This window comes from Protopterus annectens, chromosome 5.part0 (assembly GCF_019279795.1).
Source record: "Protopterus annectens isolate FY-2018-M chromosome 5.part0, PAN1.0, whole genome shotgun sequence".
Lineage (NCBI taxonomy): Eukaryota > Metazoa > Chordata > Ceratodontiformes > Protopteridae > Protopterus > Protopterus annectens.
Window position 1 is genome coordinate 1905393934 of NC_056735.1, and position 72089 is coordinate 1905466022.

The window sequence follows — 72089 nt, forward strand, 5'->3', positions numbered from 1 at the left end:
TTCACAGGGTCTACAGCACTATAACACACACCCCATAGTTGAGGTGTGGACCCTTGCCTATGTGGTCATCACCCTCACAGTACGTTACACCCACACGACGTGGCACAGAGAAGGAACATGCACAGGTAGCCAGTACAGCTGGGACCGATGGCATCAACAGGGTATTAGACTGCATCACCATGAGGGGTTAGTCACCATGAGGGGTTAGTGATCCTGTTTCCACTGTATGGTAGCATACACCCTCAAACCAAGCACCAGACAGCCATACATACATACAAACATACACACACACACTGTGGTGACCAGATATGTGTGTACGGATAGCCGATGTGTGTGATGCACCACACCTGCCAACATCATGCTTTCCACACTGCAGTATGTACAGATCTCTACAACGATGTACAGGGATGTGTAACAACTGGGACATAGTCCCCACCATATGTGGCATGTGTGGTCACACAAGCGGACACACACGGCAGTGCTGGGATGATACACCTGCCATATGATGAGCCGTTTGATAGACATGCAGCGGTAATGTCCGCAGTATGTGTACCAATGCTATGTCTGGCAATTGTGTGGCTATATGCACATGGGAGGATGCCAGTGTTACAGGTGTCATGTGACATACAGTTGGTAACACCTGACCGCTGTGTATGCGTTATGTCATCACCGTCAAGTAACAGTGACATAGCGTACTGTTTGCACATGGCATGGTAGGATGGCGTGTGACACACCTGTGAGCCATCCCCGGCACACATACATCTACACAGGTGGATCACCACTTTATGTACACACATCCCTCCATATGTGATGTACAACCAACCATACTGTCTGTATGTCAGCATATACAGGTGTCAATGATGGGGCTGCATTGTGACTTCATGTTGTAGTTAGGCAGAGCTGTGTTACGGACATTGGCCACTGCACATGCATGGTTGCTGCATGCACAGTACAGATTGTAACATGTGCATTGGTCCTACATGTATCTCCTGTAGCCATGTTTGTATGCATTGCTATTGGTGGACATGTGTGTTGCCATACATAACACATGGACTGTGGTATGATATCATGGGTGTCATGGGCAACTACTACAGGGGAATGTGTCCTCGGTCAACATTCCTACCTCCTGTACTGTGAGCATTCAACAGACATGGACCCACCTTCCGTTTGCATGTGTATGATTGCTTAGGCCACTGTTCTGCACGGGGGACAGCAAAGGCTAAGCTATGCACATATGTGTTGTGTGTGTGGTCCATGCACACATCCACTACAATCACATGTATGACATATCCAAACATGGGTGTTCGTTGGTAGACAGCAACACTCATCTGTCACAGCTGTGTAAGATCCGGGGCCCCTGGTATGTCTTGAGCTGACCTGATCATGTATAGTGTTATAATTGCAATGCATAACACCTGTTGGAACCCTGTCAGTACATGTGTACTCTGCACAGTTGCTATAGACCTCTGTACAGTCCACTGGTCATGTGTCACACTGTGTTGTGGTAATGTATGGTTGTGTATCGCTGCAGCAACAACATGGTGATGTCTCGAGGGTTACAGTGTAGACTGCGGTGTGTACGTCTGTGATCTGCACCTGTGACAGCTGTGATGGCAGCTGAGTGTGTACTGGTCACTGCATGTGTGTGACCACCCTGTGCATGGGGACAGTTATACCTTACTGTGCCCTTCCATGTTTAGACTCCGTCTGCATGCAGGATGGCCCACCCTGTGCATGGGGACAGTTATACCTTACTGTGCCCTTCCGTGTTTGGCCTCCATCTGCATGCAAGACTGCCCTTTGCAACTGCTAAGTGTGTGAGCATGCCCAGTTTGCTGTTGTGTAGATGGACACACATGACAGTCCAAACTGAGCCCTTGCGTGTTGAGACTCCGTCTGCATGCAAGACGGCCCTTTGCAACTGCTGTGTGAGCATGCCCAGTACGCCATTGTGTAGATCGACACACAGTACAGTCCAAATGGACGTGTATTACTAAGCGTGTGGCCATGGCCAGTGACACCTTGTGTCGGTGATGTCCCTCTGTTCATGGGCATGGCCGTTGACATCCTGCATAGCCATGGTGGTCATCCAGGCAACAGATATCCATTTTCTACGTCACGATGGATGCCTACCGAGAACACACTGGTCGACTATCTTGGAGGGTGTACTGTCTGTGGCGCATCCTGTGTCTATGTCTTGTTGTTGTGGTGCTCAGTAAATCTTACGTTGCCCCGATCACACCACTGCCGTGTGTTTGTCTATGTCTACCGTGGGACAGTAATATGTCTGTATGCTTTCAGACTGATCACTCTCTATACAATCCCTGTCGGCGTCCTTGTCAGTGCGGATGATGACACGCACCTAGAAATATGCCTCTGGGACTGCTGTGTTTAGTAATCTCGGTAGCGTGTTCTGTAAATGCGTCATGCTGTAGTGTGATAGGGTAATTAGGTGTATGTTCAACTCCCAGCCCTGCCAAGTGTGTGTGTGTGTGTGTGTGTGTGTGTGTGTGTGTGTGTGTGTGTATGTGTGTATGTGTGTGTGTGTTTGCGCGCATGCGGCTGTCCACCTGGGGACTCAGTCTTGCTTTTAGACACCTCACACCACAGATATTTCCTACCGACGTCTTTGCCTTTGCGGATGATGACATGCGCCTAGATGTATGCCTCTGGGACTGCTGTGTTTAGTAATCTCGGTAGCACGTTCTGTAAATGTGTCATGCTGTAGTGTGATAGGGTAGTTAGGTGTATGTTCGACTCCCAGCCCTGCCAAGTGTGTGTGTGTGTGTGTGTGTGTGTGTGTGTGTGTGTGTGTGTGTGTTTGCGTGCATGCTCCCATCCGCGTGGGGACTCAGTCTTGCTTTTAGACACCTCACACCACAGATATTTCCTACAGACGTTTTTGCCTTAGCGGATGATGACACGCGCCTAGATGTATGCCTCTGGGACTGCTGTGTTTAGTAATCTCGGTAGCGCATTCTGTAAATGGGTCATGCTGTAGTGTGATAGGGTAGTTAGGTGTATGTTCGACTCCCAGCCCTGCCAAGTGTGTGTGTGTGTGTGTGTGTGTGTGTGTGTGTGTGTGTGTGTGTGTGTGTGTGTGTGTGTGTGTGTTTGCGCGCATGCTCCCATCTGCCTGGGGACTCAGTCTTGCTTTTAGATGCCTCACACCACAGATATTTCAAACCGACGTCTTTGCCTTTGCGGATGATGACATGCGCCTAGATGTATGCCTCTTAGACTGCTGTGTTTAGTAATCTTGGTAGCGCGTTCTGTAAGTGCGTCATGCTGTAGTGTGATAGGGTAGTTAGGTGTATGTTCGCCATGTCAAGTGTGTGTGTGTGTGTGTTTGCGCGCATGCTCCCATCCGCCTGGGGACTCAGTCTTGCTTTTAGATGCCTCACACCACAGATATTTCCTACCGACATCTTTGCCTTTGCGGATGATGACACATGCCTAGATGTATGCCTCTGGGACTGCTGTGTTTAGTAATCTCGATAGCGCGTTCTGTAAATGTGTCATGCTGTCGTGTGGTACAGTGGATATGTTTGTGTTCTGCTCCCAACCCTGCCACGTGTGTTGTGTGTGTGTGTGTGTGTGTGTGTGTGTGTGTGTGTGTGTGTGTGTGTGTGTGTGTGTGTGTGTGTGTGTGTGTATGTATCTATCTACACACACACACACATATATATATATATATATATATATATATATATATATATTGTATATAGATATGTATGTTGGGATTATCACTCTTGAATGTGCTGCATTATCTGTACATGATCACCTTGGATGTATGTACATCTGCTATGGCTCTGTGATAGTGCACATACTGTGTGCTGTAGTGATCGTGGGTTATACTTGTGTAGTGACCGGTTATTGTGTTGCTGGGTATTACACGGGCATTGGAATCAATGTTAGTACAGCACCTTTGAATGGTCGTATGCACATCTCAGCAACAGTCAGTAGTGGTTATTACATTGGAGGGTGAGTATGGCTCATATCCATATGTAGTAATTGACAATTCTATGTAGCTCAGGTTAACATTACAGACTCACGTTTATCCACAGGTTGTGGTACAGATCCCAGGACTGTATGTGTATACACTGACAGGTGCAGGACTGGGTTGTGTTGGATGCATGGAGGGGTGTCCATGGCCAGTAAAGGCAATCTCTACAGCTTGGCAGGTTCGGTCTGTGACTGTCCCACAACCTTCTCTATATGGCTGACACATGCTGTACCTGTGTATATGCAGACACACATGCTTACCACAAACAGCTAGGGCTATCACATACACAAACCCATTGCATCACCATTGGGCCATGCAATAACCATTGTCCCTCACACACACACACACACCTACGTGTACATTGGATGGCTCAATGACAGCTCTGGAAATGTAACACCACACCCTGTGCATATGATGTCACCTGTGCCACCACCTGTGATGTGTAACATTGATGCAGGATCAGACTAACCTGGTGCTGATGCAGACGGTGGCTTTATTCCACTGTATTGATGTTAGCATGCTGTTAACACAAAGTGTGTTACTTCCAGGTGTATATCAGCAGGCGGGATTTATTGCAGCTATGACCATCAATGTAGCATAGTTTACAGCACTGTTAATTCTGATGATGTATTCTCCATCCATGTGCCATTTCACTGATGTGTGTAGTATTGGCAGCATGTGTGTCTGAGTGTGCAGTACATGTGTGATGTGTGTAGTACACATGTATACATGCTTACAAAAGCATACACTGGCTTACACGACATTACACGGGCTTCACCATTCGTACACTAGCTTACTCATTCTGCCACACGTGCACACGGGCTAACACGCGTGCACACATGCTTCCTCGGGCTTACTGGCGCACACGGGCGCAGACACACTGTGGGCAAGTTTGCAGGTCACATCAGTGGTATCCATGGCGTACACCGTCAGTCTCCTGACGTTCCCTAGGATAGCTCATAACACGCCTCTTCCACTGAGTACTGACAGCAAACATGTGACACTGCTCCGGTGAGATTACAGTGTTTTATACATACACACTCATGTTGTCACCTTTCTTCTACTCTAATAGTCCACTTATCCTACACTACACTGTAGAGGCTTGGCCCATATGGCATGACATGTTGTGATTCACTATCCTCAGCCTCACTTGCATCAGATTGCCTACAAATGCTTTGTTACATCTCTGACAGAGCGCTTCCACACATAACAACCAGTATGCAGTAGCCATGTTGTCTCCAGCTTGCCATTCATCTGCATGGTGTACTAACATCTAACTAAACCTACATTTTGTATGTATATTATACATATTTGACTTGTTTTGAAGCGCAGCGCGTTCTCATGGCGCTGCGCTATGCTTCCACACCGGAGATCGGGGGAGGACAACTACTGTTTTATTGATATCCAATGGACAAAGCTGCCACTGGCCTTGGACTTGGACATTGGCATGCTTCTTCGACTGTATTCATACTGTATTTGCAGCTGTTATTGCTCTGTTTAGCAATGTGCAGAACGTTAGTCGCCTAACATCCGGGTACATTTCTGCACATAACTCTGCTCTTGCATGGACAGCTTACTGTTTCATGTATCACGTATTTACATCATTTGCATAGCTTTCACATACAAATGGGGTATGTTGCAAATCCCAAAATTGTCTGTGCAATGTTCGTGTTACGGGTGGTCTTGCATGCCCCTACGGGTGTTTGCTGAATAGCCTGGCAGTCATCTTTCCTTGCTGTACTCTCACTCAACTCATACACGCCGGAGGCTTTGTGTATCATGGCCTAGGCTTTGCTGTGTGCTATGTCTATTTGTGGTGTATGCATGGCTGTGGGTATGTCCCACTGTCATCATTGGTAAAGGTGACAGCCCTATAGGTACTTTATGTAGACTGCTGTGTCATTTGACATGTCAGCACATACCTGCGGCCAATACTGAACTTCCTACTGCAGCGCTTTTCATACTTTCTGAGTTATCTTGCAGTCGATAATGCTGTTTCCTCAGACATGTATCTGTTTCTGATAATACCTCTCAACCTCCTAGAGCAAAACATCTGTACAAAGCCTAACATGATGTGGGGACAAATAGGGGCAGATTTTAAATATTGCTCTTACAAACGTAGATAGTTGACAGTATAATAGGTTTTGCATTAGTATGACTTTTCTGAAGGATTTGGGGTCTTAAACTCAAATGTTTGTCATTATTTAATGACTTCAGTTCTCAGGTATTTGCCAGACAGGTACAGATTGTAAGAGGAACACACCAAACATATGAGGCAAACATCTGCACATTCTGCGAGACTCTGTACAGTTGCGAGGTATGTTTCTGATACAGGATATCAATTTTCTTACACCAATACACACAATATATGGCACTGTCACAGGTCAGATGCCATTACATTCCTATTACAGGACACACCCACCCAGAAGGTTGTATTCCTCATATAGGCCAACAGGTGCTTATCCACACTAATTATTCTATCATGTACCTTATGTGTACGCCGGTATTTGCACTTTCCATCAGTGGCAGAGCTCACTTACGAGTATGGGGGACTGGACAGTGTATCGGTGACACTGCATGACACCCTGAGGGACACATGTCTTTTGAGTCTATTAACCTTCCACATTGACTTTCACAGGGCATACGTTGTCATTCACATTTGTCGAAATACATGCTTTTAACTTGTACATGTTTTGTCATTTGTCCTGATGTCTTTCTTCTCACCTGTCCACCTAGTATCACTAGTTCTGTACATTTATTTAGGACGGGTTACCTTCATACCTCTCACCTGTACACATTATGGGTAAATGCCCCGAGGTTTGACCTATGATTTTGTTACATTTGTCATAATAATGTGCCTTTCTGGTAGATTGCTGGCAAGGCATGACGGACTGTGAGGTTAGGTAATAATGACTGACATTTCTATTTAATGATTACTAACTCTCATAACATTCGTATTCCTGACTACGCAATTATTCTGTCAACGTTCTGACTTTGTCTGGGGTATATTTAATATAGTCCCTATTTGTATTTCATGTACTATGCCTTAGTCCAGCTGTCTTATTCTGAAAGTTTGGCAGGTATGGTTACCATCTTGGTCATACGCATGTCCATCCATGATAATCGCCTACATGACACTGATATAGGTCCCTACGTCTTCCCCCAATGGTTTACACAATATCCAGTAGATAGGTTGCACCTTTTTGGAGAATATAGGCGTATGCTATACCCGCATAGGTATATTGATCACTCCCATGGGGCGTACCTAATAGATCTGTGCCAACCAACACCTAGGCCCATTTCTGCATACCCATGATTCCCATACCTGACACCCCTCCACAGTACCCATTAGACATGTTTAATGTGAGTGATAATAAAGTGTGAAGACACTTCTGAGCACTCCCCACTCTCCGGATATCAGGTCGTACGTCATACATTCTATCGACCCATGTGTTATTAACCTTGCACCTGCTACTGTTGCATGTACAGCTATATCGTAGTTGCAGCTGTGACATCTTTTGCATCAATGATAGTTCGCACTTCATACGGGATCAATTTTTGGGGTCCTGCAAAGGACACCTATATTCATGTTTAACGTGTAGAACTTGCAGGCCCTGTCACACTGGTACTTTCCGGGCAATGGTTTGGAAAGCAGCAGTGTATTCACCTTTCATACATGTCTGTCTGTCTATCCATAATAGCTATACCATGACCTATTTATGTACATGTGTTATATGTACAGGGACATATGTTTGTTGTGTATATATCTATTCATGTATCGTGTGTGGATATATGTGTATATATATATATATATATATATATATATATATATCCATATCATACCTTTCAACTGTACAGATTTTTGCTGCATGTACAGCTGTTTGCCTCTTATCTTTGGTCCATTTTTCATAACCTTGTGTCTATCTGACAATTTAGTGGCATATCATTAAAGACTGACGTTGGTAAACAATGACAAACATTTCAGGTTATGGCTTCATACCCTTCAGAGAATCCATGCTAGTGACACACCTGTTATTCTATCCACTTTCTATGTTTGTTAGGGCAATATCTGGGGATTTTCCCTACTTGTACCAGTTGTTTTCATGGCTTTGTCCGGTTTTGTACTTTACAGGGTTAACAGGTATGAGCCATGTACATATAACGTGGAGAAAACAACACTCATTTGCTATGCTGTGAGCGGATTGCACATGCGCAGGCACACTTGCATATCCTTATTGTGGGTTACATATGTTTCATAGATATTTGTGCTTATGTGGCCTTTCATAATTCTGACTGTAACAGTTACATATCTGTATTCCGGTTTACGGACTGCTGCGAAACACACGTTCACCTTTACATATTTAAATGTGTGTACAGCACGAATGTATTCATTACACTTTAAAGTTATATGTGCAGTGGTCGTAGGTCAACCGGGACTGCATTCACGTTGGCTGGATGCCGGATGCCGGAATCACTATTCTATTGGTGTTCTGCCTCATTGATATGCATACCTATAGTACTTAGCTACATCAACATACGCTTCACCTACAACACAGGCATCCATTCTCCTGCTGGGAAAAACGCAGTACTACATATTACACATTCCCTATTGCCTACTGCTGTGGACCCCAGCTGCATTGTTAATCACTCCAAGGATATGCAGAACACCAAGGCATATAGTCCTGGCACATACAGGTCTTTGATTGTCAGGGTGTTCATGTAGTGATCTGGGTTTAGGTTTGTCCGCCTGGTGAACGGAACTTCCCTGGCTGAGTTCAAATGTCAGATGAAGCATATGGACAGGGAGTTTCTCCCTATTATGAATTTTTACCTGTGTTTATAAACAGAGGTGTTTGGGCACCTGTCACCAGCTTATTCTGTTGGCAATACATATTATGGGTGGGGTTGTTACAGTCCATACTCCACGGTGAGGGGTGTTCCCATTCACATTTGACTATTACCTGTATACAGTCATATGGGGATTATTATTTTGGACATGAAGTGACTACAGGTATGCAGTTGTACATTACACAAATGTGAAGGGTTGTTACTGTAAATATGTACGGACCATATCTCTCCACCTCTTAGAGCACCAAATCTGTGCAAAACCTGAACGATGGTGGGACAAATAGGGACACATTTTAACGATTGCTCTTACAAGCTTAGAACGTTGATAGAATACTAGGTTTTGCATTAGCATGACTTTTCTGAAGGATGTGGAGTCTTAAACTCAAGATATTTCTCATTATTTAGTGATGCCAATCCTCAGCTATTTACCAGACTGGTGCAGATTGTTGGAGGCACACAACAACAATATGAGGCAAACCTCTGGTCATTCTGCGAATATCTGGACAGTTGAGTGGTATGGTACAGACCTCTGTAATACGCTGTTGTGTTCTGGCACAGCAGTAGCTCAGCATTAAAGACTGCAGTCGGAACGTGCTGACAGACAATTGGGTTTCAGACTTCATACTCTGGACATTAATGCCAATGTGCAAACTGTTATTCTATCATATTTCTATGTTTCTAAGAGCTATCTTTACAAATTGTCCCTGTTTTTGGACCTTTGTCTCACTTGTATTCACGGCTGTGTTCAGATATCTTGCTCACACAGGTTGACAGGTATGGTCGGTCACGCCTGCACAGTCAGTGTCCCTCACACTTGATCAGGGTTAACCTGTTTACGTCAGTGTCTTCCTCACCCTCATGCCGTTTGCCACTATGCGAATGTGTGCATTGTATTCTCCCTCCTATTCGTGTCGGGACACGTGCATCACAGGAAGGTGTTTTATCCTAGGTAGTAGGTTATGCATGCCCACTTAGAGCTGGACAGTGTTATGGACCTCCACTGCATGTTCTGACTTGTGTCCAGATATCTACAGGATTGAACATCTTGTCGTCATACCCATTCTACTATTTACACAAGTTGGTTATCCCATGAGGGATATCCCAAAAATTGGACAAGACCAAAACAAGTCAGATACCGAAGATATTTGTGGCTTTACGAAAAAGTGCAGGGGGTTTTACATGCAGGGGATACATGGTTTGCAATCCTGACACTGCCTAGGGTGACAATACCTACTACATATGCATAGGGGTCACTGTGTGTAGCTGTGTCTGCAACGAACCAGTGGACCAAGTATGGCTGGATTTGGTGAACGTTCTGGTATGGAGGCAGGTTGTGTGGTGTGGAGGGTATGCTGGGTAGGCCATTATGCATCCAGGTGTGTTGCGTTTGTTATGGCCAGTTCCATCAGGACCCATCTGTGGGTATGTGACGGTGACATATCTATACATTTGTCTCACACATTTCCATATTCATATGTTTGTGGGATTGTGTTCTACACTATGGCCTGTCTGCTTGTTTTGTAGCTGTTTCTACATGTGGTTGTGTTTCTTTCCTTCTTGTATAACTTCCTACCACCTAAAGTGAGTTTTCCTTTGCTGGTGGTACTCAAACCTGACAAGGTAACATAATTAAAACTGTATTATAATGTTTTGCTTTATCAGTATATCCAAAACCTCTAAGGATAGGATATTTAAGGTTTAGAGGTTATTGATCCATGAGGATCTTTAGAAGTTTAGCTAATTTCCAATTATGTTTTTAGCCCTTATATTTTAAACAAGAATAACTCGGAGATAAATGAAACATTAACATATTGCCTCTATCCATGAGGGACAAATGTGCTAAACCAAGAGATAATTTGCAATTTTCCTCCCATTCATCCAGGTTACATTTGAATAGTGTAAGAGAAGTACTTTGATCTATGCGGAGAGGAAGATAATGCCAAATAAGTGGTACTATTTTCTATCTAATGGGTATCTAATGGATATCTAATGGATATTTATCACTCCAACACATTCTATTTATGTTTCAAAAGTAATTAAGATCTTTTGAGCAGGTGTTTATGCCCCTGTTGGACTTGTAAATGTACAGTATGTTTGACAGGATAGGATATGCTGAGGCTCTATTTGCAAAAGAGAGATTATATCTCAGTAAGAAGCATGATACTGAGAAGAGGGACAAGACTTTGAGATGGTTTGTGCAGTTTTAATGATTTAGGTCCTTGATTTTCTTAGCAACAAAGTACTGTGGGCATTTGACTCATGTTAGATGCTTGGCAGGTACGTACCAAAAGTTGCATTATATTCAGTGATTAGCCTGATGAGTGTGGAATGCAATATAATGATCACATCCCTGGACCTAGACACTCCCCGGGATTCATGAAGCTCAGCGCAAGGCCAGCGGTAGGCTTGTGCCGACCGTGCAGCATGAAGATGGCACAGTAGCGCCAAATGCATATTAATGAAGGTGCACTGCTGGCACAGCCACGTGCATAGGAAAGGAGCGTGAGTGCATAGGACGTGTCGAAGTGCTGCATGGAGGAGTGGAAATGTCAGCTGTCGATGTGCAACCTAAAATGCTTGCATATAACAATTTGCAAGCAATAGTAATCACATCTGTCAGTGTCCGTGGATACTGAAACGTATGAAAAGCATGCAAGACAGTTCCTGCAAACACAAAATGAAGAAGCAAACACAAATACTCGGTAGGGAATAATGGGTCCCTATCCCTCGAACAAATGACATTGAAAACTGTGTGCCCATAGTCCAACACAGTGTAGATAGTTATACCAAGTGGAAGTGAAACGCATCATATGTTAGTGCCTGATTATAGGTACATCCAGCCCAATGGTCAGGGTCACCAGCTGACCCATATTGTGAGGGAGGGTACACAGCTGGGCAGATGTGTCCATAACAAAAAACACGATAAATGTAAATATCTAGCGACCGTATGACCGAATTATATCCCACAACGCATGTAATAGTCACATACAATAGGTATGTCCGTATTTCACATACCAAATGTGACAGGAAATAGAATGAGCATGTAAACGAAACAGAAGGAGCATATAAACTGCTACAATAATAAGGCAAAATGTAGGCTGAAAGGAACAGTATTATCCGTAGCACTGACTGTGAGTACATGTTGTCCAGTACATTTGGATATGTGTCCGGAATATATCCCATCCTGTACATAGAAAAAGGTGGCATCCTACCAATGATTAGAACAGTCGGCCAAAATCCGCACATCAGTGGTCCAAGCCAAACTTGTCAGGATGTGTCACAGTTGAACGGGTATTACCCGGGTATACCAACCATGTCATGAAAGTTAAGTATGGGCGTGTACCTATGTCCGTGAGGTATAGCATGTGGAAAGTCAAACATGGCAAGGTAGTCCACACAACCATATAGGTACCTGACATATGTAGGGTATGCAATGTGTTACCTTGACCGTGTCATGGGCCATCAACCAAAGCAGTGATGGATGGAGTGTCAGGAATTGGTGTGCGTGTGTGTGGGGGGGGTAATGGTATAATCCTCAAAGGCGACACTTTGTCATATGCAGAATAGGTGAACCGGAGGTGTATGAGGGAGCAGCGGGTGAAGCAGAAAGAAACACAAAAACATGTATACATATCTGCAATACAACCAGACAGGCCATACTGTAGAACACAATCCCACAAACATATGAATATTAAAATATGCGATACAAATGTACAGACATGTCACCGGCACATACCCACAGATTGGTCCTGATGGAACTGGCCATATCAAATGCAACACACCTGGATGCATAATGGACTACCCAGCATCCCCTCCACAGCACACAACCCGCCCCCATACCTGAACGTCCACCAAATCCAGCCATACTTGGCCTACTAGTTTGGTGCAGCCACATCTACACATAATGACCACTACTCATATGTAGTAGGTAGTGTCACCCTAGGCAGTTTCAGGATTGCAAACTATGGATCCCTTGCATGTAAAACCCCCAGCACATTTTTGTAACGCCAGAAGAATGTTCGGTATTGGTCTTGTTTTGGTCTTGTTACATTTTTGGGATATCTCTCATGGGATACGTAACCTGTGTAAACATTAGAATGGGTATGAAGACATGATGTCCAGTCTTGTAGATATCTGGACACAAGTTGGAATGTGCAGTAGTAGTGCACGAGACTGTCCAGCCCTAGATGGTCATGCAGAACCTACTACCCAGGATCAAACACCTGCCCGTGATGCACATGTCCCGACACGAATAAGCGAGAGAATATATTGCACACATTTGCATAGTGGCACATGGTATAAGGGTGATGAAGGCACTGACGTAAACAGGATACCCCTTGATCCACTGTGTGAGGGACAATTAATGTATGTGTAGGTGTGACCTGACCAACAATGATACAATGCCAAATGTCCTGTGATTGTAGGAAATAACTACGTACCATACTGCATGTAACAGTTGCCTAAAGCGGTCACATCAGGATAGAATAAACATAATTCGTACAAGAAACAGGCAAACAACAAAAGTGCCAAAGGTATAGGCTCACAGCTAGGAAACAAATGAATGTTCTAAACCTGCACTGACCGTGGCTATGTGTTGGCCCAAATAATCTGGTGTCCCCAGTAGGGTTGCCATCTGTCCCACTTTGCGAGGGACAGTCCCACTTTGGACAGTTGTGTCCTGACAAAATATATTAAAAATGGCAAATGTCCTGAGATTGTAGGACATACTTATGTCCCATATGTTATGTAATAGTTGCATAAAATAATTATTTCTGTATCTAAAATACCTAAATGTTACAAGAAACAGAATAAGCAACTAAACCAGTACAATAATAGGCTTTTATGTAGGCAAATAAGTAAAGTTCTATCCTTTGACCTGACTGTGGATATGTGTTGGCCTGTAAAATCTGATGTGTGTTCTGAAAATGTCCCATCTTGGCCATTTGAAAAGGTGGCAACCCTAGTCCCCAGAATACATCCCAACCTGTACATATGACAATGTCAATGCTACCAATGGTCAGAGCATTCACACAATAACTGGCCAGCCTCTTAACCACTCACAAAGCCAGTTACCTTTGGAGGAAAGGTGTTGAATGAGAATGACTACTTACAACAATGGAGAGTAATAGATGCATTTAACTGCAGAAAATTAGTAGTATTACAAATCTGTCAACACATTCCAAGTTAATAGTACTAACATGGTAGAAGTGTCCATGATTGTCCCTGAGTTGTCATAGTCTTGTCTCTGTCACTGTATAAACGATTCCCCGAGTATCACAGGGGTCTGTACACATAAGTAAACCAACCATCACATCTGTTGACAGGACTATTGCATAGCTGTAGTGAATTTATAACTGATGTCCAGAATAATATTCATTGTATCTATAAATGAATGAAATAGTCAAATGGGAAGGGAAACATGTGGAAACCTCCCCCTACCTGCATTATGTAGTGGAACCACTGCCCGCCCTAAATTATGTAGCACCAACCTAATAATGTGGTCAGAGGTGCACAAACACCTGCGTCTGTAAACACAGGTAGAATGTTAGAATCTGGACTAACTCTGTCCATGTGCTACATCTGATCTTTGAACAGTGCCAGGGCAAGTCTAGTCACCAGTCAGGCGAGCCTAAACCCAGACCAGCACATGAACACCCTGACAATCAAACATGCGTATGTGTGAGGACTATAAGCGTAGGAGTTCTGAATATCCTTGGAGCGAGTAGACAGGCAGCACTGGTCCAGAGCAGTAGGAAACAGGCAATGTCCAAAGTGTAGTACTGCGGTTTTCCCAGCAGGAGAATGGATGCCTGCTGTGTAAGGGAAGCGGTGAGGTGTATGTCAGAGTAGCTATGAACCATGGGTATACATATAAATGAGCCAGAACAACAATAGTGTAGTGGTTACAGCATCCGCACAATGTAAAGGCATTCCCGGTTCAAGTAAGACTATAGCACATATTAATTGTGTAATGAATGCCTCTGTGCTGTAAAGCCAACATTTATACATGTAAAGGTGACCGCGTTTGCATGGGTCCATTAACCGGATTCCATCAAAGTGGTACTTTCATAAGGAATAAGGCACATGTAATCCCAAAGAAGTGCCTGTAAACATATGCAACTCAGAATAAGTAGATGCAAGTGTGCCTGCATGGGTGTACGCAGCTATTAGCATAGCAAATGTACGTTGTCTTGTACAGCTGTAACTTTTATATATATAGATAGATAGATGTGTGTATAGATAAATATCCACAGACATAACAGAAATATGCAATTATATATCTACATATATATCTATATATACACATATATACATATATATACATATACATATACATATATATATATACATATATATATATATATATATATACATATGTGTATGTAGAATGTATGTGTATGTGTGATGTATATGTTTCCCATATAACTACTCGCAGTGAATGTAAAACTGCTTGTGGTGGTTACGTTGACTGTTTTTAGCCCATGGACGGCTTTTGGAGATGCGCCTCCCATGCGGAGCCTTTCTGAGTACGCTTATACTAAACTGCCTGTGCTAAACCAGCAATCGGCTTTTGATAATGCACTAGCTAAGCCGAGACACTCTGAACGTGTCGTTTACCCTGCTCTCCCTATATAAAACAGCTTGACGTTAACTTTTTATTTTAATATACAGCTGGTCTCATAATTACTCTGAATAGCTGGATTGGTTCCTAGAGCTGAACCGCTACCGCTGGCATACTCGCATTATAACTTTAGTGCTTCTTTTAGCTTTTAAGGGACCAGGCAACCTAGCAGAGACTCCTCATGGTGTTGTGCTTACTTTATTGCTGCATCCGATACCTCTATAGTCTGGCACTGTCCTTTCCCGGACTTTATCTACTGTGTTGTATTTTACTGCAGTAACCTTCTTATTATAGATTATATATCAAATATGTGAAATGATTTGCTGAACCTATCAAAAAAGCCTAGCTATATTACTGCTTGTTTTATAACTGCTGATTTTAGATTGCTATTAATAAAAAGGGTATGCTTCATAGCTGATATCCTACATGTAGATGATAGTCCTACTGAGCCTGGAAACAGTGTCCTGTCTTAGTATTAATGTGCTGTACGGCTGGTTTAAATTTAATAACTACTGCTCCTACTTCTAAGGGAATATTTACATGCTTGCTTTATATGTTTTGAGTGTATGCTATCTGCTGTGACATGCTACAGTATTAATTTGCTGAACAGTTGGTTTAAATGTTACACCTATTTGCTGCTACTCCTAGGGAATATGTATTTGCTTGCTATCTATGTCTGTGTTTGTTTTCTACTGTGAAGTAGTACCTGTCCTACCTTGACAATTGCTAACTCTTTTTTTTTTCTCCTCCCCTACACCACTTTGTCTCTTCTCCCTCATCTCAGTTCCATATTCCTCCTGTGCTATTACCTGCACTAGTCTCTTGAAACCAACTTGCCTGTGGAAAGAATCCTACCAGAATCACTTCAGTGGCATCTAACAGCTTAATTTCCCTGCATCCTGTTTTAAGAAGAATAAGAAAGTATGTCACTGGTGTCCATAACCTGCTAAGAACATTGTAAACTATTGTATACCTTTGTACCAAACCCATTAAGGGATATAACTTGGGCATTAGGCCAGGACAGCCAGCAGTCTCTACCCCCCCTCTTGCACTACTATCACCTGCCTCCCAACCTTTACTACAACTCCTATTTCTTGTAGTCACCCCCTCCCAGTTCTATAACTTGCTTACTCCCCCTCTAACTCACCTGCAATAACGGACCCGGCCACTAGGTGGCACCCTTTTCCAGCTTTCACCTCTTGTTTTACCTTCTGCTCTCTTGTTTCCTTATCAAACTTTTTGACCTTCTAGACATTACCTTATACTCTCTCCTTACCCTTACTACTACTGTCTGCAACCACCTTTTCCATCTCAGACTCCTTGCTTATCTCTGCTATTACCTACTCCTCACTACCAATCTTATCCTCAGTATCCAGCTCTGCTGATTGTTTCTTGTCTAGCCATCTGACTACCTGCTTCTACCCGCTCCGTTGCCCTGGCTCACTCCGCTCCTCCCCTACCCCAATTCCCACCCACCCCCAGGGGTCCTAAACTTAAAGCTCCTTGGACACACCCCCTACTCTGATCTTCCAATCCCCCTCCTACTCACTCTAACTTCCTACCACACCCACCCTTACCCTTTCTCAGCCTTACACTTACACTTATTCTATCTATTTCTACCCTTTATTTCCTCCACTTACACCTCCTTACTATACTCCTTTTACACTAAGACTCACCTCCTTTACTGTACTCCTGTCCCTGTTTTACACCTATCCTCTCTTTTCTTTCCTACACTGTTCTATACTTCTACTCTACAATAAAATACACCATTTTACTACATCCTCTCATACTTCTCTAACCTTTCACAAACACTCCTACTTCTATTATGTCTCCATACCTGACAACCCAGATTGCACTCTCTACCCTACTAGTTTCCACCCTATGCTCAATTTACCTCCTATCCCTCTATGAGAAACCATTGTATGCCTAACCTTTCAATCCACATAAACTCACTACTACATTTCTCAATCCTCTAAACTCATATCCTTATACTTCTTCTACCCCTAACTATCAACTACCTAGATTCCACCGACTGACACATCTCAAATATGTCTTGCCTTCTGATAACAAAACTAAATTTCTAACCTTTCTAAAATGTAACCTGACTATGAAACCTATCAATCTTAACCTTCAAGCTGAAGATATCCACCCCAACCCTGGTCCAACTTTCTCCTCTCCCCTAATGTCCATACCCAAACTCAATAATAACTTCCTAATAGGACATCTTAATACCCAAAGCATAAACAACAAAATACCCTGCGTACATTCCCTCCTTCATATATACTCATTTGACATTCTCTGCATCTCTGAGACCTGGCTAAAGCCCTCCACTAAAGACACTGAAATTACTCCCCAAGGCTACAATATGGTAAGACTTGACCGTCCCAACCGTAAAGGTGGTGGAGTTGCAATTCTCTATAAAAATCATCTAAATATTATTACCCTTCCTGCCTCTCCAACTCAAGATAGCAAGGTAGAAGCAATAATTTCAAAACTCCAATTAAATTCCAAAAAATCACTTTATATTATATGTATATACCTACCACCTGGCAATAACATACCTATCCTCGAAAATTACCTTAGCTGGATATCTGCCACATATCCCCAAGAAACTATTATCCTAGGTGACCTGAACATAGACTGGAATAGCATTACTGCTGATAATCCTTCTTCTCATATCAACCTCCATGGTTTTATCCAAACCATTACTTCAACTACTAGGCTCAACAAACATAGTAATAGAGAAAGCATTTTAGACTGGATTCTTATAAATAAAGTCAAAGATAGTTACAAAGTAGGAACTTTGCCAGATGATGTTAGCGATCACTCCTTAACATTCATAACAAGGGAAAAGGCTGATTGCGTAAACCCCTGCATTATAAGAAACATACGCACCATCAAACACTTCAATCCAGAACGGTTTCAGTCTGAACTTAGTGCATGTAATTGGAACCCCTTAAAAACACTCCCTCTTGAAAAGGCAGTAATATACTTTAACTCTACTTTTTTATCCATTCTTGACTTACATGCTCCTGAACGTAGCATTCGAATTAAATCTAATACTGCCCCCTGGCTCTCCCATGATACCAAAAAATGTATTCTCACTAGAAATAAAGTCTGGGCCGCATGGAGATCACACAGAAATAACCCTGATCTTCTACTCTTCCACCAGCTTAGGAATCTAACCAAAAAGGCAATAATAGCTGATAAAAAGAAATTCTACTTTAATCTACAACAAACTCACCTTATTAATTCAAAACTTTTCTGGTCTTCAGTCAATAGACTCCTCTCCCCAGGAAGTTCTAAAACACCTTCCCCACTTAATGCTGATCCTGACACCCCTCAACAAACTGCAGATGCTTTCAACTCTTTTTTCACTGAAACTATACAAGCTCTTGCTAATCAATTGAATGCTAATAACTCACATCCAACATGTAACCTTATAAACTCTGCCTTTAAATTCTCTCTACATCCTATCTCTACATCTTACATATACAGACTCCTTCTCAAACTAAAACCTTGTACCCCTCTGCTGACAAGTTACCTTCACTCTTTCTACAAAAGCTGCCAAGGCTATCGCATATCCTATTTCTATTCTCATAAATAGGACAATCAAAGAAGGTATCATCCCTGATTTATGGAAGGTCTCTCACATTATCCCACTCCATAAAGGTGGTAACTCCATTGACTACTCTAACTACAGACCTATAGCTCTCCTTTCTCCACTGGCCAAAATAATGGAGAAATGTATACACCATCAGCTTGTACAACACCTCTCTCCACAACATCATAGCCAACTGTCAACATGGCTTCAGACCACATCATAGTACTACTACTGCCCTCCTTTCCTTTGTAGACACTATTAACCGGAACTGTAACAACAATCTACTCTCTTCTGCCATCTTCATTGACCTCTCCAAAGCATTCGACATGGTTAACCACTCTTTATTAATCAATACTCTTGAATCCCTATCTTTTGATATCCCTGCCATTAGATGGTTTACTTCTTATCTCACCAACAGAAAACAAGCTGTTCTCTGGAATAACCACATCTCTTCTCTCTTGCCTGTTTCTATCGGAGTTCCTCAAGGCTCTATTCTCGGCCCACTTCTCTTTTCCCTCTTCATTAATGATCTCCAAAATACAATCCCTCAAACTACTTGCATTCAATATGCTGATGATTCTACTCTCATCTGCTCTGCACCATCCACTTCAGAACTTAGATCTCATACTCAAAAAGTCTTTAATACCGTCAAAACTTGGTTCTCTAGGCGATTCCTCTTACTAAATGCTAAAAAAACTAAACTCCTCCTCTTCACCCCCACATCTAGGACCCCTCCTTTAAACTTCACCATCTCCTCTAACAATGCCACTATCATCTCTCCTGACTCTACCACTAAACTGTTAGGTATTACAATTGATAATAATCTCTCTTTCAACCAACACATTAACAACTCCATAAAACTTGTCAATAGGAAAATAGGATCCTTATATCGTATTAGACCATTTCTAACACCTTCCTCTAGAACCAGGATTGCTCACTCCCATCTGCTTTCCACTCTTCTCTATGCTTCTCCCATTTTCACCAACCTTAAGAAAAGCAACCTAACTAAATTGATTACCTGCTACAATAACATTGCTCGCTTCGCCACAGGGAACCCCTACAGAACGCATCATTGTCTCAACCTTAAACCATTAGGCTGGCCAGAATTTCAAAACTATCTTGCAATCCAACAACTCACTATTGCCCATAAAATTCTGTACCAACCAATGAACACCCCTATACTCTCTCAACTCATAATCCCCTACAATAATCTTAACTCTCTCCGCTCCTCTGGTAAACTGTTGGCTAGTTCTATAAAATCAAATAACACTGCTGGTGACTCCCTTTTTACCAATTCTGTAGGTACAAAATGGAATTTACTTCCTAGCAACATAACAAAGATTACATCACTACCTCTTTTCAAACAAAACATTAAACTGCACTTCCAAAATCACTGGCTGTGCACCTGTAGTAAACCTGATTAACTTTCCACTACTTATACTCTACTTCAAAACTATCTCCTACTTCCTACCTACTTACTTGCTCTCCTTACTATAACTAATCACTTCTAATTTCCCTTATTCTTAGCTCTCTTTCTTGTACTTCCTACCTGTATCAATATCTGACAAAGTATTTTTTAACGTTATATAATGTCTTTGACTTTAACTGTGTGTGGTAATTATTTCATTTAATATCGTTATCTTACTTAGTATTTTATGTTTGTATAGGTATTTTTGTTTTATTTTGTGGACTGTGTGAGTCAGTAATTAACTCAGTAATAATAATAAGTAACTGTACAGTTGTTAGTTTTTGTCTATTCAAACCTTCTTTAAAACACAAGTATGTTTCCTTTTTGTATTCTCTGTGGAGCTTTTCTCCCCGGACCTCTACTGAAAATGGAAATATCTCCAGCTAGACTAGCCCGGTCAACAAATGTAAAATAAAATAAAATAAATTATATATATATATATATATATATATATATATATATATATATATATATATATATATATATATATATATATATATATACACACATACATATATACATATATATATATATATATATATATATATATATATATATATGTATATATGTGTATATATGTGTATATAGATAGATATAGATATGTAAGGAACGCCGAAAGATGAAAGCAAACATAAGGGTTGTGAAGGAAATCCAGAGCAAGTAAGGAATTATAAAGTGCTTGCAGCGTATGTCACATAAAGCTGCACAAGTGTGAGTAGAGCACCGCTCTTCACACCAGAGGCAGGGTTATACCAGTGGCCATAACATCGTTGAAGTGCTACGTCAACATTGTAAACAGACAGAATGTAGTACATGTTGCGACCACCTACACTTGTAACCCGCAAATCGTTCGTAACCCTAACACCAGGAAAGGCACGTATGTGCAAATATGAATGGATGGTGAGCCTGTGAATACACGAGGCGGTACAAAATGTATGTAGAGCCCCAATGCTCATGAGAGGGCAATGTGTAAAGGTGTGTCATGGCTGCGATATCAGTTGTATAATGGCTGTTATGCGTGGAAACTCAACACAGGTGTGCAGGAGAAACTATGGATATGCAATTATGGACACAGGTGTGCTAGGGTATGTTGCACCGGGTGCAATGGAGTGGCCCGTGGAGGTCAGCTAGTATGTAGGTGTGATTCCCAGATAGAGTGTCGTTTGTGTGGAGACATGCATGAATGGGCGTATCATTGTTGGACATTGTGTGCCAGGACTGGCAGCCTGGCACGTAAAACCTATACGCCACCCATGAGCGGAACGGAATTCTGCTGTGACAATCCCAAACTGGGAAAAGCAGAAAGACACAACTACATGAAGACAACAATATGTTGCTGTACAGTCACAGTAACACAAACACTCATCCTATCAACAGTAATAATATGAATGTGCACAAAAACAACCACAGTAGCAGAAATAATAGGCTGCGCATGCAAGTAATAGGTCGAATGACACTGTATCACATCCCAGTTAGCAGCGGCACCCCAGACATGAAAAACGTGCAACATCTGTCCACTGTATAATGTGCAATATACTGATCACAAGTTCACCGGAGTGAAGTGTTGGTGTCATAATGACTAAGGCAATAGTATGCTGTTGAAGCAGAGATAACACCCAATATGCATGTGTAAGTGTCCATGTCCGGGAAATGTATAGTTTAACGGTCACACAGATGTATATATAGATAAAAACGTATATATACATAGATCTGTATTAATTTGCATACACATATATATTCATACAGATATATATATATATATATATATATATATATATATATATATATATATATATATATATATATATATATACACACACACAAGGATATACTACGGATATATATAGATAGATATATATACACAAACAACAGGCATTGGTATATACACATGTACACAAAACAAAATATATATGTCAGTGTAGATATACACATGTACATAAATAGGTTACTTCACAGCAATTAGGGGTAACATATTTACAGCCCGGGCATATGTGACTGGGAGGTCCAATAAATAAATGTTGTACCCCCCACATCGCCCAGCTATGCCGGACAGACATACAGACAGGCAATACAGATCAATACACTGCTGCTGTCCAAAGCACAGTAGGAAAGTACCAGTGGGAGAGATCTGCAAGGTCTATACTTTAAACATGGATAACGGTGTCCCTTGTGGGACCCCAAAAATTCAGGGTATGTGTGAATCTGCTGACACTAATATGAGCAGGATGTAGGTGTACATGGAACAGTAGGTTGTGCAAGTGTGATAATACATGGGTTGACAAAACGTACGACATGTGTACCGAGATGGGGAGAGTGGGCAATGTGTAGGGGTGTGCTCATACCCCAGCTGCGCTCGCAGTAAGTATTTGTCACAACTGCTGTAGAGGGGTGCCAGGTAGGTGAACCATGGGTATGCAATAATGGGCTTAAGTGTGCAGGTGCTGGTTGGCAGAGATGTAGTAGGCCCACCCAGTGGAAGTCATTAATATTCTTATGTGGGCATAGCATACGCCTACACCTCCCAAACCTGAAGAGCACATCTACCGGATAGTCTGTAAACCATCGGGGGAATACATAGAGACCAAATCAGTGCTGTGTAACCAATTAGCATGGACGTCCATAGTTATGTATCAGAATGTAACAAAGTCCAACTAAACACTTCCAGAACTAGTGATATTAGGTGAACAGGTGGCGGAATACAGGTAATGACAGATGACAACATTTATGAGTCATAAACAGCATGTACCTCGACAAATGTGAATGAATACATATGCTCTGTAACTGTAAATGTGTCTGGTTAATAGAACCAATCATCTAAATGTGTCCCACAGGGTGTTATGCATTGTTCCTGATACAGTGTTCATTCACACCCATTGGCATGTGAGTTCTGCTACTGATGGAAAGTGCATAATTTGCTGACCACCTTAGGTAGATGATAGCATAATAGAAGTGGTTCAACACCCATACGCCTGCGAGGGACACACCCGTCTGGGCAGTTGTGTCCTGCAAAATGACAGTTATGGCACATGGCCTGTGAGTTCGGGAATGGAGGCTATATAGTGTGTGTAGTGGTGTCAGACATTAATTTGTTGTATCAGAAACAGCTACATGTAATAGGAAACAGTATTATCAATTATAATGCTACATGAATAACCTTAACGTATGCAAACCTTGGAAGTCATCCGTTTACCACTGGCTGTGGGTATGTGTTGCCTTGACAGATGTGATAGCTCTACATATAGGGTCTATAGGGCCACCACCATTCTGAATGGCCAAAGTGGAACCTGCTCTGTAGAAATGTCAGACGTACCAGGGCAGAACATACCTACAGCCATGCATAGTACAGAAATATACATATTGGCACAAATCAAAGCGTAGTCTAGCAGCAGTAAAGCTGCTTATGCTACTACATATGACATATCGATGTGTCAGGTATACAAGACCTGTAACAAGCAACCAGTACAGACACGTACAACATGAGAATGTCCCCTAATCAGGACAGTTGCAATGGCTAGAGTATTGTCCATACCTCTCAACTGTCCCTGAATTTCAGGTACGTCCCTGAGTTTGACTGAAAGTGTAACTCTGTCCCTCTTAATCCCTCCTAAAATTAGTGACTGTTGAAGGAAAGGTGGTGAATTACACTTAATGACTAATGAAAATAAGTAAGAGTTATAATCTACTTTTACTTCAGAATATGTGTATTAAGTCATATGCTCTGATTCTGTCAATGTTTCAAGTTAATAGCAATACTTTTGTAAAAGTGTCCCTGATTTTTTCTTGACCTGTCCCTGATTCTGTAGAAATGTGTCCCGAATTGGTGGAGAGGTCTGGTATTGTCACATGAGATATGCTTAATGAGGGACTGTCCCATGCAAAGTGGGAAAGGTGTCACTCCTACAGTCTCCCGTCGTGCAATCTGAAAGGTGGATAACGTGCAGTAGGTATGCGGTAATATGACTCGGCGGACAGCTGCATTAACAAACTCAAGTTACACGTCAGCATTGCAGAGTATCGGTTCCCATGTATCAGGCAGATGGGAGCAGATCATATGAGGAACACGCATATAATACGATTATGTCACTGGACAGGCCGCCGAGTCCGTACAGTCGATCGCCTGCCGTCGCCAAATGGTTATACATACCCAATACTGTAGTCATGTAGTCTGATGTAATACACATCACAAGGGATTGCACACACCCAGTGGGAGTGACAAATGTAAGCGGAAATGTCGGTGAGCGAGCGGCTGTAAGTGTGTTTGTCTGCCAGTATGCCATTAGTGCACTGTCAAAGAAATGTGGAGTCTAAACGTGTATAAGGTGCTGTGACCAGAGGTCAGCAGTGCTTAACACTGTGCAAACCCACGCACAACTGCTCCCACCTGCTGGAATGTGCCTTACCCAGTCCGTATCCAAAGACATCGGTCTGTCTGCAAACAAAGAACCGCCCTATTCACTTGTTGGTAGCAGTACCCTGCGCACATAGCTCATGTGAATTAACAATAGACCATGGCATATGTACAGACAATAGCCCACACACACACCATACAGCGCAGTCATCCAACAGTATAGCAATGTACTGGCAGATATGTCTGGACCGCTGGTTTATGCATGCCTGGCCGTCCTGTGTGTCAGTGTGTGAGCATGCCCAGTATGACTGTTATGCATGTTGTCGACCAACATTACCATCATACCTTCATGTGTGTGAGCATGCCAAGTATGGTCAACTGTATCGCATGTGTCACATGTCCAGATAGTACTGTGTTGCTGATCCCTCCGTTCTACACAGGCAGGTGTCATGCTGTGTCTGCAGGGTAGCTAATGGTCATGTGGCATTGACAGTTGCTACATGTCTGGGGGAACATCCAACCACAACCACAGTCCTACACAGCACCGTGGGTGGTGCACATGACTCTCACATGTGTAGGTTTGACGGGGGGGCACAGCCAACAGTTGTACACATCTTTCGCTACTGTACTGGTATGCCGGGTACTCCATGTCAGTGTGTGGACCTACCTAAATTGCTGGTTGGAGGGATACCAGTGTACGTCAGTTCCCAGCTTTAAATAACAGCACAGTGGTGTTGGACGTTCTAGCTTACACAACCTACATCAAACTGCCTGGCCTGCTGTAGTCTGTGTGTGTCTTAGGGGGTTAGGGTCATTCATTGGGCATATCCATAGGCCATAATATATCATTTGTCTGTATTGGTCCACATCTGTCCAGCTGCATGGAACATGTGTGGGCTGTACGGACACACATGATAGTCAGCCCATAATCTGCAGTGGGTTAGGACACCCTGTGTACTACAGGCTACCATTGTGACCCCCATATGTGCTACAGAGGTCATGGTGCCACTATGGACGTGTACTGTCTGCAGCCCTAACATTTGGCCACCACAGTCACTTGTATGCTCACATACATACCATAGCAATGGGTAAATACACATTCTAATACAACTGCCACTTGTTAGATCAATAGGCATACCCTGGGTGTGTTCTGGACTTGAGGACGGTGCTGGAGGGCTGCCTATATCAGATGCACACAGTGCACCTCCTATACATTGCCGAGCACAGGTAGTGTCATGTTTGGCATCCATTGTACTGTGTGCGGGTCAGAGAGGGGAAATCCGTGGGTACCTACTGTGTCAGTGCATATGCCTTGTGTTGCCTCTTTGCCAAGGGCAGGTCATACTGTGCACAGGCTTTCGCCGACTGTGCCCTGCTCAGGTAGTTCCTTCACCAAGTCACACTGTGCCTGTACAGGCCTTGGCAGTGGTTTTGGGCTGTGTGGCCCTGCCCCATGCTGTTCCTGCTGCAACTGTTACTGCAGGATAAGATTGTGTAGCATAGCAAATACCATAACAACTTGTATGCATGTAGCTTGTGAATACTGCAGAGCTCCAATGGATGTGTCCGGATACCAGAACTGTGAACTGAGCATCCCAAACACATGCACAAGTATATGTCTTGCCTGTGCATCCACCTCAGTATGGTGTGAGTGTTTAGCTGTGTGTGCATTGCTGATGGGTGTCATCAGCCACAACACCAGTGTTTACCCAGCATCCCCCACTAGGAGACTGTAGGGGATGTCCATATTGGCATTGGTGTGCTAAAGCTGTGTCAGAAGCCATATATCGGAATCATCAGAGCTTCCAGGGCAGACAGCACACACATTCAATCTCATGCCCTGGCCATCGCATATGGCCTAGCTGTTGGAGGGTATGCCCCTGCAGTGACTGTAGGCCCTACTCCACTCACTGGGTGGTGCTAAGATGTGTATGTGTGTGCAGGCTATAGCACCCAGTACCCCAGGGTAGTCATCCATGTGGCTGAACAGATGCATATTGCTGGTCTACTAATCACGTGTGTTGAGGACATGTACATGCTCACTAGCAAGTGTTGACATGGCGTCTGTGAACTGGTGCAATACTCTGGATGCAGATGTCTGTGAGATACCCATGATATCCCCAGTTGTGCTGTGTGAGGTACCTGTGGCTAGTACACCTAGGCCAACACATACCGTGCTATCAACTGTGATGTGTTTCCCTCAGCCTGTTTGATGTGTCAGGTGTAGCAGGCACAGGTCAACAGGCTGCTGTAGGAGGTCTCTGTCCACCCCATAGTGCTCCACCATCCCCAGCCCATGTAGCCCCTGGTAAGTCACCCTGGGTCTATAAAGTCTTATGTCACCCCAGTAAGGGTTGTTCAGCAGCATACACATCCTCACTGCCCCAGCCGCCTGCACATGTTGGTATATGTTGCCTGCTGCAGCCCATCTCATTTGGTTGGACTGTATCGTGAAATGTCCCCGCAGGTAGAGTGCGGACGAAACCTGTGTGTATGCTGCTTGCTTGCATTACCATACTGTTCAGGTGTGGGCTGGCTATGTCATCTGCTGATTGTGCTGATCAACACCTGTTTGTGCAGCCTGTACACCATGACTACCCCACCACTGCTGGCATCCCTCCCAATGTCACCAGGCAGGTATAAACACAGCCCTAGCTTAGGTGTGCTAAGGCAGGAGCACTCCCGAGGCACAGTTCTGCAATGTACTTACAGTATGTCTGACCCCCCCCTCCCATGCTGTCAACTATATTCGTGACCTGCACCTGGCTGACTACACACATACACTCCAGGGACCAGCATCACACCCTGGTGATAAATGGGATACACTATTGTCAACCTCATCTGCATAGTATAGTCTTCTAATGAATAGTTATATGACCCATACCAAACTTCCAAATTAATAACCACTGCTCAGTGTCACTCAGATCCGTACACAACTGGCAACAGGTGCCTTACTATCACCATATTTGATGTCCCATGGTCTTCCCAGCAACAAAATAACTGGTGTCTACATGACTACAACCCATGACCCTGCACACTACAGACGATGTGCATTACCACCACGCCATGGCAGATATACATAGATCCCAGGTTATCACGTACAGATCATCCGGCACAAACATTCAATAGTGCTGATGTCCCCAGACATATATGTTCACATCTATGTCCACCTCTATATCTACATATATCATATATATTTGTATACATATATACATGGATATATATACATATATATATATATATATATATATATATATATATATATATATACACATACATACACACATATACATGTAGACACATATGTAGATATGGCATTTATATCACAACAGCGGACCACATGACAGCAATGTATTAGACAGGAATGAAAAGCAAACTACATGTGCCACCTGCATCATGTAGTGTTGTTACTATCAAGGCACGTGTGTTTTGTTGCGTCACATGGGTCAGACCGTATCAAGGTTAAGAGTAGGGCTGCTGACAGTTACTCACCAGACCTATTGGAGAATGTATGTGTTGACAACCCAGTGTCTTGGCAGAATATGTGGGCTGTGGACACTATATAGGTCAGCAACAAAACACACTGAACACATCCTGCAGCTAGCCACCCACAGATACCAACACATACGGTGTAACTGCCAAACACACCCACCTGCCATGCCTTGGAATCGAGCACCTGCCTGTCTAGTCTACCACACTACAGCATTATGCTGTAAAAGAACGCGCTACCGAGTTTCAGCTTCACCACTCTCCCACAGGCATACATCTAGGTGGATGACATCATCCGCAAAGGCAAAGACGCGGATAGGGAATGTATGGGGAGTGAGTCGTCTAAAAGCATTACTCTGTCCCCAGGCAGCTGGAAACACACAAACACACTTGGCAGGGCTGGGAGTCAAACATACACCTAACTACCTTATCACACTACAGCATTATGCAGTTACAGAACGTGCTACCGAGATTATTGGAACACAGCACTCCCAGAGGCATACTTCTAGGTGGATGACATCATCCGCAAAGGCAAAAACGCCGATAGGGAATGTATGGGGAGTGATCCATCTAAAAGTATTACTCTGTACCCAGGCAGCTGGAAACACACACGCAGACACTTGGCAGGGCTGGGAGTCGAACATACACCTAACTACCTTATCACAGTGCAGCATTACGCAGTTACAGAATGCGCTACCAAGATTACTGAAACACAGCACTCCCAGAGGTATACATCTAGGTGGATGACATCATCCGCAAAGGCAAAGACGCTGATAGGGAATGTATGGGGAGTGAGCCATCTAAAAGCATTACTCTGTCCCCAGGCAGCTGGAAACATACACACACACTTGGCAGGGCTGGGAGTTGAACATACATCTAACTACCTTACCACACTACAGCATTACGCAGTTACAGAATGCACTACCGAGATTACTGGAACATAGCACTCCCAGAGGCATACTTCTAGGTGGATGACATCATCCGCAAAGGCAAAGACGCCAATAGTGAATGTATAGAGAGTGAGCAGTCTAAAAGCATATTACTGTCCCAAGGTAGACGTAGACAAACACACGGCAGTGGTGTGAGCGGGACAACTGCCTATCTATGGAGCACTATTACAACACTACATAGATACGAGATGCGCCACAAACAGTACACCCTTCAAGACAGTCAACCAGTGTGTTCATTGTAGGAATTCATCCTGATGTGGGGTATGGACATCTGTTGCCTGGATGACCACCATCACTATATAGGATGTCAATGGCCATGCCCATACACAGAGGCACATCACTGACACAAGGTGTCACTGGGCATGCTCACACACTTAGTATCACACGTCCGTTTGGAATGTACTGTGCGTCCATCTACACATCGGCGTACTGGGCATGCTCACACACTTAGTAGAAGTGAAGGGCTGTCTTGCATGCACATGGATTCTAAACATGGAAGGGCACAGTTTGGAATGTACTGTGTGTCCATCTACACAACGGCGTATGGGGCATGCTCACACAGTAGTAGCGAAGGGCTGTCTTGCATGCAGACAAATTCTAAACACGGAAGGGCACAGTTTGGAATGTACTGTGTGTCCATCTACACAACGGTGTACTGGTCATGCTCACACACTTAGTAGTAGCAAAGGGCTGTCTTGCATGCACATAGATTCTAAACACAGAAGGGAACAGTATGGTGTTACTGTCCCCACGTATGTGAAGGCCACTCACATGTACTGACCAGTACACACTCAAGAGCCATTACAGATGTCTCAGGTGCAGATCACAGAGGTAAATGCCGCATTGTACTATGTAGCCCTCAGACATTACCATGTCCTTGGACCAGAAACTCACATCCATACATTACCACAACACCATGTGACTCATGACCAGTGGACTGTACATAGGTCTACAGCAACTGTGAAGACTACACATGTACTGACAGGGTTCCATCATGTGTTATGCAATGCAATGATACCACTGTTCATAACCAGGTCAGCTCTACACATAACAGGGGCCCTGGGTCTTACACAGCTGTAACAGATTACTGTCGATGTACATGTAATAACACACATGTTTGGATATGACATGCATGTAATCACAGTGGATATGTACATGGACCACACACACAACACATATGTACATAGCATAGCTTTTGCTGTCCTCCATGCAGACAAGTGGCTACAACAATCACACGCATGCACATGGAAGGTAGGTCCATGGCTGTTGAATGCTAACAGTACATAAGGTAGCAATGTTGACTGAGGTAACATTCCCTCTGTACTAGTTACCCATGACAACCATCATATCATACAACAGTCCATGTGTTATGTATGTCATCACACATGTCCACCAATTGCAATGCATACAAACATGGCTACATGACAGGCATGTAGGACTAACACACATGTACATGTAGTGGTGTGCATGCAGCTACCATGCATGTGCAGTAGCTTATGTATGTAATTCATCTGTGCCTAACTACAACATGCAGTTGCAATGCAGCCCCATCATTGACACCTGTATATGGTGAAATACTGACAGTACGGTAGGATGTACATCTGGTATGGATGGATGTGTGTACATAAAGTGGTGAACCACCTTTGCAGATGGATGTTTGCCGAAGACAGCTCACAGGTGTGTCACAAGCCATCCTACCATTACATGTGCAAACAGTACGCTATGCTACTGTTACTTGACGGTGAAGACATACAACCTACACAGTGGTCAGGGTGTTACTGACTGTAAGTCACGTGACACCTGTAACACTTACATCCTCCCATGTGCATATAGCAGCACAATTGCAGAAGGTAGCATTGGTACACATAATGCGGCCAATACTGCTGCATGTCTGTCAGACATATCATCATATAGCAGGTGTATCATTCACAATACAGACGTGTGTTTGCTTGTGTGACCATATATGCCACATATGGTGGGGAATACATCCCAATTGTTACACACCCCTGTACACTGTTGTAGAGATCTGTACATACTGCAGTGTGGAAAGCATGATGTAGGCAGGGGTGGTGTGTGTATCACACACATGTCAGCTATCTGTATGTGAATGACATTTGTGGACTCCACATTGTGTGTGTGTGTGTGTGTGTGTGTGTGTGTGTGTGTGTGTGTGTGTGTGTGTGTGTGTGTGTGTGTGTGTGTGTGTGTGTGTGTGTATGTATGTATGGCTGTCTGGTGCATGGAGTGAGAGTGTATGCTACCATACAGAACAGACAGGATCCCTAACCCCTCATGGTGATGCAGTCTACTACCCTGTTGATGCCATCAGTCTCAGCCTTACTGGCTACCTGTACATGTTCATTCTCTATGTTGCGTCGTGTGGGTGCACAGTACTGTGAGGGTGATTACCACATAGGCAGGGGTCCTCACCTCAACACTATCGAGTGTGCGTTATAGTGTTGTTGATCCCGTGAGTGTGGGCATGTTACTGTGTGTTTCTGTGTATATCTGTGTTTGTTCTCATCCTGTAATGTGACAGGGTATTACTGCTACACAGTGAGGCCTCATGCTATCAAGTGGCCTCTAATGTTATCATCGGCCAGACCGCTGTGTAAACCCCCCACACCATGTCAACATACCTGTGATGTGACCTGGTATGGATGTCACGTCTCTAGCCACTGTAGCCTATTAAACAGCCCACATGCTTCTGGATCAGTAGATGTGTGGACATCTGTGGAATGGTAGCCTTTCTAACAGTGAGGTTGAGGCTATGTATAGCATGCTGGTATTGCCATACATGCCTGTGAATACTCCACATTTACACATGTGAAACTGCAAACACTGCTACTTATTGGCACATGCAAGTAGACCTTAAGGAGGGAAGCAGGGCATCATTACCAAGATGCTGTTACTGTTGTTACCAAGACACATACTGTGAACATACAACAATGCGCTCCAACTGCAAACACTGTAACGTAATGGCACATGCAATTGGACCTTAAGGAGGGAAGCAGGGCATAAGTACCAACATGCTGTTACCATTGTTACCAAGACACATACTGTGAACATATAACAATGCATTATAAACCTTACTACATGGTATGTCTGGTGCGTGTCAACAGTGCACATCTAATGTCATATACACTTATCTCACTATTCTGTTCACCCTGTGCATCAGACCATATGAGCATGTCCCTGCACCAATGGTGTGGATGACAGGGATGCGGCACCAGCATCATCATATGCATAGGGTGATAATGTTTGCCAGGGGCATAGGCTGCACCAGTGGATGACATCATGTGTGTGGTAAGGTCCGGTGATCTGATTGGACATGTGTTGTCGATATGCATGTGGGTGTTGTGGTGCCCTACAGATGTTTCTGTTGTGTGCGTGTATGGGTGCACACAGTTCTGCCTTTTGTCAGGCCTACACAGGGGTATTATTGACAGCTCCAGATTGAACAGACCAGGATGTACAGCTCACTGTGTCCGGCCATGGACATGTGACCTGTGCCTGCCAGGGGTTGCACGGGCACTACCAGGTGGAGGTACAGATTGGCTACTGTCCGATGACACTTGTCCACTGGAACCGTGTCCCCGCTGGGAATGTCCAGGGCCACGTCCACATGGCCTGCTGTGTCCTTGTGTGGATAGTGCAGCACCAGCTGCACTGCTACTGCTACCGGCACTATGGGAGTGGGCATGTGAGGTGGCTCGTTCACATTGACCTGCACTAGGTGGTGTAGCTGGCCTACATCCACGTGGCCTATGCCTCACTCCTACCAGATGTTCCAGCACAGACAGCTCACGCTCGCGGATTGCCATGCCACGGTAAAGGATTCCAACCATGTCACCCAATCGCCTGTCCAGAACATCAGCAATCTGCTGTTGAGCATTTGCCAATGCCTGGATGTTGTTGTTTAGAGTATGGATAGCAGCCCTCTGAAGCCTCTGCCCTTCACTGTTCTGCCATCCAGCACGTGCCTGTGCCGCCATTACAGTCTAGAACAAGTGTCTGGTGACACCAGCTGCTGCACTCTGTCCTGCAGGTGCATGTCTGCCAGAGGTCCTCCTACGAGCAGCACTGGCCACATGCCTGTGTGGCACATCTGCAGTCATTACACTGACACCATGGTGTGGAGACATACCTTCTGTAGCCACCACATGTTCCTATTCCGAGCTAACACACGCTGACTGTCCTTCCTCTATGGCCACTGGTGATGGGGTATGTGTTGGCATGAGAACTGTGTGCGGGGAAGAGGGGGACATAGCTCAGTTGGCAACCATTGGCACAGATTCAGCCCCTGAGAACCCTGCCTGTACCCCATGCATATGTTCATCACTGCTAGTATCTGTGTGGACACTAACATCAGATGGACCGCCGGAGGGTAACGCACCTACATCACCTGTGAATGCAAAGAAAGACTCTACATTACAATAGACACACAGACACACCATGCATGTGATTTGACAGATGGCATGCAGCATGCATGTGATACAGCAGACGGCATGCAGGTCAGACATTAATAGTGGTAGTTAACATACCTCCCTGGGTTGCACACAACAGCAAGCAGGTGTCATATCAGTAGCAGACGGCATGCAGCATTAATGTGATACAGCAGACGGCATGCAGTTCAGACATTAATAGTAGTAGTTAGCATACCTCAGTGGGTTGCACACAACAGCAAGCAGGTGTCATATCAGTAGCCATGCAGTTCACACAATCATGGTAGTAAGCATGCATCCCTGTGATACACCATGTGGACCAGCACAGGTTAACAGTACACATGGCTGAAGTGACCTTGACATGTAATCGGATGATGTGTGCATTGACATGCATACATGTCTGACACAATGGTGTCCTGACACATGTACAGCGTTGCAATGGGTATCACATTGCAGTGTTGTCTGTATGCCCTACAGATAGAATGCACTTTTAGCAAATGTGCATGAGCATTGAAGGGTAGTGTGAGGCGTCCACATTGCTATACAGTGTGAAGTACAGACACTGTGCCATTGCATGGCATCATGAGGAGTCTATAGTGCTATATAGTGTGTAATACGCACACAGTGCATAGCCATAACTGCGTGCATACACATTACATAACTGTGGATTGTGACCCATGTCGCTGAGGTGTATACACACCAAACCATGCTGTGTCATGTGACAGGTCACTGGAAGACCTACGGATGACACCCCTGCACAACTACTACAAAGTCTTATCTGCCTGGCAACCATGTCCACACATGGCAGACTTGTCAATACACCATGTCCCATATGACATTAATGTACCACACACACAAGATGCACGGCTGACAGTGATGGAAGCAAGGGAAATGTACGGTATCTGTGGCCTGATGTGGTGTTAATGTCTGTGGAAGCTTTACAGGTGACTACTGTCATGCTATGACACAGTCGTGATGTTCAACACATCTTATATGGTCGAATTAAGTGACACCTCCACTAGCTGTGCACAGGCGTTTAGGATGTCCAGTGTTCCACATCAACTATATAATCAGTCAACTAAGGCTATAGTTGGACCATGTGTGGACAATGTGCAACAGGGTGTATACACATCACAACCACTGCATGGCTACATGTCTCTGGCCATCCTCCATGGCCATGAGTAAACATGTGTTGGCCAAATGTTTGTGATGGCTGTCTATCTCACATGTCTGTGTTGTCCCATATGACATACACCCATAGATGTCAGATATGTCACTGTCCACAGGGTTATGCAGACAATGAGTTGTATGTTTGGTATGTGGGGTATGTACTATGGGATAGTGAGACAATATTGCAGCCGGAACACTACATGTCTGGACATGTCAGATGGCACATCACAATGTGTGCACCCATTGCAGGGGCATATTACACAATGGTGACTCCTGTGGGCTGCCCATATCCCAGCTCACTGTGTGGTACTGTTTGTGTACCACACATGTGTTGTTCCAATGTATAGTACATATGCCTACATTGAACACCTCCACCGTTGTATGCACAGCTGTCCACACATCTAGCAATGACAGATACTGTGGTTTCATGTCAGTGTTTCATTTAGTTTTTATATATTGCACATGGGTAGCCAGTGTGAATGATGACAGATGCAACCTGTATATCGTGACTGGACCATACAGTATGTGTACATGTGTTAACTGGCCACATGGCGTATAGATATATGCATTAACATGCCTGATACTGATAACTGTCTCACCTGCAACGGACTGATGTCTGTGCGGCACACCAGAGGTACCTGTATAGGGGTGACACAGCAGTTTGAACATTATCCATGACTGTATGACAGCCCAGACTCATTGGTTGGGAGACACCCACCTCCATGATGGCAGCTAGTGTTTGTGGATGCTGTTCTGAGGGTGTCCCCAGGCTGGCCAATAGCTTCTCGGTGTGTGTAAGTGGGGGCTGGGTTGGTGGGTCACCACCTGTTCCACCTTGTTCCCTGGCGATTGCATTGACATGATGTTTCGCATGTCGTATCAGGTCTGTGCAGTGTCTGCGCACCTGCTGGTAGGTGCAGTTATGGCTACCCACATCATTAACCCTCCTGTGAAGGTCCTGTCACAGGTCGCCACGCTGCTGGGCAAGCTGTGGCACATGGCTGAACAACACCTCATAGTTCTCATGGAGGTACGGGATGAGGGCATCATCCTCCTGGCGGCTATACGCTGGCAGGCATGAATGAGGCATTATCTGGAAGACATAATGATGGAGACAGGTCACAGTATCACAGAGATGTACAGAGATACAGCTGCACATACATTTGTATTAAATCTAGTACATCTGAACAGTTATCTTTGCATATCGTCATGACACTGACATGACTGCCATGTTTGTGTCGCACACATGTAACACCCGTTATGCATTGGATGTCATCACCATATATGTGTGTCACCTCATTACATTTTTCATACTCCATGTGAATGCTGTCTTGATGTGGGCATGTCTGTTTGCCTGTACTGGTGTTCTTACCTATCAGCACATGCCTGGATATGTCCATAGTAATGCTGTTGACCTTGATACTGTGTATATGTCACATATCAACACATACACTGCCTTAATGGACATGAGCAGTGACAATGCACACATACACACGGAAACCTTTACATGGATGTGTTTTGCCATATACATCTACATGGCACTGTACAGCAGTTCGACATCCTGCCACGTATCACCTGTGTTGCACATGTGATAGACATGGGACAATGGCTAGCCGGACATCATTCGCAGGGATGGTTATCAACTATGGCATGTACGGGCAAGGTTTTCTAGCTGTATCCGACAGCCATTTTGCCACCGCGAGGTGCATCAGTGCCACATTACTGATCCAGACAGTTAATAATACATCTACCATGCGGTCATTACACCTTGTATGACAGAGATGACATTTGCAGCTTTGATGGACAGGGTTGCATGGTATGGCAGGAGTATGTAACATGTATGGCACAGGGATCTGTCCAGCATGTGGTGATCCTTGTAGTAGGATGGTGGCTGTCCATGACATATGTCTTTCAGATCAGGATATGTATGTGTAGCATGTCCAAAATCACAGTGTAGCACATGTCTTTATGCAAGGTAGCCAGCATGCTGCATAGTGGAGGTGAGGATTATGAAGGCTGGTATCGCCCATCCACGCGTGGCCAGTACCCCTTAAAGATGATATGTGATCTGATATTGGTCACCCGAGTGCTGAGTATGCCAGTCCAATGATCTCCATGCTCATGGATGGCACCCTGTCATGACATGTGTGCCTCGTATGACTACCTAATAGGCCTGGAGATGTCACCAACTCAGGGAGGTGAACTGCACAGCACCATCCCTTACACAGTGTCCATAATGTTGACCGCTGCCTAGGTGGTAGTTAATGGGTACAGGGTTATTCACCTAGCAGTGACAATGCTATTATCAGCTGTCAGATTGTCCACATATGTCACACACCTCACCCACAAAGCCCATTCTGTATGTTGTCCACAACACTGAGACAGCTATTGCTCCTAGGTCATGGACATTCACATCCTTACATACACAGATGCCTCCCATTTGTCTGTGTGGTATGGGCTGCACTGAGGGGGGAGTACACAACATTAACCCTGTTTTATGGTAGCTGCCACTGGTGTGATATGCACATGTCACTCAGACACCTTTTGTAGTGTTGCTTCTGTCAACAGGCCACTGGTAGAACACTCCTGTGACATACAAAGGTACATCTAGTATACTCAGTGTAGCTGGAACACGGTATGGGTGATGATGTCCTATGACCTGTCACAGGTATGCTATGCAGTGTGAAATCATCCGTACTGTCATCTACATCTGTACTGCTAACATCTATGTTGATAAAGGTTCATAGACTTGCAGACCATACTCAGCAGGGTAATAGTGCAGTGCCTCCAATTATGACTGTCGTCTCCACTTGTGGGTTGCAGTGGGTTGATGTTATCCAACACCCTATCTGTATTGCATATTCATGCTCAGCACTTGTTCAGAATATGTGAGCACTTCATGAGCGACTAATTACTATAGCACCCATTCCAACTCATGTCTTACAAGTACACTGTTTGTCCTTACATTTCCAGCTTGCTTACAGTACAACAGCTGTTGTACACACGTAACTCACATATCTTGTGAGACATGGTTGAATATACAGCATGTGCAGGTGTCACGTACCAGTGCTATTGCCTGTCTATATGATGAATATGGCAAACATGTGGCAATAGAACAATTGTCTCATGTATACAGTCAATGTTCACCTTCCAACATACGGCACTACAGCCTGTGGGAGATGCACATATGTAGCCATGCTGGGGGAATGCTCTCACCAACCCAGACTGGATCTGACATTCATGTGGGGACGTTTAACATTTGCAACACACCCCACTCATCACATAGTCTCACTAGATCTCCACCAACACAGGCCACACATAGTATGAGTACGACATTTGCAGAACCTCTCCATACTCTGTGTAGGCACCAGAGGCATCCCCATTACCAAACACAACAATTACTTATAGCCCACAGACTCATGTGTGCCCATCAACTACAGCCAATACGGTGTTATAACATACCCAACACACCGGTCATAGGTGACTCTGTAGGCGGTCAAACTGATACACCAGGGATCACTGCAGTGGCTGTACTGTACAGAGGTGCAGGTAACATATGGCTCTGCTGTTCACAGACAGGACACTACCCTAGAGAGGTGCCACCGGTGTAAACACTGTAGTTGGGCTTACACATAGACTTGCCAGACAGCATAGTACTTCACTATGTACCTGTGAAGCTATTACATGTCCTTTGTGCATGGTTAATTGAGTAGCTCTTCCATTTCAATTAGCTATCATGCTGTTACAGTGTCCCATGACTACAAGCCATATGTATCCTGTTATTGTGTATCATACATGCCAATAGATGATACCTTTTGTTTGCATGATATAACAGTTGTGCTGTGTAGAATATCTGACATATCTACCTACAATACTGTACATTACACATATTTTACACATTATCCCATAATGCAAAGCATACTTGCACAGCAGGACCACCTTAGGCATGTTATTGTCGTTATATGCCCATACACATGCCTATTGTGACAGTATATGAACATATACTATCCCCTGCTATGGCACATACTTGTTGGACATTCCCTACCACTGACGGCGGGTGGTGTGGAATTGTTCTGTTTAAAGCCCTCATGTAACATCCCTTGTGGATTATGTGATGTTTACCTTGTGGCCCACAGCAGGACACACAATTTCTACAAGCATTGCTATACTCAACAAGACATCACTACAGAATACCTTTTCACACTTTAGGCATTGCGTACACTTTTAATTAATACAAAACAGGCTCTACATACACTAACATACTGAGTGTTCTACATACCTTGTTAGTGTTCCGAATCTTTGTAAATATCTCTCTTACACCTTTACTGTTTAAACGGTTCTATGGTATGAGCATACGGTTTGAATGTATGGCAAGTCATCCTTATATACGTCGATACCTGTAACATGTGATTTCTTGCCGCCAATTGGTGTTCCTGAGTAAATTATTACATGCACATCAGCTGTGCAGCTACTTCATTCACCAATTACGCGGCAACAGTGGGGTATAATTTAATTCTCCACTTGGGTGTTGCCCTTTTGCCCTACCTTCGGGGAGACGGCCTGTATGTGTTTTGTTGTGAGGAATTGCAACTGATATTTGTAGAGACACAGATATTTTGAATTCATGTCCCCCGTGGATTGTGTGTGATGGCTAGAGTATGTGGTTCTACATGTGAGTGTACCTGTCATCTCAACCATCTGATAAGGGACTATTGCAAACAAATCCTGTAACATCGCCGTCTGTTCCATTATACAACAGCTAGGATTTCACATGGTGCCTTTACAAATGTGTCTATCACAAGGTATGTTGACACTTCTGCAGATGTAATTGAGTGAGTGGATGTTTGTGATGTTATTACAGTCTGTATTGCAATTGTTTCGGGTTTGGGGGAGATGTAGGTGGGTGTACATAGCATATACAAGTTTGTGGGGACTGCATTTCTACATATTCCATATATGTGTGTGGGCTCCTTCCCTAATTGAAGACCTATCACTTAGTAGACTGAACTATGGTTGTTACGGGCTTATACATTGAGCCATTGTTAATTGGTTTCTATATAGTATGCAGGTGAGGTTGATACTTCCATACCTCCGGAAATACAGTGATATGTAAAGGAATGTTACTAAATGACAGCTGTCTCATGTATTTCTGTCACAGATATTTGCACTCATTGCAGTTGTGTTGGTGGCTGAGCCTCTTTGGCATGGGTTGACACCTTTTCAAATGGCCATAGTGGGACATTTGCAGGACACACATCATTGTTTACAGGCCGACACATACCCACGGTCAGTACACAGGATAGAACATACTTTTATCCTGAATACATACTTATTCTTGTAGCACTTTAGCTACTTATCATGTTTCATGTAATGTTTACATTTTGTAGATACAGGCATAACTATTTAATGCAACTGTTACATAATACATGGGACATAATTATGTCCTACAGTCGCGGACATTTGCCCTTTTTAATATTTTTTGTCAGGACACAACTGCCCAGGGAGGGGCTGTCCCTCTTAAAGTGGGACAGGTGGTACCGTATGCCTATGGCCAGCTATGACCACACCTACCGTACTGCTCTACCTCCGAGTTAGTACTAACAGACACATGATGCAAACACACACACACACACACACACACATTACAGTTCCACAGAAACGCACATGGCACCCTCAACACACACATACACAGACTACAGCAATCACAAACACAGTTGAACACAGTACCTACATGGACCGCAACACCAGCAGCGATAACTAAATGTCCCTTAATTTCGTGATAATATTACACGCAGTTCCAGTGTTCCGGTACTGTGCTCTTTCGGTCTTTAAGCCTCATGATTACGCGTGTCGGTATGTGACACATTCCATAGTTGGCAGTATCCTATTTATTTCTACCTCCATGGTTGTGTACATGTCGTTGACCTATCTATATATTTGCAGATATAGGTGAATCCGTATATATCAACATATATCTCTCTATCTCCCTTTCTATCTCTGTTATATATATGTATATATATATATATATATATATATATATATATATATATATATATGAGAGAGAGAGAGTGAGAGGGAGAATATACCTTTCATTGTGTACATGTCGGTGCATACTGTTTCCTGGACTCCGCACATTTGTGTTTGAGCCTGTCACATTACACACCTGCCGTTGGTACATCTTGGGTAGCTTAGTGTTAGGTGATTGTGTACATGATTGCGTGTTCTACTCCTGGCAGTAGTCATTTTACCCTTCAGAGCAGGCACTATTAGTTCAGGGGTGAATAATGCTCGTTTTTCCTGTTCTGGACATCATTGACCGTGATCTGCGCGATATTCAGAGAAGCTTAGCCCTGTTTTGCACATATCCATATAGTCATGTTTAAACGATGCTTAACAGCACTGGGCAATGCATATTCCCACTAATGTGCTAAACCTGATCTGATGACCTGCATCCACCATCCATTATTCGTGCCTTTGGGATTACATAACGTACCTTGCAGGACGTGGTACCGGGAACATGCACGACAGTCAGTGCATTTACCACTTGGGAATCTGGGATTTGTACATGTGTTATGGCATTTTGTATGTGGACTGTACTACGGCTGTTACTCCATACTGTAATCAAATGGGTAACTCAGTTAGTTTACATATGGATGAGACCTATTAATGATATGTCCAAGTGATGTCTAATGGATGTGCCCAGCATTGGGAATGTATGTCACAGTGAGCCACACACTATAATGTGCTACACCTTCACACAACCATAGGTGGAGCATGCTGGGGTGACAGATACCTGTCATGGGTACACCCCATGCTTTGCCACTGCATCCATGATTACATTGTATGGAGCCCCTCATTAACACACCAGGGAATCCATGCAGAGTGTGTGGGGAACAGTGATTACACACATGGATCCTGCAATTGGCTCTGCTCCACTGAGGGTCAGTTAGTTACTCGATGTGGTGGTGACAGCAGACACTGTTTGCCTCGATTGATGAATGGCCTCTGACAATCGGGCGTGTACCTACCAATGTACCTAGGAACCTATACATACAGTACCAACATATGCTGATAGGTGCGTGTACTGTTCAGGTGTTGACATTCCTTGTTCCAATAGCTGTTTTGTGTGCAATGGTTGAGGCTGCATATGTAGGATTCACACAGTAGGCCACCTATACATTACAATGTACAGGTGGTCGTGTGTGTGTGCCATCCATTTTACTGTGTGTGCAGGTGGAGAGGTGTGTCAGTCCATAGGGGCCTACACTGTCAGAGTATGTGCTATACGTTCCCTCTTTGCCAAGGCGTAGGCATATTGGGCATGCCTCCGTCTGCCTACTGGGGCTGGCACAGGGTGTTCGTGGTCTGAATCCCTCTGTTCCTGTGATGGCCTTGGCAATTGTGGTGGGCTGTGAGGGCCTTCACCATTATGTCCCTGCTGCAGCTGTTTCCGCAGTATCATATTATGTAGCATGGCACATACTATGAAGATGTGGGCACACGTGCCTGGAGAGTACTGCAAGGCTCCACCAGATATGTCCAAGCAACGGAACCATGATTTCAGCATCCCGAACACACTCTCTGTGATGATTCTGGTTTGTGCATGTGCCTCATTATGTTGTTCTTGCATGGTTGTGTGTGCATTTCTGATGGGAGTCATCATCCACGGCTCCAGTGCATAGCCAGCATCCCCCACAAAGTGACCATGTGGGATGTCCCCCCTGACAAATACCTGATACAGCTGTGAGGCATGCCAGATGTGGGAGTCATGGTAGCTTCCAGGGCTGCCAGCACACACATCCATGATAATGCCCTGGGCATTGCACACGACCTGTCAGTTGATGGAGTGGTATCTCTTGCAGTTTATGTAGCGCCTACCATGCTCACCAGGTGGTGAATTGATATGTATGTGCATGCAGTCTATTGCACCCAGTACCTCCGGGTAGTGTGCCACATGGTGGAAGAGACGCATATTGCTGGCCAACTCCTCCTGAGTTCGGGGGAAGTATATATGCTCATTGGCATGTGGTAACATGGCATCCAGGAACTGGTGTAGTACCCTGGATGCTGATGCCTGTGAGATCCCCATTATATCTCCAGTTGGCCTTTGAAAGGTACCTGTGGCTAATATTCGCAAGCTTACACATACCTTCGTGTCCACTGGGATGGGTTCCCCTCTGTTGTTTCTGGATCTCAGGCGTGGCCGGCACAGCTCAACTAAGATGTCCCTGTCCACCCTGTAATGCTCTACTATCTCCAGATCATGTAGCCCCTGGTAGGTTACCCTTGTTCTGAACACTCTTCTCTTCCTCCGGGGCCTGCGGTGGTTGTCAGCATCATCCTCCACAACACCTTCAGTCACTAACACATGGTGATGAATCACAGCTATGACAGCTCCCAACATGTACATTGTAAAAGTTCCCCGTATGTTTACACCTATGGTGCAGTGTTTGGGAATACACAGGTGTGTGTGCGGTGCTTTCACACTTTATACTATTGTGCTGTGAACACTGATGATGTCATAGGGTGTGTATGTACGATCGTAGCTACAGGGTATCGTATGCGTTTTACGACAGGAACTACTATTCTGGTGCCTTTGGTGTTGAATTACATTTGTTTGCCGTGGATTACCTCTTGCCCTTCCCTTTACATTTCTTAATGTTTCACCTCCCATTTTCTGGCATGCATCCAACAGCCTGCTTTCATTTGTACTTTCCTAAACCTGGCTTATCTTGAGTAATGTGCTCTATGGCCTGTCTACTGCAGGTTTGCTTTACTCTGCTATGACAGTTCTCTTTTCTTTGCAATCCGACACCTCCCCTATCCTGTTTTGCAGGTGTCTGCGAGCAGACTTGTCAGCTGCCGTTGATTGCCCGCTGTGAGTTAACAGGTGTTAATTGCTCAGTTGTACTCCAATTTCCCTACTGCTGCATTTCCTTATTTTCTTCCCCTGACCCGTACACATGCGCTTTTGGACACTGTATGTGCTCTCAGCTAAACGATGCTATACCTACCTCCCCACCCCTGTCCTGCGGCTTTGCTTAGCAACGGCCAGGCCAGATTTGCATTGCTCCAATGTGCTTACAGCTACGGTGGCACACCCCACTGCTGATGTCATATATATCTCTAAATCACTCCTCTGTGTTGTAGCGCTGCGCCGTATGGTACATCCTTAGTCCGGCTGGACGTTTGCGATTCACTATTACCTGCCTCATTTGCATGGCATTTACTTCTAATTCAGAGTTACCATGCCGAACACTGTCACAGACCCTTAGCAACCCTTGCAGCTTAGTTGTGGTGTACCATGCATACCATTGAGTATTATGGTGAAATCATGATTTGTATTACATTGAAATTTTATGACATTTGTATATATTTTCTTTGTGTTCCCATTTGCGCACAGATGCCCTGCGGTTGTACTTTGCGTTACTGTGGACATGACATTAAATGTTGTTTTTTAGGTGTTGTGCATCTTTTCTTATGCCATTGGCTATATATTTAGCCATTGGCATATATTAACTTTGTAATAGATGAGTCTGGTCCACTTTCATAGCTCCGATGTTCTGTTTGGAAAAATGTAAACCATGTTTTTTGGTTTACATTTCTGTGGGCTTACGCTACGCCTGCACCACTTAATGAATCGCTATGCACCTTCATTTGCATGGTGCGGCATTGCATATGGGGTGATTAGCATACCTAACCTGAGGGCTGCGTAGATCTGGTGTACGCCGGTAGTACACGTGGAATTGGATCGTACCTGAATCGCTCGGCGGCCATATTTGGCATTATACCACCTACGCTACACCTGCGCCTGGCACAAGCTTCATGAATCCCGGGGACTGTATCCTTAGTTAAAAGCTACATAATAAAAAAGCAATTTCTTACAATAAAGGATACCTGGTGATCTTACTGTTTGTTGTCTACACAGGTTCCCATGTCCCTAACCTGGATCAATTTTCAAGGGAGTGTTGTAAGTGTGATATTTACATGGGGCTTCTTGCTTGCCATAGGATACTGTTATATGTTTTTAGCATTTAGATTTAGTCCATGATTTTCACACAAGCTGTTGGTTTGGGAAAGGTACTCTTGGAGGATCTTGGTGTACTGTATGTAGTTTATGATTGCACCAAGTATTCAGTCATTTGCAAACTTGGTCAGCCACAAACTCTTAACTCTAACTTTGACCTCTGAGAAATAAATGTCAACAAGGAGTGGCCCAAGAACTGGACCCTCTGGTACCCCGGCAGTGACAGGTCTTTTGGAGGAGGTAGAGCATCCCAGTCTAATTTCGTGGGTTCTGCTTCAAATCCAATTTTCTATCCAATGAGTTTCACAGGAATTAATATTTGGCTGAGAAAATTTATTTATAATACCTGAGTGTGAGATGATGTCAAACTCCTTAGCAAGGTCTAGTGATGGAGTACATACTGATTTGCCCTCAACCACTGCTTCCATAACCTTCTCAGAATTGTCAGCCAGGTTTCATAGGTGATAACATTTAATATTAGCTCTACACAGTACTGGACATCGTTTCTAAGGTTTCTAACATAGATAAAGATACCTTTGTGGTAGACAAAGAAGGGTTTGTGATCATCCTTTGTGTGGTTGGCAGTTTTTACCTCATATCTGTTGATTTGACCAGGGTCCTGTGTTCCCTGACAAGAGCAATATAGAGTCTGTTTATATTTGGGCTCCTCTGTAGGGGGTTAGTTTTGAATTTGTAGCTGTATTTACTTTGGAGGGGGACAGACACATCTATGCAGCTATTCACATGTGCACAGAATTTGGTAGTAAAAGATTTCACATGAGAAGTGGGGTCATTGACATAAGCAGTGCGTCATTGATCTAGAAATTGAGGCTGCTTTTAGTCACGTCATCACTCAGTTTCAGTAAATTAGCCTTGGCATAACTTCTGAATACCAATGTGTACATGACTGATCTGTGGACTGACTTGACCAGAGAAAGAGTTACAATTGGAAGGTAGCTAAGCTGTCCTATATTGGTGAGGACCAAGTCCAGTATTTTATTTCACTTAGGTAAGGTGCAGACTAACTGGTCCAGAGAGTTTATACTCATGAAGTCCAGAAATCTCTGGGCAAATTTGTCAGAGGAAGTATACATCTCCCATTTAATGGAAAAGTAGGTGAAGTCCCTTAGGAGAATGGTCTTTGGCTTTATATATATGTAGGTACTCCATACTAGTCAGGCAGGAATTAAGGGGGGACATACAGGAGGTCCTATATTTAGCCATGATGTGATAAAGGATCTTGTTAATAGTAAGTTGAACATGGAGGACTTCCACATTGTTATCTTGCCTAATTAGTCTAGAGCTGTAGAGTTTTTTTTTCCAAATATGGAGACCTTGGCTTTAGTGTCTTCATCTAGTGTGGAGGGTCTGAACGTTTGGTAGGCACTGAAACCCGTCACTGATGGGATACTGTCAATGGACTTAAATCAGGTCTCAGTAACAATGCAGGGTAAGGATCACATGTACAGAGTGGAGGCTCCAGTCATTGAGCAGCAATAACTTTATGCTTCTCACTGATGTGTTTAAGGTAATAGCAGGGTTTTGTGCTGGCATGTGTGCACTAAACCCTTTCTATCATTTTTTAGTACTGTGGTAACATGATACCATATTGTCCAGTAATCATGAGGATCTCCTGCAAATACATCTTTGAAGTTGTTTAATATTTCATTTATAGTCTACCTTTTTTGTCAGATTTGCAGAGCTGAATGCCTAAACAGCCATTTTAATTTAATTTAGAAATATAGGAAGGACAGATATAAATATAGGACAGATGGTCATGTAGTCCTACATAGTCTTAATAATATATATTAGAACAAAGCTTCAGTTTCACTTTTTATGTTGCTGAGAGCTGATACACACAGCATAGAGCACAGAAAGAAGTTATTAAGAAGTGAATGTGTGTGTGTGTGTGTGTGTGTGTGTGTGTGTGTGTGTGTGTGTGTGTGTGTGTGTGTGTGTGTGTGTGCTTTTACAAGTTTTGGTGGTCCTACTTTGGATACCTTAGCCTTCATGTGACTGTTAATACTGTTTCAGAATTGACTCATTTCTTCCCCTTGACTTCCACCATATAAACATACAGGACATGGGAAACAAAAAGTGGAGATCATGGGTTTGACATTCTGTTCAGAGTCAGTAGATACCCTCTTCTTTTTTAACCTTCTCCCAGCTGATCATCAGGTTTTCATAGTGTCTGCTATGGGATGTTCCTACATGTTTGTACACTTCACCACATCTGCTATTATTTTGTAGAAAGTGATGATCTGTTTGACAGACTCCTGCCCCCACATCCTTCCTTCTTCATCAAAGAACACTTGCTGCAGGATGTGTAGCAACCACCTTCCATGTAGACAATTCAGCATTGGTTATTTACTCCTGCTCTTCTACAGCCAGCTACCTCTGTACCTGAACTGCTAATTGAACCTGGGTCATATGGGCAAATGTCAAGGAATTTTCCATGTATGACAGTGAAGAGAGGTGTCCTTATTATTATTATTATTATTATTATTATTATTATTACGATAGCATTTTAATAACAGTATCAAGCCATCTGGCAGTGATATAATTTAAATATCTACTTACTTGTTTTGAAAAATATAGTCTAGAATCTCACAAATAACTGGAGCAACTATTTTCATATAATGGAAGAACTGCCCCTTACAGTGCATAACTGAAACTGATTTCTTTGTTTAAAAGATTTCTGCCACTTTGTTATGTATCAAAAATGTATCTCTTTTTTCCTTGCAGCCAAACAACAGTTAAGATAGATTGTGTTTTTAATCCCATATCTCTCAGTTCTTTGTCAAACACAAAAATGTACAGTGATCATGCATTTCTTGATTTTTTTATCTCCCTAATAATATATTATTTCCATTGCTGACTTCATGTAAAACTTAGCTAAACTTGTATGTGCTATTGTCTGATCTTGCAGTGTTTAAAGTATTTTGAAAAATTAGGTTTATAGCTTTTCATTTCCTACAATCAATCACAGCTTTGTAATGTAATGGAATGAGTCTCTACTTATCTGTGACCGCATAAACCTACTGAGTAAACAGCTCGTTGTGTATGGAAACAAATCGCTTTACTGGGTTCTAAACTAGAGAACCCACCCATGTAATTTGTCAAAAAGTAAGTAACACTAACTCTTGAGTTCACCTATTAATATCTATTTGATCCCTTACCACTCAAGAGGTTCAAAGGTTCAGAGGCAATAGAAACGAAGAGAAACAACCTGTTTCATTTCCTTAGGTATGGGTTAATCTACTGCATTTTAGATATGTTGGAAGATGTAAGCCAGTATCAAGCTGCATAGACTTCTATACCTTCTTTTTCACATCTGAAATGTTTGATTGCAGATTGTTTTTTTCATAGTTTATAATGATTTTTAGTCACTCTGATTTCATGCCAGATTCAACCTTTGCTTCCACATTCTTCAACACAGTTTAATAAGGTAATGTTTATAACGTAGGAACAGAATACTGCAGTTCCAGGTAATCTGAGCTACCATACTTATCTGACTTAATCACACCCATCTTCCACAAGTAAATGAGCTGCTGTCTGGATGTTTTCTTTGTGGCATTTGTAGTAACACTGGGTGCCAATAATGTGGCATATTATCTCTGTTTGATGGTGGAAACAAAGTTAGTTACTATGGAAAAGTAAGTTATGTAGAGTTGTCTAGAGTATACCCAGGTAATCAGACTAGTCATGTAAATTATTTTTCTGCAGGAAATACGTTTTATGAAGACCCTAGCACATACTGTTTTAGTAGTTTACCACCCATAACATATAGGTGTCATTTTGTAGCTAATAAGACATTTTTCTGAATGGAACTGTACTGTATACACTTGACTACAAAACTCTAATAAAACAGATTATGATTGAACTCTTCAAGCATCCACTTTAAAATCTTATAATGTCTTGCTATTAAAATATACTGAAAGGGTGGCTTCTCTTTTTCCCCTACCTTATGTATTACCATTCTTTTTGTTGTGGTCATTAGAAGCCTTACAGAAGGGTCATTTTGTGATATATTTTCTTTGTTTTGAACACTCTTGCCTCTTTGAACTTAGTAATAAATTTCATTACTCTGAAAAAACTCTGTGTCATACAATGTCAGCTCTAACTAAGACAACCCACCAGATTCTCTATCCTTCCTTGCAGGACTAGCTTAGTCCTGCACGGAAGCGGCCGTTTAGGAGCAGGATGGCAGTGCGCCATGCATAATAATGAAGACATGCTGCCTGAGCTCCTAATCTTACACGGAGCATGTAAGAGTGCCGGGGGCATGTCTGAGGACAGAACTCTCAGATTATACACGCCCCTGCAATGAAGAACAGCAGACAAGTCATAAAAGAATGAGCAAGACCACTCATAGGCTTATGAATACCCCCAGCAAAATCCCCCCACATATACAAGAGCAATAGTTAAAACAACAAATATAAAGATTTTTTTTTTTATGAAACAGATTAAATTTAACCGTAGGTGCACGGGTTTGCCCATCGCTTAGCTACGATTAATGCAGCATAAATGGCAGAAGAGGATAAAATGCAAGATATATGCAAGTGATGCAGTACAGCAATAGTGTAGTGGGCAGCACATTCGCCTTATGAGCAGTCATTCCTGGTTCAAATCCCACTGCAGCACATTCCATTTTCCATGTCAAATCACTTTATGACCAATAGTTTTAGTTGCATAACCTACTAAATAACATATATTTGTGAACTGGAGTACTGCATTAAATGCAGATGTGAGGTGTCAGTGTCATAATGTTCAAAGTCCACAGATAATCACACGTGCCCCATACAGTATATGTACACAGGAATCAGGGATACAAATGGAAGGTAAAATGTGTAATGAATGATAACTCCATACAGCTTCCAAATCCCCCACCTTCACAAGAACCATTAGACGTTACTGTCTAAATTATTGCAGTGGTAAGCGGGAGTAAGCACTAGTAAGCAATTGTAAGCACTATTAAGCAGTAGTAAGCGGGAGTAAGCATATTTAAGCACTAGTAAATGGATTTAAGTCCATTTGCGTGGGGGTAAGCAATGCGCACACAGGTTAAGCAATATTGAAGATAACTCTCTGTAAGCATATTTAACCGAAAGTTAGCATAGCTTACTCTCGTGCAAACCTGCGCAAACCTGCTTACAAGTGCTTAAAAGTGCCTTAATCACTCTGTATGCAACAGTCGCTTTTCTGGACAGAAACAAAATAAACAACCTTTGCAGGTCTTGAACCCAGGACCCTGTACACTGTAGTCACAGTAGTTAATTACTAAGCCATCACAGCAGCACATAAGATTGAGGTATCACCAAACAAATCCTCACTATAGGAAAATGTGAAAGGAATCTATATACAGTCTTATGTTGTATAAATTACTACATAACATAAATATGTAAACTGGAGTAGGGCGGCCGCAGTGGTGCAGCAGTTAGCATTACTGCCTCACAGCAAGAGGTTCTCTGGTTCAATTCTCGGCTGGGGTGCCTTCTGTGTGGAGTCTGCATGTCCTGCCTGTGGTTGCGTGGGTTTCCTCTGGGTGCTCCGGTTTCATCCCAAAGACATGCTGTAGGTGGTGTGGACACTCCAAATTGGCCCTAGGCATGAGTGTGTGTGTGCATGTGTGTGCCTTCTGTGGAAGATTGGGCATCGGGCTGGCAACTCAACACTGTAAAACTCTGCTGCCAATCATGAGTGGACAGGTGATCCACTGTGGCAACCCCTAACCGGGAAAAAGCTGAAAGAAGAAGATGTGAACTGGAGTACTGCAGCAAGCCCAGATGTGAGGTGTAAATGTAATAAAGTGTTGAAATCCCCCAAATAAATACAAGGACCCCATTCAGTGTACATACACATAAATCAGGGATACTACACATATATATGTAACATGTAATGAATAATAAATCAATTCCAAAAAGCAAATATAATGCAAATTAAATATTAAGCAATGCTAAGCATTGCACAGCCCAGCTTAGTAGGTGTAAGCAATGTGTAGGCCAGCTAACTCAATTTGCCCATTAGTATAACCCCTTTAAACAATGCCAACCTTAGGTAAGCAGGTTTTTCCATAGTGTAGCCTTTTCAAAACCATCCGATCATGGCAAAGTGCTGGAAATTGGCCCTATTTAAACCCAACAGGTGGAAATACATCCATTAACTGGTTGTAGCTTCTCTTTGCAGGTACTATGTCTGGAATGGGAGAGGGTGTGCGCTTTCAGGCGCAGTGCTGAGGCATCCAGGAGTCCAGAGTCATGGCAGAGCTCCTTTTGAAAGACCATGAGCAGAGACTGCTGCAGGGCAAGTAATAGGGTTCCCAATATAAAGCAGAAGTCTGGGACCATCTTGCCCATGACCTCACCAGTGCCAATGGCATACCCCAAGCTGGTGAGCAAGTCAGGCATTACTATGCTGACCTGAAGCAGTGAAAGGGGGATCTCTTTGATCAGTGGATCCAAGAGGCTAGGAGGACAGCTGTGTGTAAGTATCACTCCACTACCTGTTACTAATTGCCAGCTCATGTATATTATTGATAGGTATGACTAAATATTCCTCTTATGTCCTTACAGTGGCAAGTGAGCAGGCTACAAACCAGGAGGCCCATGGATGTTGCTTGGAGAGGTTGCAACGTGAGGCAAGTTAGTAATATTCTTGCATGCACTGTCATAGGAAATGAATCTAAAAGTATTAGTAACTTAAGTTAATTGCCTGTATAAAACCTGTATTGTGTAAGACAAGTACTGCATACACCAGAGAATAGGACAGGAAGAGTCTTATATAGGTTCTATGTAAATAAAAGCATAATAGCCTGACAAGAAAGGTCTAACTGCTGGACTGCATGTGTTTACTCTGGTGTCATATGGTAATGTAGATTTGCAATCACTAAATAGTATTGTTGTATTAAGCACTGTTACCCACACTGTGCAACATAAATAAAATGCGTAGGAATGTCTGTATATGACTGGTGTAATCCCAAGAGGTCATATAGTACAACTGAGAGAGACATAGACAGAAAAACAGTGAAAAGGCAGACAAAAAAATCCAAATAGCATATGCAACTGCAATGTGAACTGTTGTATTTTTAACACACTCAGCCATGGTTCGAATCCTGGGAGTGGCAGTAGTCTGCATACAGAATCATGCCCCACAACTGTACAGATATGTCCAGAATGTCTAGTAAATTGGCACATATCTGCTGCCTGTCACTCTGTCCCCCTGGGAAATCAGTGGGTTGATCACAGACACGAAACAATTCCACAGTAGCCAAAGAACTTCAGGATCAAGAAAAACAATGAATTGTAGTTTAATGAAGCACTTTTCGTCAGGTACACTGACTCAACTTCTTCAGATAAATTTCTCATTAGACTACTTTAGGTATGTCCTTTTAATTGAATGCCTTTTTAACAGTCTTTTTAATAGAATGTTAGTATTCACTTTATGTAGTTCAAGTATTGTGTATAAACTGCTATATTGGTCATTACAGTTCATAAAGCAACAAATGTTATTTGATTCTACATAAAGCAGCTATAGGATGATTATGCCTTGGTTTCTCAAAAAAGTCATAAAAGTCACAAAGTTTAATAGTTTTAAACCTTTAAGAGTCACTGAGTTGTTTAACTGTTAATTATGTTATTTAATATGTTAATGCTTCATGTCACATGAGTTGTTAGAGTTTTTAAACATTTTTAAGCACAGACTTATGTGTAACTGTTTGTCTGAAGAAGTCAAATCAGTTTACCCGACGAAAAGCGCTTCATTAATCTACAATTCATTGTTTTTCTTGGTCCTGAAGTTCTTCGGCTTCCATGGATTTCTTTTGTGCTTGTTTTGAGTTTCTGTTTGCACTAGGATGATCCCAGACATAAAAACAACAGGCAAACAAGCAACAGGCAAACAAGAAATACAACTGATTGTCACACATCTATAATAACAAACATGTTACTCTAGCAATTCACCAAACTGCTATGAGAGTAATAAGCCAAGTATGTCCCATCTACACCCCCATGTTGTCAAGCTGTGACCAAAGTGTGTACAGTAACAGAGTGAGATGTATGTGCATAATACTAATGTGGAATCTGGTAATTTGTGTGGCAACATTCAGGTAGTGCTAACAAATATTGCTCTCACAGGTCCGTCAGATACAAACACTGTGCCCAGAAATAAAAGATTAATACCCTGTACTGGTACTGTTTACTTTGGTATTGTATGGCATTGTTATTGTTGCAGTTGCTCTGAATAATAAGGTATTACTTATCACTGTCACCCACACTGTGCTACATAATGTAACTGTCTAGGAAATCCTGTATGAGTGTTGTAATACAAGGTCAATATCCAAAACCACAGGAGAATTATAGAGAGAAATCAGATAAGAGATATACAGCAATATCTATATAGCACACACAACTGTGATGGACAGTGTTTTAGTTTTAGCAGACACAGCCATGGTCTGAATCCTGGGAGTGGAAGTAGACTGCATACAGAATCATACCCCACAACTGTACAGTTATGTCCATAATGTCCAGTATATCGACCCATCTACTACATAATATAACTGTCTAGGAAATCCTATATAATATTGTTGTAAGTCACTAAAGGTTTAAGATGGCAATATTCTAAATATGTCCCAGTTCACCTGCATGTGGTCAAGACATGGCCAGAGTCTGTGCAAAAAGAGATGGACATGTATGTGCATAACATCAAGCTGGAATCTGGGAGTATGTGTAGAAACAGTTAGTTAGTGATAACAAACAATTCCTACACAGGTATACCAGGTAAGAGGTGTATACTGCAGATAAAACCAATTCATGTATACAATTGTCGACAGCCATACCACTGTCCAAACTAAGGCAATAGGGTAGTGTACTAATACTTGTAAGGTACAGATAACAGCACTGACTAGGAAAGTAATACAAACTACAGGAATACACTATCTGTTAATTGACATCTTTCTACCCCCCACCATATCTGCAACAATAAACTAAATATCCAACTCAATTGGTATGTGCTGACTTAACTGAAATGGTGGGACATATTTCCTATTGTTTGATAATTATTAAAATCTGTTTCTATGCATGGGCTATGTTGAAATACTCCCACATTGGTGGCATGGTGCCATCAATGTACCTGAATGCTGTTGTAATTACCACTGTGGTCCTATATATGCATGTGTTCTGTTTGCTGTGCAACTGTTCCATATCTGTTGTCTGGGTTAATGGGAATATCTATGCATGCTGTTGTACCTAATCCTGGAATGTGTTGACTATTACTTACCCACATATGTTGAAAAAACATAAACACTATAGCACGTATGGGAATGCAGGTCCCAGCAGACCCACCTGTCCCACCTCAGATGACCATGGCACCAGGCACCAGCATGTCTGGGGCCCAACCCAGGAACTCCTCATCTTTTGGTCCTGCACCACCTTCAGGTAGAACCACCTCAGGGGATAGGGGTCACCCCCACCGGGAGTGCGTGTGGACAGGAAACTGTGACCCATTGCCAGGTCAGGGTTGTGGTGCGTTGTGAGCTCATCCGGGAGTTTGGAGATCTGCTATGGTATCTCGAGGGCCATGTGTCAGCCTGGCTCTCTGACTCAGCCTCCAGCACAGCCACCTTCAGGGCTGTGAAGGTGCAGTGGTGACTGCCCATGGGTGGAGACCTCAGTCATACTGTTTCCACTAGGGGGCTCATGGGCTTTTGATTTCCCAACACCCTTCCCCGTCAAGGTGTTTACCCCCAACATGTATCACATACCGCCCCTGTATGCATCTTGTCTGTCTTGTCTGTTAACCTACCCAACCTACCTTCCCACATATACCTACTATCCCACCCCAACATCCCACTCTCAACCGAAAAAAAGAGCAATCTGTTCCCCCCCAAAAATCTCACCCCATACATAGCTGTCCATTTTGCACACATGTCCACTGGACACATGTAGCCTGATCTAACCAACATCAGAACATATTATTGATCTCCTCACCCCTCTCTGAGGGGTTTGAGTGTACAAATCTACCTCCAAATTCAGTGTATATGCACAGCTGTTGCTGTAGAAGAAATGGACAGCTATGGACCTTCCCTACACCCTTCCTGCACCTTCCTAACTATTTTCCCTACTGTCTTTCCCTCTTTGTGCCCCTTTTCCACCACTTTTTTCTTTCCTTTTAAAGAAATTTGTGTGAGGGTAAGCGAAAGTAAGCGCTTTTAAGCAGCAGTAAGAGGTTTTAAGCCTGTTTGTATGGGGGTAAGCAATGCCTACACAGGTTAAGCAGTTTAGAAGCTAACGGAGTATAAGAAACTGTAACCGGAAGTTAGCAGTGCTTACCTCTGAGCAAACCTGCGCAAACCCACTTACAACTGCTTAAAAGTGCCTTAATCACTCTGTATCCAATGGCCCTTGTTCTGCCCAGCAACAAAATAAACAACCTCTACAAGGCTCGAACCCAGGACACTGCACATCATAGCCAAAGTGATGTATCACTAAGCCATGTCAGATATGCAAACCCTAATGTTTTTACAACTAAATCATCCAGCACAGTCATCCAACAGTATAGGAAATGTATTTAAACATGTAGCTGTATGTATGTGTGTGTGTGTGTGTGTGTGTGTGTGTGTGTGTGTGTGTGTGTGTGTGTGTGTGTACATATATTTATATCTAAATAGATATATACATATCTATATATGTAGCTATATATATATATATATATATATATATATATATATATATATACACACACACACACACACACACACACACACACACACACACACACATATGTATACATCTATAGATATATATGTTTACACACACACACACACACACACACACACACACACACACACACACACACACACACACACACACACACACACACATATGCATACATCTATAGATATATATGTTTATCTATCTATCTATATATATATATATATATATATATATATATATATATATATATATATATATATATATATGTGTGTGTGTGTGTGTGTGTGTGAGCATAAATATATATCTATATATGTATATACAGACATATATCTATAGATATAAAAGAGAACATAAAAACATATATGACCACATGCACCGTTAATGGGGGTGAGGGGGCCCAAGCAACATACGTCTTGTACATATAGAGATCCCCCCTACAGCCAAACATGTCTGCCCTGCAATACAGTACCAACTGTTGCAAATCCCATACCCAGGACATGACACAACACAACATGGGCACAAGATGTTAACAGTACTCCATCCCACCTGTATGATGTCAGGCTGGTATCAGTAACATATCATGCAGTCAGTTTATAGATAAGTCTAGGTTCTTTAGGCACCCTCCAAAAAACGAACCAGCACAAGGTAGAAAACGGCTGTAATATCATTTATTGATCCAAAATATACCAGTTTCAGCTATATTGAGCCTTCTTCACTGTAAATAATTTAAATGATGAACAACAGCTCCATCTTGGTATAGCCTTTATATAGGAAAATATCTTAAAGGCATATCACCTAAATTGAAACACATTCAATATGCATATATCAAAAGCAAGAATTATGTTAATATTATATTCTAATTCACAAAATATGCTGAAAACATTATTATATTCATATAGAATGATATGTGCAATATTGGATATGTGATTAATATGCATATTATAATACATAAAAATATGCATCTTGTAATATATAAAAAAATGCATCTTATAATATATAAAACATATACATATTATAGTGCATAAAAAGCAGGCTGACATTTATTCCAATTCATTCAATCCAGGTTTGAAAAGAGCCCCTAACCTGGTAATCCAAGTGGATTCCATATTGTTAAGTTTATCATGCCAACCTGCTTTAAAATTTCTATGCATAGAAATCTTGTCAATAATAATGAATTTAAATTGTGAAGTGGGATGACTGATAGTATGTTTGTATAAAGTGATGGACAACCTGTGGTTCCTGATAGCACTAAGATGCTCACTAATTCTCAATTTTAAAGGTCTAGATGTATGGCCAACGTAAAATGAAGAACAGGTGCATGTCGCTAAATAGATGACCCAATCTGAACTGCAGTACCGAAAATAATCTGATATACCTTAGAGGTATTCTTACTAAAAAATTCCTTGCTTTTCAAGATATTTTCACAGGCACTGCAGTGTCCACATGGGAAGCATCCAACCAAGGGGTCACCAAAAAGTGTAGTTTGAACTGTTGTGGCTGGTTTGTATCTTTTATAATGAGTCAATTGAGAGTGAATAGTGCGACCCCTGCGATATGAGAACGCACATTTTTCTGGTAAAATCTCATTTAGATAGTCATGAGCATTCAAAATGTCCCAATGTTTATTAATAATCTCCCTGAATCTGAATGTATTATTACCAAAAGTGGTAACAAGCCTGATCGGCTGAACAGTATTAAGTTTGTCATCATTCCTATGGTGTTTGTATTGTAATAAGGTGGAGCGTGCCGTCTCCTTGGTCTGGTCAAAGGTTTTGAAAATATGATATTTGGAATATCCACGACTCATAAGCCTATTGGACATATCTTGTGCACATACTTTGTGATCCTCGTCAAATGAAAATATGCGTTTAATGCGTAAAAACTGAGATTTGGGAATGTTTCGGATGATGTGGCGGGGATGAAAACTGGATGTATGTAATAGCGTATTATATTGCGGGAACTTCCTATGTACCCGAGTAGCAAGTGTATGATCTTCTTGTCTACAAACTACTACATCCAGAAATACAATTTCTTGATATTCTATGTTTAAAGTAAACTGAATCTCCCATGGATTATTGTTTAGATATTTGACAAAATCAACTACTTGTGTCTTATCACCCCGCCACACCATCCAACAATCATCTAAATATCTTCTCCAGATATCCAAGTTGTTAATATACAAGTTGTGATCAGAATCATATATGAATGATTGTTCAAAAAATCCCATAAATAAATCCGCATATATGGGGGCAAAAGATGCCCCCATAGCCATGCCTCTGATCTGCCAATAGGCTTGTCCATCAAAGTAGAAAATGTTTTTTCTTAGTACATATTCAGTAAGTGTCAAAAGAAAATTATTGATACCAATAGTATATAGATGTGACTTGTCCAACCAATAAGAGATTGCAGAGATACCAGCATCATGGGGGATGCTCGTGTAAAGAGATGAAACATCTAGTGTGCATAACCACCAATCTGCTTCCAACTGTGAATTCTGGATGGTGTTTAAAAATTCGGTTGTATCCTGTAGCCTAGATCTTACATTAGGTAATAAAGGTTTAAGATAATAAGTAAGGAAAGCAGATAATGGTTCGGTTAAAGAGCCTCTCCCAGAGACAATAGGCATCCCAGGGGGGTTAGTAGGATGTTTGTGAATTTTTGGAAGAAGATATAAATACTGAGCAATAGGCTCAGCCACTTTAAGTTGTTTACAAACTTGTTCGCTAATAATACCTTCATTCGTGGCTAGATCCAAAAAAGTATCTATGTGTATTTTAAAGTTAGGTGTTGGATCAACAACCATCTTGATGTAAAATCTAGCATCAGATAGTTGCTTCAAAGCTTCCGCTTGATACATATGATGGTCCATGACAACAATACCACCTCCCTTGTCAGCTGGAATGATGACAATATCATGATTCTGTTGAAGTTCTTGTAACGCTAGTTTTTCTGCCTGAGTAAGATTATGTGTAGTAGGTTGGTATCTAGTCGGAAAATGTAAATCTTTGATAACACATTCCTTAAAAATAGCAGCATGTTTGTCCATTGGTGGTTGAAATTCTGACTTACCGAATTTAAAACCAGGAGGTCTTTGAGAAAAATCATTATCTGAAAAAAATATTTTGAGATTAACCAATCTACAAAAGTCATGAATATCCTTGACCAAACTGTGTTCAGGAACAGATGAAGTAGGGACAAAATTGAGTCCTTTGTTCAATACTTTATTGTGTACAGGAGATAGTTCAAAAGAAGATATATTATGTATATTGTTCACTGTTTCATAATGTTCTGTAGGAGAAGTTGTAAGCTTTGTGTGCCTGTTTCTATGCTTTCTACCACCCCTCCGTCTCTGACACCTAAAGGGTCTGATTGCTTTCTTTTGGCAGCTGGGGACACCTGGTAGGAAGGAACATCACACTCTGTGGTGGAGGATGTGTCATCTTTCGAAGTACCACTGATAATAGACTCCTTCCTTCTAAGTATTGACCTTGGTCGTTTTCTGCCATAATTATTTTTGTTATTAGGGTCAGTAACTCTAACATACTTTTGTGTAACAAATAGTTTACCCTTGTCGTAATCCGACAAATCCCTCTGAAATTTATGTGTTTTCCTCTTTACCAGCTGTTGTTCAAGATTAGCTAATTCCTTAGCCAAATTGGTTATGTAATCACTATAAAATTCTTCTGTTTCAAAACTTTGGGCCTCAAGACAAACCTTGTGAATATCTACCACTTGCAATTCAATAATTTGTTCATAATAACTAATCAAGGTATTAACAAATAACATCAATGCCCGATGCTGGTCATGTGCCCAGTCTTGTGACAGCTGAGGGTCAATTAGTCCTACTAAAGGTTGAAGGTGAATCCTTAACCCTCTCGGTGTGATGTCTTTAAGTTTGTAGGCCTTAAATAATTTTAAGTGCCAAATGTTAGACCTGAGGGTTTTCATATGCCTTGTCAATTTTTGAAAAATTGTCCCACATCAGTGCTTGGAATCACCTTCCACATTATTAGAACTCATAGTCCCTGCTGCATTGAGACCAAAGGCCTCTAAATTATCTTTATCAGCTGAAAATCCTGATAAGATACCCATTAAATCCATAATGTTGGTCACTAACAGTATGTCAAAATGCAATATGGACCAAAAAGACAGGCTAATATATATAAACATGCACCAAAATTGTATATCAAGATAGAAAAAATATATATGTAAATATATATATTTTTTAATATCTATTATATTGATCCAATAGTGTGCAGTGAAACCATCAAAAAATAAATTCTAAGTTGACCAATAAAAGCAATTATATAACCAATTTTGCTGACTGAAAATATCAAGTAATATAATATCAAGTAGTTGACCCTTCGTCTCCACTACTATATATTGATTAATACGCCAAACCAATTAAGCTGGAGCATAATTATATATGGTTGATGGACTAAGGCCTAACCAGCTAATAATTATATCAGGTATAGGTCAATCAATATTCATTTATATATATATATATATATATATTTCTCGTAGCCGACTATTCGTCTCTGCTAAAAATCAGCCCCAACTTGTTGATCCAAAATTTAGTATATAATGTTGGTGGACATATGTCCCAACCAATATATTAACCTCTCAAATCACCAGATATCATTAACTATCTTAAAACATAAGATTCACCTCCTTAAATGTCAAGAATAGTTATAAGGTGAAAAAATGTGGTCGTGAGAAACTATTGAAAGTTAAACTCCACAAATAATGGATCAATATGAGCCAAATTATATTATTATTATGCCCGTGTTTATGGTCGAAAATTGTGATAGTTAGCTGTTATCATACATATTAAATCAGCTTTCAGAAGAGACTTATACCAGTATTGAAATCAGAATATAAAGCTGGAAACCATATACTATCTTGTCAGATCAAAAATAAACAACATATTATATATGGCTATTAAAAGTGTAGAGCCAAATGTATGAACCTTATTGAATATTAATACAAAAAATATTATCTCTGAAATATTCACCCAGATAGTACATTAAAAGAGACCAAATGAATAGGCAATGAAATTACATAATAATAAAGCTTATTTCCAAAATTGTTTTTTTAACATGCCTACAAAAACATCAGCCATTAGGGTTTGATTACATTGTAAAAATAGTTTAAGTGTAAATCACATATTGTCTGAATTAAACTCCTTAGAAAATGTACATATAGCAAGCAGTTTCAAGAGGTAACAGACAAATCATAAACCTAAATAATGGCCAGCGAGGTTGAACAGCCCTTCATGTAACAAATATGACCAAAAAATGATAGAAAACTTGTTTATAATCTGTTAATTGCCCTGTCAATGGTAACCAAAGTCCATAATTTGACAAACCAGTATATAGTAGCACGTTTAAAAGCTACCTCGTTCCTCCTACTAATTGTATAGACTTGTAAAAAACATAAATAGGATGTCCATATTGTCTGTTGCCACAACAGCAGCTATAAAATTATATGTAAAACCAAAACATAAGTTCAACAGACCACTAATAAGTGATCCAATCATAGAAAAAAATAAGTAACCAAAGTCATGAATCAAATATGTGTGTAGATCCAAAAATGGACTTCCTAGTGACGCTTAAAGTAAATCGACAGTACCTGTTGTATATTATATGATTCCGTGGCTTAAAGCTTGTTGCTGTCATATATTGAGCCTTCTTCAGTGTAAATAATTTAAATGATGAACAACAGCTCCATCTTGGTATAGCCTTTATATAGGAAAATGTCTTAAAGGCATATCACCTAAATTGAAACACATTCAATATGCATATATCAAAAGCAAGAATTATGTTAATATTATATTCTAATTCACGAAATATGCTGAAAACATTATTTACACTGAAGAAGGCTCAATATAGCTGAAACCGGTATGTTTTGGATCAATAAATGATATTACAGCCATTTTCTACCTTGCGCTGCTTCATTTTTTGGCTGGTGTTTTGTGTATTTGGTTGAACCTTGCACTCTGTTTCTCGTGCATGTTTCTGGTTTTGCTCTGACTGTATTTTTTACACGCTGGGGACGCCTGGTATGACAGCAACAATTTTTGTAGCTCTACACATATCTTTGATTTTTTGGCTTCTATGAGCTTTGACATTTAATTTGTGATGATGGCCTGACTGTTTTTGGTTGTCCCTGAACAATATCTAGTATCGTTTTCTTTTCAATTTCAACCATTTACGTGCAGCATTGGATTTGACACAATTGGGCCTAACCTGCGGACGCCGCCTTTTGCTTTACTATCAGTGCAACATGAGAATTTATTGATGGATTTATGGACACTAAGTTTCATCTAAAGTGCTCATTTGGATCTCTTTATGGTTATATTGATTATAACTAAGTGGCTGTGTAGCTTTAAGCCACGGAATCATATAATTTACAACAGGTACTGTCGATTTACTTTAAGCGTCGCTAGGAAGTCCATTTTTGGATCTACGCACACATTTGATTCATGACTTTGGTTACTTATTTTTTTCTATGATTGGATCACTTATTAGTGGTCTGTTGAACTTATGTTTTGGTTTTACATATAATTTTATAGCTGCTGTTGTGGCAACAGTCAATATGGACATCCTATTTATGTTTTTTACAAGTCTATACAATTAGTAGGAGGAACGAGGTAGCTTTTAAACGGTGCTACTATATACTGGTTTGTCGAATTATGGACTTTGGTTACCATTGACAGGGCAATTAACAGATTACAAACAAGTTTTCTATCATTTTTTGGTCATATTTGTTACATGAAGGGCTGTTCAGCCTCGCTGGCCATTATTTAGGTTTATGATTTGTCTGTTACCTCTTGAAACTGCTTGCTATATGTACATTTTCTAAGGAGTTTAATTCAGACAATATGTGATTTACACTTAAACTATTTTTACAATTTAATCAAACTCTAATGGCTGATGTTTTTGTAGGCATGTTAAAACAACAATTTTGGATATAAGCTTTATTATTATGTAATTTCATTGCCTATTAATTTGGCCTCGTTTAATGTACTAACTGGGTGAATATTTCAGCGATAATATTTTTTGTATTAATATTCAATAAGGTTCATAATGTTGGGTCTACACTTTTGATAGCCATATATAATATGTTGTTTATTTTTGATCTGACAAGATAGTATATGGTTTCCAGCTTTATATTCTGATTTCAATACTGGTATAAGTCTCTTCTGAAAGCTGATTTAATATGTATGATAACAGCTAATTATCACAATTTTCGACCATAAACACGGGCATAATAATAATATAATTTGGCTCATATTGATACATTATTTGTGGAGTTTAACTTTCAATACTTTCTTACGACCACTTTTTTTCACCTTATAACTATTCTTGACATTTAAGGAGGTGAATCTTATGTTTTAAGATAGTTAATGATATCTGGTGATTTGAGAGGTTAATATATTGGTTGGGACGTATGTCCACCAACATTATATACTAAATTTTGGATCAACAAGTTGGGGATGATTTTTAGCAGAGACGAATAGTTGGCTACGAGAAATATATATATATATATATAAGAATATTGATTGACCTATACCTGATATAATTATCAGCTGGTTAGGCCTTAGTCCATCAACCATATATAATTATGCTCCAGCTTAATTGGTTTGGCGTATTAATCAATATATAGTAGTGGAGACGAAGGGTCAACTACTTGATATTATATTACTTGATATTTTCAGTCAGCAAAATTGGTTATATAATTGCTTTTATTGGTCAACTTAGAATTTATTTTTTGATGGTTTCACTGCACACTATTGGATCAATATAATAGATATTAAAAAATATATATATTTACATATATATATTTTCTATCTTGATATACAATTTTGGTGCATGTTTATATATATTAGCCTGTCTTTTTGGTCTATATTGTATTTTGACATACTGTTAGTGACCAACATTATAGATTTAAAGGGTATCTTATCAGGATTATCAGCTGATAAAGACAATTTAGAGGCCTTTGGTCTCAATGCAGCAGGGACTATGAGTTCTAATAATGTAGAAGGTGATTCCAAGCACTGATGTGGGACAATTTTTCAAAAATTGACAAGGCATATGAAAACCCTCAGGTCTAACATTTGGCACTTAAAATTATTTAAGGCCTACAAACTTAAATACATCACACTGAGAGGGTTAAGGATTCGCCTTCAACCTTTAGTAGGACTAATTGACCCTCAGCTGTCACAAGACTGGGCACATGCCCAGCATCAGGCATCGATGTTATTTGTTAATACCTTGATTAGTTATTATGAACGAATTATTGAATTGCAAGTGGTAGATATTCACAAGGTTTGTCTTGAGGCCCAAAGTTTTGAAACAGAAGAATTTTATAGTGATTACATAACCAATTTGGCTAAGGAATTAGCTAATCTTGAACAACAGCTGGTAAAGAGGAAAACACATAAATTTCAGAGGGATTTGTCGGATTATGACAAGGGTAAACCATTTGTTACACAAAAGTATGTTAGATTTACTGACCCTAATAACAAAAATAATTATGGCAGAAAACAACCAAGGTCATTACTTAGAAGGAAGGAGTCTATTATCAGTGGTACTTCGGAAGATGACACATCCTCCGCCACAGAGTGTGATGTTCCTTCCTACCAGGTGTCCCCAGCTGCCAAAAGAAAGCAATCAGACCCTTTAGGTGTCAGAGACAGAGGGGTGGTAGAAAGCATAGAAACAGGCACACAAAGCTTACAACGTCTCCTACAGAACATTATGAAACAGTGAACAATATACATAATATATCTTCTTTTGAACTATCTCCTGTACACAATAAAGTATTGAACAAAGGACTCAATTTTGTCCCTACTTCATCTGTTCCTGAACACAGTTTGGTCAAGGATATTCATGACTTTTGTAGATTGGTTAATCTCAAAATATTTTTTTCAGATAATGATTTTTCTCAAACACCTCCTGGTTTTAAATTCGGTAAGTCAGAATTTCAACCGCCAATGGACAAACATGTTGCTATTTGTAAGGAATGTGTTATCAAAGATTTACATTTTTCGACTAGATACCAACCTACTACACATAATCTTACTCAGGCAGAAAAACTAGCGTTACAAGAACTTCAACAGAATCATGATATTGTCATCACTCCAGCTGACAAGGGAGGTGGTATTGTTGTCATGGACCATCATATGTATCAAGCGGAAGCTTTGAAGCAAATATCTGATGCTAGATTTTACATCAAGATGGTTGTTGATCCAGCACCTAACTTTAAAATACACATAGATACTTTTTTGGATCTAGCCACAAATTAAGGTATTATTAGCGAACAAGTTTGTAAACAACTTAAAGTGGCTGAGCCTATTGCTCAGTATTTATATCTTCTTCCAAAAATTCACAAACACCCTACTAACCCCCCTGGGAGGCCTATTGTCTCTGGGAGAGGCTCTTTAACCGAACCATTATCTGCTTTCCTTACTTATTATCTTAAACCTTTATTACCTAATGTAACATCTAGGCTACAGGATACAACCAAATTTTTAAACATCATCCAGGATTCACAGTTGGAAGCAGATTGGTGGTTATGCACACTAGATGTTTCATCTCTTTACACGAGCATCCCCCATGATGCTGGTATCTCTGCAATCTCTTATTGGTTGGACAAGTCACATCTATATACTATTGGTTTCAATAATTTTCTTTTGACACTTACTGAATATGTACTAAGAAAAAACATTTTCTACTTTGATGGACAAGCCTATTGGCAGATCAGAGGCACGGCTATGGTGGCATCTTTTGCCCCCATATATGCGGATTTATTTATGGGATATTTTGAACATTCATATATGATTCTGATCACAACTTGTATATTAACAACTTGGATATCTGGAGAAGATATTTAGATGCTTGTTGGATGATGTGACGGGGTGATAAGACACAAGTAGTTGATTTTGTCAAATATCTAAACAATAATCCATGGGCGATTCAGTTTACTTTGAACATAGAATATCAAGAAATTGTATTTCTGGATGTAGTAGTTTGTAGACAAGAAGATCATACACTTGCTACTCGGGTACATAGGAAGTTCCCGCAATATAATACACTATTACATGCATCCAGTTTTCATCCCCGCCACATCATCAGAAACATTCCCAAATACCCAATTTTTATGCATTAAACACATATGTTCATCTGACGAGGATCACAAAGTATGTGCACAAGATATGTCCAATAGGCTTATGAGTCGCGGATATTCCAAATATCATATTTTCAAAACCTTTGACCAGACCAAGGAGACGGCACACTCCACCTTATTACAATACAAACACCATAGGAATGATGACAAACTTAATACTGTTCAGCCGATCAGGCTTGTTACCACTTTTGGTAATAATACATTCAGATTTAAGAAGATTATTAATAAACATTGGGACATTTTGAAGGCTCATGAATATCTAAATGAGATTTTACCAGAAAAATGTGCATTCTCATATCACAGGGGTCGCACTATTCACTCTCAATTGACTCATTATAAAAGATACAAACCAGCCACAACAGTTCAAACTACACTTTTTGGTGACCCCTTGGTTGGATGCTTCCCATGTGGACACTGCAGTGCCTGTGAACATATCTTGAAAAGTAAGGAATTTTCTAGTAAGAATACCTCTAAGGTATATCAGATTAATATTTTCGGCAACTGCAGTTCAGATTGGGTCATCTATTTAGCGACATGCACCTGTTCTTCATTTTATGTTGGCCAGACATCTAGACCTTTAAAATTGAGAATTAGTGAGTATCTTAGTGCTATCAGGAACCCCAGGTTGTCCAACGCTTTATACAAACATACTATCAGTCATCCCACTTCACAATTTAAATTCATTATTATTGACAAGATTTCTATGCATAGAAATTTTAAAGCAGGTTGGCATGATAAACTTAACAATATGGAATCCACTTGGATTACCAGGTTAGGGGCTCTTTTCAAACCTGGAATGAATGAATTGGAATAAATGTCAGCCTGCTTTTTATGCACTATAATATGTATATTTTTTTAAATATAAGATGCATTTTTTATATATTATAAGATGCATTTTTTTATGTATTATAATATGCATATTAATCACATATCCAATATTCCACATATCATTCTATATGAATATAATAATGTTTTCAGCATATTTTGTGAATTAGAATATAATATTAACATAATTCTTGCTTTTGATATATACATATTGAATGTGTTTCAATTTAGGTGATATGCCTTTAAGACATTTTCCTATATAAAGGCTAAACCAAGATGGAGCTGTTGTTTATCATTTAAATTATTTACACTGAAGAAGGCTCAATATAGCAGAAACCGGTATGTTTTGGATCAATAAATGATATTACAGCCATTTTCTACCTTGTGCTGGTTCGTTTTTTGGATGGTGTTTTATGTATTCGGTTGAACCTTGCACTCAGTCTCTCGTGCGTGTTTCTGGTTTTGCTCTTTAGGCACCCTGTCACGGGCTGCTTGTGGAAGTTGAGGGCATCTGCTGATTGCTTCACCAGGAATGTGCTTTATTTAGCACATTGTCAGTGCTGTTATAAATTCTACGTTGGTAAGATGAACAGGAGCTTAAAAGAAAGAATTACGGACCATGTTTATTGCATGAAGAAGCAATATGATTTTAGTGCTTTAGCAAAACATGTTTTGTCTACTGGCACTGAACACAACATTGTCTTCCAGGTATTATGTGTGATCAGTCCAGGTCTGAGAGGTGGTGATATAGTGACTCGTACTGAGGTGGTTGAGTTGGAGTGGATCTTGAGGTTGGGGGCACACCTAGCTATGGGGTTGAATGATCATGTCCCCATTGAGCCTGTATTAAGGAATAAATGGCTGTAGGGCATTTATTGTTGTTTCCGCAGTAAAAACCAAACAGTGCTGGCAAGAGTTACCTCCAACAACAATAAAATGAACAGTAAAAAACAAAGCAGGGAGTAGCAGCCACTGCTATGTAGAATAACAACTTTATTAGTAAAAGAGGTGAGCGCTTTCATGGCACCAGCCACTTCAGACCAGCTGATAAAGGTGGTTCTCTAGTGGTGATGGATTATGTTTTTTATAATGAATCTATGTTGACAATGCTGAATGATGACATCTCTTATCAGAAAGTAGATATTCAACAGGTGCATATAAGCAGCATGTTAATATACAATGCATTATTTGAATACTTACAGTGTCGAGTTATTAGCCAAGTGCTATTCAAGTACTTCATAGTAGACAAACCTGTTCTACCCATCATACAAGGACTCCCTAAAATACATAAACATCCCAGAGTGCCCCCCATGAGACCCATTGTATCAGGGAGGGGCTGGTGCACTGAACCTTTGTCCATTTTTGTGGAGCACCACCTTAAAACTGTGTTGAAAAAGAATGTATATATATATATATATATATATATATATATATATATATATATATATATATATATTAACTGATAGAAAACAGTTTTTAAAAGATCTGTATGCATTTTGCAAGAGTATAGCTGTGGAGGATAGATGGCACATGATTACGTTGGATGTGAAATCTCTATTCACGGTCATCCCCAATAGTAAATGTGTTGAGCTCTTCAAACAGTATTTAATGGAAGACGAAACATATGATGTACAAGTTATTGATTTATTATCACTGTTGATGGAACTGATATTAGAGAACAATATCTTTTTGTTTGAAGGAAAGTTATATAGACAAAAGGATGGTGTGGCCATGGGCACTTCATGTGCAAATGGCTACGCAAATATTGTTATGGCTATGTGGGAGGAAGTATTCCTACTGACTGAGATGAGAAGGCATCTGAAGTTCTACAGGAGATTTGTGGATGATCTCTTTATTCTATGGGGAGGTGATGTAGCCTCATTTCTATCATTCTTCCACAAAATAGACCAGCTTCCTTAAATTTTCAATGAAGCATTCCTATGATGTTATAGATTATCTGGATGTCAGGATACTTCAAAAGGATAGAGGTATTCTGGAAACTGAAATCTATAGGAAAGAATGTTATAGGAATAGCTATCTCCATAGACAGAGCATGGACCCGAGACATATATTTAAGAACACTGTAAGAGGCCAAGGACTGAGAACATCAAGACTCACAGCTGATCAAAATAAGTATGAGGAAGAGATTAAGAGCTTGAAGGAAAGATTCATACATAGAGGGTACAGTGAAAAAGAGATACAACAGTCATTAGTGGGTCTATCTGAGGCATGGGAAGGAATAGGTAAGCCATACTTTTCAGATATGGATACCATCATAGATGGAGGAACTGTTAGTCAGAAACACATGAGAGTACAAGTATCCTACTCGAATAACATTAGATCTTTACAGGAAGAATATCGAAAAAACTGGAATATACTATGTGCTGATGATGATGTTAAAAGGCTGGTAGGTGAGACCCAGAGATTTGCTTTTAAGAACAAAAAATCTATAAAAAGATTATTATGTGGACCACAACCCATGGAAACAAGAATAGAAAATGCAGTCAGTTATGGAACCTTCCCCTGCAATAAATGTAATTACTGCACCTTCGTTGACACTGGAAGTAGATTTCTACATTCAGATCTAAAGAAGGAGTTTACCTTCAGAATATTAGCTAACTGTGACAGTATGAATATTATATACTTGGCACACTGCACAGTCTGTCCTGCCTTCTATGTTGGAATGACAACGCGAAGGCTGAGAGACCGGATGAGGGAGCATGTATATGATATCACCAGAGGAATAGAGACAAATGCCTTAGCCAGGCATGTGAGGGACCATGATGAGACACACAAATTTTTATTTTTAGTAATAGATAAAGTCTATACCGACAATAGAGGTGGAGATGTTAGGAATAGAGTAGAAACTAGGGAACTAGAATGGGTTATAAGGCTACGAGCTAACATTGGGGTAGGCCTGAATGACAAAATCAATATTAAACCCATTCTTCTAAACAGAGATTTAAAGAAATAGTAGGTAGTACCCCCTCGACCTTTTATACTTTTTTATACTTTTTTATATATTTTTATACTTTTATATATATTTACACTTTTATATTGTATGTATTAAGTTGTATGATGTAATATGCTGTTTCTATTGTTGAGCTGTTTTTAATTTTGAGCTTTTAAAATTATTCACATTAGATATAAAACTTTTTATGCTAAGTATATGGCTTTAAGGATTAATTGGGCAGTTGATGGCAATGATAAGCTTGGTATAAATGCTGTGTTTTACTCTTCTTTGATTGTCTGATGAAGTGGCTGGTGCCACAAAAGCACTCTCCTCTTTTACTAATAAAGCTGTTATTCTACATAGCCGTGGCTGCTACCTTCTGCTTTGTTTTTTACTGTTCATTTATTGTTGTTTGTTTATATATTTATGAATATTTTTCATGTTTTATTTATTTGTGTTAATGTTTTCATTATTATTTTTTATTTTTTATCAGATTTTATGCCAGTAAATATTAACTTCATATGCCTTTAAACTGAGAATGTGGCTGCATGAATGATTGTTTTATTGGCTGTTAAGCTGTTTGAGATTATGTCATTTGTATATAAGTTATTCTGTCCCCATTCATGTTTGTCTGAAGAAGCGGTATGGTATTACCATGAAAGTGCTAACTTTCTTTCTCTGCAATAAAGTTTTTGGTACGATTACTTGCTGGTTCATAAAATTTTTGGATTTAGCTGTATATCGAGCTGTCTTTTGCCTGCTTTGGGAAATTTTACAGTTTTACAGTTTTTTTGGTTGCTGCAGTTGGGTTAGTTTTTGTTGTTTATATATATATATATCTATATCTCTCTCTCTCTTTATATATATATATATATATATATATATATATATATATATATATATATATATATATACAATATATATATATATATATATATATATATATTTATATATATATATACACATATATATATATATATATATATATATATATATATATATATATATATCGCAAAACCACAAAAACCCCTTAGATGAATGAATAAAATCCAAGCAGCAGATAATCAACGACTAAAAACTTGTGAAGACCAGTGTCAAAGTAATCTTTCCAGTAAAAAATTTTAATAAAACAAATAGAACAAAACGTAAGCGCTTTCACGGACACAGATCCGCTTCCTCAGACGTTAACATTTCAAAGTACTTGCTGAACTATATATAGTGTTAACAATAAACATTAATTAAACAATTAGCCATTAAAAACTAATTATACTTAATTCAAAAACACATTATTGCCTGACTTCTGCTTGCAGTGCTAAGAACAACAGTTAAATGTGCTCATAAGAGACATAAGCAATATAAAAACAAATCAGTCTTCCCATTTACAGTTAAAATCATGCATAAAACACTTTGCCCAAGCATTATTGCAATTAATATGGCTGTTGCTGTAATGAATAAACCAAATTCTTAGTATTGATATAAGATTTAACTATGAAATGAGCTAGAACAATTAAAGATTTGTAACTAAAAAACTATAGCTTGAACTAAAATAAAATATATATAATACAGTATCTAAGAAAAAATGAATATGGATTAGTAGTACTCATAATTAACACGGGAAACGGAGCATGTTATCTAAGGGGTCTACCCTGTAGAATGGGCTTAAGTGGAACATTTTCATTTAAACCACTTCCACGATGTGCACCTAGTCTCAAAATCCATTTAACTTCTGCTGACTCAGTTAAGTTAACTACATCACCCAACCTAGCATTTGGTTTATTCATTACAGCAACAGCCATATTAATTGCAATAATGCTTGGGCAAAATGGTTTATGCATGACTTTAACTGTAAATGGGAAGACTGATTTGTTTTTATATTGCTTATGTCTCTTATGAGCATATTTAACTGTTGTTTTTAGCACTGCAAGCAGAAGTCAGGCAATAATGTGTTTTTGAATTAAGTATAATTAGTTTTTAATGGCTAATTGTTTAATTAATGTTTATTGTGAACACTATATATAGTTCAGCAAGTACTTTGAAATGTTAACGTCTGAGGAAGCGGATCTGTGTCCGTGAAAGCGCTTACGTTTTGTTCTATTTGTTTTATTAAAATTTTTTACTGGAAAGATTATTTTGACATTGGTCTTCACAAGTTTTTAGTCGTTGATTATCTGCTGCTTGGATTTTATTCATTCATCTAAGGGGTTTTTGTGGTTTTGCGTTGTCTATGGAAGGTACGGGAGCAGCAGCAGTCAGCATGGATGTGGCACCCATTAACGCCACTGAGAACCAAGTTAACAGGCTGAAAGGTTTTTTGGTCCCTTCTTTGAATCCGTTGCTACATTTGGATTTCGGACCAGAATCGGAATTGGAATTACCAGCGAAGGCAGTTGACGATATAAGAATTAAAAGTTTAAAACGGGAATTGGAAGACAAC